This window comes from Pituophis catenifer, unplaced genomic scaffold (genome assembly GCF_029215685.1).
Source record: "Pituophis catenifer annectens isolate HBS135680 unplaced genomic scaffold, rPitCat1.0.hap2 SCAF_15, whole genome shotgun sequence".
NCBI lineage: Eukaryota > Metazoa > Chordata > Lepidosauria > Squamata > Colubridae > Pituophis > Pituophis catenifer.
Window position 1 is genome coordinate 19,394,554 of NW_027256895.1, and position 67,865 is coordinate 19,462,418.

Consider the following 67,865-nt stretch of genomic DNA (forward strand, 5'->3'; position numbering starts at 1 on the left):
TCCTTTCAAGTTCCTTCTTTTGATCGTCTGTCATATTTTTAACTATCATCTTGGTTTTTTTCTGATTCAGTCTAAATCCTGATACCATACCATATTCTTCTATAATGTCTTTCATCTGGATTATTGATTCCATCGGCCTTGTTAGGGTAACAACCAGATCGTCTGCAAATGTCCTTGTTCTGTAATCCTCTTGCCTTATAACTATTCCATTCAAGGTACTCGAGTCCCATATTGTGTTCAACAAGACTTCTAGAGTTAAGATAAACAACAACGGGGATAACAGACACCCTTGTCTTGTGCCTTTTTCAATACTGAAGTTTGTCGTTAAGCTTCCATTAATGATAATTTGTGCTGTTTGCTCTTGATAAATTGCTGAAACCGCCTGCACAAACTGATCCCCAAAATCCATCTTTCTTAAAGTCTTTAATAGAAAGTTCCAATTCACTCGATCAAAGGCCTTCTCCGCATCCAAAAACACCAGCACTGCAGGGATCTGTTTATTCTTCTCAAGATATTCCAATAAGTCTATAATTTGCCTCACATTATCCTTCATATATCTGCCTTCTATAAATCCTGCTTGATCATGATGAATCACCTCTTGGATAACTGGCATTAGTCTGTTGGCTAATACTTTTGCAAAAATTTTGTAATCCGTATTCAAGAGAGATATTGGTCTAAAATTTTCCGGTTTTGTAGAACCTGCTTCCTCTTTTGGTATCAATGAGACAAAAGCTGCTTTCCATGAAGGGGGTATTTTACCCCCTTGTTGTATGCTACAAAATAAGTCTTTAAGATGTTCAATCATTTCTACTTGAAAGGTTTTATAATACACCGCAGTTAAACCATCCGTCCCTGGAGCTTTAGCTGTTTTCAGTTGTTTAATAGCAACGATAATCTCCTCAGCTGTTATTGGTTGACTCGTTCTTTCCTTTTGATCGCTAGAAATTTTCATAACTCTCCTTTCTTCTAGATATTTATTTATAAGTTCATTCTGTATATCATCTTTAGCATATAATTTGGCATAGTAATCTAAGAAGGCTTCTTTGATTAATCTTTGTTGAAAAACTTCCTTCCCTCCATACTCAATACTACCAATAGTCCGAGTACTCTGCTGCTTCCTCAATGTGTAAGCCAGCCACCTGCCTGGTTTATTAGCGTTACAAAATGTATTATGTTTCGCAAATTGTAAATTAGTTGCTGTTTGTTCTGCTATGAGCATTTGAAATTGATCTTTCAAAAGTTTTATAACTCCTTGTAGTTTTTCATCTGTTGGGTTTTTTATAAGTAACTGTTCTTTTTTCTTTATCTCTCCTTCCAGTTCTAATCTTTTTCTTTGTCAATTAAACTTATGTTTAGAATTCATATAGATCAGTACCCCCCGCATATACGCCTTGCTCGCGTCCCAAACAATTTCAATAGGGGTACCTTTATTCAAATTCATTTCAAAAAATTCCTTCATTTGTTTTTTGAGTTCATTTACTTTCTTTTCATATCTAAACAAATTTTCATTTACTCTCCACAATCTTCTCTCATTCTTTCCCATTTCTATTTCTATCCATACTGGGCTATGGTCAGTTAAAGTCCTCGGAAATATCTTTGTTTTCTTTGTTTTTAAAAGTAAATCAGCTGTAAGTAGGATAAAATCAATCCTAGAGAAGGATCTATGCCTGTCTGAGAAAAAAGTAAAGTCCAGTTCTTTTGGGTTGTGCACTCTCCATATGTCTTTCAATTCCAAATCTTCTTTCATATCGAAAAAGATCTGTGGTAATTTAACACACGACTTTGCCAAACTCTTTTTATCTTTTTTAAGATCTATTACTCCATTCCAATCTCCCATAAGTAAAATGGATCTATAGTCCCATTGTAATATTTTAGAATACAATATTTTGTAAAAATTCTCTTGTTGTTGGTTAGGAGCGTAAATTCCAATCACCAAAATTGGACCATTATATGTATAAAGTTCAATTGCTATATATCTTCCACAATCATCTGCTTCTATAATTTTAGCTGACAGTCTTTTATTTATATAAATCACCACACCATTCTTTTTCTCCGGATTTGAGGCTATAAATTGTGCTCCTAATCTAGAGTTTATTAGATATTTTTGATCTTGTGTTCTAATATGAGTTTCTTGCAAACAAATAACATCATTATTAAATTGTCTCAGATAATGAAATATTTTCCTCCTTTTCTGTGGTGAATTCAATCCATTCACATTCCAGGATAGAAACTTAATTGTCATTTGTAGTCTCCTGAAGCGTTAAGAGCATTTGCTGAAGTTTCTGTTCCAAACTGGTAGTCTTTGACTTGGCTCCTCCCATAGCTTCAAGTTTTTGTATTTTACCCTTGGCTCCCTTCTTATCTTGTGGTGGCTTAGACCTCTGCTGTTGTTGTTTCTCTAGAATTTGTTTGTAAGCTGATCAAGTTATACGCTGATCTTTAGCTTTATACGACATCAAGTCGAGATCCACTGCCACTTCTCTTGTATTTTTGGGTGGTCCACCTATAGCCTCTAAAGGAAGATCCAACAACGGTTCATCCAAAAAAACCCCTGTAGCTCCTTGAGTTTCCATTGCCTCCACCTCCATCTGTTTCCGCTGCTCTTCAGACTCTTGTTCAAATTGCTTCTCTTTATCACCCTCCTCTATGCCTGACACTGAGGATGTACGTGGAGATGTTGGGCCAGTTTTAAAAACATTGAAGTAAAATTCTTCCGCTTTTTCAACAGTATTTAATCGATATCTCTCTCCTTGATACCTCAATATTATGCCAACTGGAGCGTCCCATCTGAATGGAATTTGTTGTTTATTTAATTCAGGTTATGAATGGAACCAGTTCATTGTAAAAACATTGAAGAATATCGGATTTAAAGCAGGATTAGCAGATCAATGTTTATTTAAAATGGAAAGGGATGGTATAGTATCATTATTACTTCTTTTTACGGACGATACAGCTCTGATTACAAAGAATGAGCAAGAGGCCAACAGGATTGTTGATGAATTAAAAGCTCATGTCAGGATTAAAAATCTAGGGGAGATACAACAATACCTAGGTGTAAGGATCGAAAAAATTAGGGGAGGATTTAAATTATCCCAAACTGATAAAATTAATAATCTATTAAAACAGTTCAGAATGGAATTGTGTAAACCATCAAAAACACCTATGGCTCAAGATTATTGTAACACTGATGTGCAAAGTCCAGTGTTTGATAAAGGGATATACCAATCGTTGATTGGCAATTTATCATACATTAGCAATTGGTCTAGACCCGATATTTCTTATAGCGTGAACCAATTAGCTAGATTCAACACGGAACCTACAGAAAGACACTGGCAAGGAGCAAAACGTATTCTTAGATATCTGAAATATATCATGCATCATGCATTATATCTACAACCATCAGAAAACTTGCATGTAACTGCTTATGCAGATGCTAGTTTCGCAACAGATGTGAATACAAGAAAATCAACCTCAGGAATCGATGTATTTCTGGGAAAATCTTTGATATGGTGGCGTTCAATAAGACAGAAGCATTTAAGTATGTCTACAATGGAGACAGAGTTTTCTTGTTTGTCTTTGTTATGTACGGATTTGATCAGTATTAAGCAGCTGATGCTAGATTTAGGAATAGATATACAAGATCCTATAATAGTATACGAAGATAATCAGGCAGCGATAAAAATGGCGACAAATATAGCTGTAAAGACTAGAACAAAACATACAGATCTTCAGTATCTCAATGTAAGAGAATGTATAATGAACAAGATGATAGAACTTGTATATTGTGCATCAGAAAACAATGTGGCTGATCATTTCACAAAAGCACAGGGAAGTAGGAAACATATAGATACATGTGAACAGTATGGTTTAAGATTGTAAATATATTAGTCTACCCAAAGGGGAGAATGTTGGATGCTTATCCTACGGTTGGATAACATACAAAACTATGTTCTGTAACTTTAACTGCTACAAGATGACTAATTGATTAATTGGCTAAGCAGACATAAAAGAAGGCAGGAAGTTCATTCACTTCTCCTCCTGCTATTAGAAGGTTGAACTGTTGAAAGGAATTGTGTCTGTGTTACTGAAGAGAACTGGAATTGTAAGCAAACAATGTTTTTGTATTGAACTGTGATTATTTGAAGAAGTGTTATCTTTGTTTTAAGAAGCCAAGTTTGTTTGTTTTACTACAAGTAAAGACTGTTTATTTTCTTACAATGTTCAGAGTCTGTGAGTATCTGTATGTTTTGATAAGCAACATATCTATTCACTGTCTGGTCCATTGCACCACTTTGTAGAGGGCAGTTTTACCCTCAACACGCAGTATTCAAAAACAGGAAACCCTTCCATAGGCTAAAGTGGCAAATATTTAGTATGACCTCCCCATACATTGGAGCAACCACAGACAGCTGGATGCTGTAAACCTAAATGGAATGGAACTCTATAATGCATTGCTAATACCTGTATATGTCCTACTATTTCATGCCAAAATGACTACTATGCAAAAAAGTCCATTTCACCATATTTGTGCAAGAGTTGTTTGAACATTACATATAGCACAGACACAGAAGATAGGCTTAAGATAGAGAAGGATCTTGACAGCCGTGAACATTGGGCACTATCTAACAAAAATGAAATTCAATGGTGAAAAAAGTAAGGTTCTACATTTAGGCAAGAAAAACAAAATGCACAGGTACAGTATATGTGGTACCTTGCTCAATAGTAGTAACTGTGAGAGGGATCTTGGAGTCCTAGTGGATAATCACTTAAATATGAGCCAGCAGTGTGCTGCAGCTGCCAAAAAAAGCCAACACAGTTTTAGGCTGCATTAGATAGAATCAAGATCATGTAAAGTGTTAATACCACTTTATGATGCCTTGGTAAGACCATACTTGGAATACTGCATCCAGTTTTGGTTGCAATGATGTAAAAAAAGATGTTGAGATTCTAGAGAAAGTGCGTAGAAGAGCAACAAAGATGATTAGGGGACTGGAGGCTAAAATATAAAGAACTGTTGCTGGAATTGGGTATCTCTAGTTTAATTAAGGGGATGTGGTGGCACAGTGGCTAAGATGCTGAGCTTGTCAATCAGAAAAGTCGGCAGTTTGGCATTTCAAATCCCTAGTGTCACATAACGTAGTGAGCTCCCATTACTTGCCCCAGCTTTTGCCAACCTAGCAGTTCGAAAGCATGTAAAAGTGCAAGTAGAAAAATAGGGGATACCTTGATGGGAAGGTAACAAAGTTCTGTGTGCCTTCAGCGTTTAGTCATGCTGGCCATATGACCATGGAATTGTCATCAGTGCTGGCTCTTCAGCTTAGAAACGGAGATGAGCACCGCTCCCTAGAGTCGGGAACGACTAGCACATATGTGCGAGGGGAACCTTTACCTTTTAGTTTAACTAAAAGAAAGACTAGCTCAGCTCCACTGTGCATGCATGTGTGCCTCCCACTGGCCAGCTGATTTTTGGGATGCGTGGGGGGGTTTTGCACATGCATGCGGGGGGTGGGGGGGTCACACACGGAAGCCTCCTAGGCCCAAAAGAGGGGGTGGGGGTGAGGCATGCCCCCCCATGGCCCATTTTTGGGCCCAGGAGGCTGCAGGGAGGCCTCCTAGGCCCAAAATGGGGGGGTGGGGGGGAGCGGCACATCCATGGCCCATTTTTTGGCCCAGGAGGCTGCCCAAAATGGGGTGGGGGTCACACACGCTTGTGCAGGAAGGGTTGCATGTGCACGTACGGGGCGGGGGCACGGGGGGATCCTGTGTACATGCACAGCCCCCCCCCCGCATTGCATTATGGGTGCCGACACGTCTGTGGGATATTACGCACGTGCACATACACTTTTGGCATCCAAAGTGAAAATGGTTAGCCATCACTGGGATAGACCCCATTGGTTTGATCCTGAACGCCAGCGACTGAAAAAGAAATACTTGTGCTCCCATTTTAAAGAGAAGAGGAGGAGGGGGAGAAGAAAGAAAGAAAGAAAGAGAGAGGGGGGGGAAGGAAAGGAAAGGAAAGGAAAGGAAAGGAAAGGAAAGGAAAGGAAAGGAAAGGAAAGGAAAGGAAAGGAAAGAATTCTTTAACTACAGTTACTTTCCCTTCACTTGGGAGAAAGGTGTGGGATTCAGACAGCAATTTTTTTCCTGACTCTAGATAGCATTGGATAGAGATCCTAAAAAAAAAAAAAAAAACAACCTAGAAGATTTATATAATTAGGCCTAAATTTTAATTCCTCTGCTTCAAAATTCCTGAGTGAAAGAAATGTGAGAAATTTTGCATGAAAAACCATAGAGAGACAAACCTAGATTTTGAATTTCTTTTCTGTGTAACTTTTGTCCCACTTCTCAGCTCCTCTGTCCTCTAATTATGTACACTTTTATTTTCTCTGAATGATCTCTGGTAGTGAGATCGTTGAGAGAATCAATTTGAGAAATTGCATGGGAATCACCCAGAAGCTTACTCTATAATTATGAATAGCGACTTGGACTGCAGCTTTTTTGGGAAGCTTTCTACTTTCCTATGTGGAGAATTCAGATAATTGTTGATGATGTTACAGACCAAAGAAAAAAGAAGTTAAATATCCCAGTTCAGAAATTACAGATGCTACTGAGAAAGACTGTATTACCAGACTAATAAGACATGATTTAGAATCTAAGAAAAAGTTATCTCAGCATTAATGGGCCAGATGGAGAAATATTCTTTTATGGGGAGATTTTCGTTCATGATCGTAATATTCAGATTATTGGTATTAGTGCCCCTTCCTAAGAGTGTCTGCAGAGTGCCAGTGTCAAAATGCTCCCAGACCCAGCCTCTTACTAACCTTCTTAAATATCATCAGCCAGGAGACCAGATTCTTGGTGGCATTTTCTCACAGTCTTTCATTTATATGAGCATATTACAGTACAGAAGACATCCATTCCAGGACATGCTTTTGGATCATGTGTAAGCAGTTGTGTGTTTTAAAATTGGGAGCAAGTTTTCTGTTTTCTTTTTTTAAAAGCTATGTTTCAATCTTTCTCTATTAATATATGTATTGTACCTTAGCAATTTATTAGAGAAGAATCTCTCCTTCTTAACAGTTCTGAAATGCCAATGGCAATACAGTAATTTTCTATTTATTTGTTTTGCAGATTGCTGACTCAGAGCTATCAACACATTTTGGCTTTGGTTTTTGCTGTGAAAGAGATTAATCAGAGTCCTCTCATCTTAGCTAACATGACCTTAGGCTTCAACATCTACAATGACTATTTTAGTCCCAAACATACTTACAAAGCTTCAATGGAGCTCCTCTTCGCTTCAGATGCATTCATCCCTAACTATAAATGTCATCTCCAAAATAATCTGATAGCTGTCATTGGAGGACCAAGTCCTGTTGCTTTTCTTGATATGGCTACCATCGTGACACCTTACAAGTTTGTACAAGTGAGTTTTTCTTTTGGTGAAAACACATGCTTAGTTTTTAAACCTATGACTTTTCAAATATTTCATTAGATATCTTGTCTCTCTAATATTTTATTACTATTCTTATATATTTAGCAGACATAAAATACATTCATAAAATGAATGAATGTCATTTAAAGATCTAAATGATCATGATTTATCACTTATATCTTTTATGTACACTGAGAATTTACACACTGAAGACAAATTCCTTGTGTGTCCAATCACACTTGGCAAATAAAGAATTCTATTCTATTCTATTCTATTCTATTCTATTCTATTCTATTCTATTCTATTCTATTCTATTCTATTCTATTCACAAATAATATTAATTAAAATAATGAATATTAATTTTAAAAAGTCACAGGTCCCATACATTAAACCTTTCTGGTTTCCTTGTTTCCTTTAGGTTGCATATAGCTCTGCTCTAGAGGTCAAGACCCAAACTCCATCTCGTTTCTTCTACTGGATGCTCCCAAATGCAATTAGTCAGTACCAAGGACTTCTCCAGATTCTTCTGCATTTCGGCTGGACCTGGATCAGGGTATTTTTCCTTAACATTGGCAACATAGCAGATATTTTATGGAGGAATATTCTTCCTATGTTTTCCCAAAAAGGGGTCTGCTTTGAATTTATAGAAAAAATACCAGCTGGCTTTCTCAGCGAAGATGAAAAAACTGTTCACAGATCCCATGCCATTTTAAACACAGTTTTCAACAGCACAACTAACATCGTGTTGCTCCACGGGGAATTTCAGAGTATATTAAACATAAGGTTTTTACTCAACCTGTTGGAGTTTAGTAATCTAGGTTATGGTACAAAAATCTGGGTGATGACAGCAGATGTTGACTTCTCATCAGTTCTCTTTCAAAGGAGTTGGGACATTAATTTCATGCATGGAGCTCTGTCCCTTTCAGTGCAATCAGTGGAGGTATCAGGGTTCCAAAACTTTGTTCAGATGAGAAACCCAGTTTTGGATAAAGAAGACAGCTTTTTAAAAGAATTCTGGGAACAGATGTTTAATTGTATGTTCCCAATGACTTCTATAGAGGAAGAGGATGAGACTCTCTGCACTGGGGAGGAGAAACTTGAGAGCCTCCCCATGACTGTGTTTGAAACCAGCATGACTGCTCACAGCTACAGTGTCTACACTGCTGTCTATACAATTGCACATGCTTTGCAGAGTCTGTATTCTTCCCAAGTCTGGCAAAGGACAACAAGGAGGCAGAAAGTCCTCAATCAAGAGTCATGGAAGGTGAGTACTGCAGACTACTTAGAACATCTCAGCAGATACAGTTCATTGATTCAGTTGCAAAGTTGTCTATCGGCCTTTTTTTCCCCCCATCCTTTAAGCCTATCAGATCTATTTTCAGCTTTTATTAAATTCTGATATTTGTGATTGATCCAGCTGCATGTTTTGCAAGCAATAGTCACCATCACGGATGGGTTTCACATGATTTTACCACCGGTTTGCCCCAGGGGTGAGTTCTAAAAGTTTTTACTACTGTTCTGTGGGCGTGGCTTATTTTCTGGGCGTGGCTTGATGGTCATGTGAGAATTATTTAGGATTTAGCAGAGGTACTGGTCTACCAGGCTTTTAACTGCTTGCAGAGCGGGGGGGGGGGGGCGGAGAAGCAGGGGGGCAGAACAGGTTTGGTGATGTCATATCGTCACCGCTACAGATTCGGCGGAACCGGGCAGAACCAGGAGGAACTCACCACTGGTTTGCTCGCTTGCACACATGCACGTGGCTTAGAAAACGTGGCTAAATAGGACGGTTTAGCGCCAGGGCATAGCAAACCCTCAGGTCGCCAGTACCGGTTTAGCCTGAACCAGTCTGAACTGGCTGAATACCAGTCCTGGTCACAATGTATTGGATGATCACCAGTTGTGTGTGCGCTTTGCTTTCTATGTGATAATGTAATTTTTATTTTGCTTTATCTTCAGTTATCTTAACTTGTAGCATGTACTGTTTAGAAAATTTGACTGCATTGCTTCAATGTCAGATTTTTCATCCTCGAGCCAATCACATATAAATTCAGCTTTTAGTCAATTCCAATACTTATGACTGTCTACGTGTATATTTTTCAAGTGATGATTACAATGTGTTTGGTGAGCACCAGTTTCATACCATATGTTTTATACATTGTGCTTTGCTTTCTACACAATAAGATTTATATTTTTTTGCTTTTTCTTTTGCTTTAGCTAAAAGCTTTTTGCTTTTAAGTTAGAGCATTTGACTGCTCTAACTTATAACTATATTTTTTTTATTGAATTTTAAACAAAGATATAAAGACAGTACAAAAAATACAAAGACACTACAAAGACAAACAAATTCCCACCACCAACCTACCCACACCCTACTTGACATATATGTTGTGATCATCATCAGAATATATATTGCTTTATAAATTAATATATAAATGATACATTGTCAATTCAGGTGTTTTAAATTAGAAATAATCTTGCATCTCCTCTTTATTCATTTCCGGTTTTAATTTTCCTACCCTATTCTCTTTCATCTATATTTGTACTGATTTTCTTTTCCAGCCATTGATACCACTGGTGCCACACAAGATAGAATTCACTTTCTTCTTTATACTGGAGTTCTAGTGTCAGTCTATCCATTTCGGCACACTCTGTTATCTTTGAGATTAGTTTGTCTTTGGTTGGGAGTTGGTCTGATTTCCAATTTTGCGCAAACAGTAACCGTGCTGCTGTCAAAATGTGTATGATGAGGTATTTTGTCTCTTTGTTGTGTTGTGTTGTTATCATTCCGAATAAAAAAAATTCTGGAGTGTTTTCTACTTGTTGATTTATTATTTCTTCAATAATTTCCTTTATGTCCTTCCAGTATTGTTGGGCCTTTGTACATTTCCACCAGGCATGGTAGTATGTCCCCTTTTTTGTTTTGCACTTCCAACAGTGTGGAAGTTCGGGTATATTTTGGCTAATCTGGCCAGTGTGGAAGTTCGGGTATATTTTGGCTAATCTGGCTGGTGCTAAGTGCCATCTGTAAAACATTTTTATGAGGTTTTCTTTGTAGGGTATGGCTCTTGTCATTTTGATGTTCTGTTTCCACAATTTCTCCCAGTTTGCCAATTGAATGTTGTGCCCTATGTCCCTGGCCCACCTTATCATATTTTCTTTTACTGTTTCGTCCAATAATTTATATCTGAGAAGGTAGTTATATAATTTGGTTATCATCTTTTGTTCTGGGCCTTGTAAAATCTTGTCCAATTCGTTCAAATTATTCGAGATTCCATATTGCTTTTTATCTGCTATGTGTCTTGAGTGTATTTGAGTATAGGGCCACCAATCGATATTTATGCCGAAGTTTTGGAGTTGCTGTCTTGGGATAAGTTCGCCTTCATGATTCAATAAGTCTTGGTACCGTATCATTTTTCCTATTTCGAGAGTGTTCGGGTATATCAATGCTTCCATCGGGGACCACCATTTTGGTATTTTAGTATAGTGAGTTCTCTTAATATCCTGCCAGATCTTGAATAATGAAGCTCGAATTATATGACGTTGGAAGTACATGTGTCGTTTATCCGATCTGTCCCATAGGAAAGCGTGCCATCCTCTTATTAAGTCAAAGCCTTCTAAATATAAAGTTCTTTTGTTGTCCAGTTTCATCCATTCTTTAATCCAGGTCAGTCCTGATGCCTTGTAGTAGAGTTCCCAATCTGGTATTGCTAGGCCTCCTTTGTCTCGTGAATCCTGTAGGGCTTTGATTTTAATTCTGGCTTTCTTTCCCTGCCATATGTAATTCATTGTTGTTTTATTGAGGTTCTTAAAGAAATCTCTTCCAGGGTGTATTGGTATCACTTGATATAAATATAGTACTCTTGGTAATATATTCATTTTTATTGAGGCAATTCTGCCCATCAATGAGAGTTGTAATCTACTCCAAATTTCCAAGTCTTTTTTGATTTGTTTTAACAATTTGGTATAATTATCTTCTTTGATTGTAATTGCTTTTGCTGTCAACCAAATACCTAGGTATTTTATTTTCTTTACTATTTGAAGTCCTAATTCTTGTTCTAATTTCAACTGCTGTGTTTGGGTCATATTTTTCGTCAATACTTTCGTCTTCTGCTTATTTATTTTGAGGCCCGCAACTTCCCCGTATTCCTCTATCATTGTCATCAACCTGGTTCCAGATCGTATTGGGTTTTCCAGTATGAAAATCACATCGTCTGCAAAGGCAAGTAATTTATACTCCTCTCCCCAGATCTTAAGGCCTTCTACATCTTCCTCCTTCCTGATTTCCGTTAATAAAACTTCCAGTGCGATTATAAATAATAGAGGTGACATGGGGCAACTTTGTCGTACTCCTTTCTGAATGTCAAAAGTTTGTGTCATGTCACCATTTATTGCAATTTTGGCTGTTTGACAGGAGTAAATCTTTCTTATCAATTTAAGGAATTTCTCTCCGCAATTCATTAATTCAAGTTGTGTTGTAAGGAAGGACCAATTTAAATTGTCAAAGGCCTTCTGGGCATCGAGAGATATTAAAGCTATTTCCTTGTCTATCTTCTTATCGTAATATTCCAGTATATCTATAATCGTTCTCAAATTATTTTTAATCTGCCTCCTGGGTATAAAGCCGTTTTGGTCTGTATGTATGTATTTATGAATTATTGTTTTAAGTCTCTGCGCTAATATTGGCATGAATAGTTTGTAGTCCACATTGAGTAATGAAATGGGTCTGTAATTTCTAACTTGGGTCGGATCTAAATCTTCTTTGTGTATTAATGTAATAATGGTTTCTGTCCATGATTTTGGGATTTCAGCTGTCAATAATGCTGCGTTGAAGACTTTTAGCAATATTTCGTCTATTTCTTGTTGGGAGTGTTTATAAAATTCAGTAGGAATTCCATCTGGTCCTGGAGTTTTATTGTTCTTTTGTTTTTTGTGAGCTTCAGTCAATTCAATCATTGTTATGGGGCGGTTCAGGGTTTCTCTATGCTCTTCTTCGAATTGTGTAATATTCACTTTACTAAGATATTTTCGAATTTGGTCTTCCGGGACATCTTCCTGCCGATAGAGATTCTGAAAGAATGTTTTGACTATGTTTTTCTTATCTACGTGTGTGTGGAATAAATTTCCTGTTTCGTCTTGGAGTTGGTGTATAATTCTTTTGTCTGTTTGCTTTTTTAATTTATGAGCTAACCAGCGTCCAGTTTTGTTTGCATGTTCAAAGTTGGTCTGTTTTGCCATTTTTATTTTTTGTGCCAAATCAACTTTTGTAGTCAAATTCAATTTGTGTTTAGCCAAATTAAGTTTTTGCTGTGCTATCTTATTATTAGGGTGCTGTTGTAATTTAGTTTCCTCTATCTTGATTTCTTCCAATAAGTCATTCCTGATTCTTTGTTTCTCTTTTTTTCTTTTTGCCACATATGCAATGGTTAATCCCCTAATATATGCTTTCGTCGTGTCCCATAAATTTTGTAACGACGTTTGGTCCTTTGTGTTAATTTGGAAAAATATCTTAATCTCCTTTTCTATCATTTGTAGATAATCTTTTTCCTTTATAATACTTGTGTCCATTTTCCATCTTTTTTGTTTTCGGGAGCCTTTCCAAATTATTTTAATGGGGTTGTGGTCGGCCCATATGTTAGGCATAATTTCTACGTCGTGTGTTTCTTTACTTAGTTGGGGTGTCATCCAAGCCATATCCAATCTTGACCACGATTGATGTGGGCCAGAAAAGTATGTGTACTGTTTGGTTGTAGTATTTAATTCTCGCCAAGTGTCATGTAGACTCATTTCTTGTACCAAATTCTTAAATGTTTGTGGCAGTGTCTTCCTTTTGATCTTATTCTTCCTGTTACTGTAGTAGTCTTCTCATGTGTTGACAATTGCATTAAAATCTCCGACAATGCAGATGTTTTCATAATCCAACTCTTTTAATTTATCGTGTAATTTTTTATAAAAATCTATTTGGTTTCCATTTGGAGCGTAGATGGCTACTAACAGTATTATTTTTGTTTCCAGTTTTACTTCTATTATTAAGACTCGACCCTCTTTGTCCACATATATTGGCTTTGTTCTTATATGGTCTCTAACATATATTACCACTCCCCTTTTTTTACAGTCGCCTAAGGATGTGTACATTACTCCTAATTTTTTTATTTTCGAGTATTTTTTTCTGTTGTTTTTTTATGTGTACCTCTTGTAACGTGATTATATCTGCTCCTAATTTTTGCAGTTTAGTGAATATCTGATGTCTTTTGCTTGGTGAGTTTAGACCATTTATATTTATAGAAATGAGTTTTAGTTCTTCTTCCATTCCTGGTATTGTTTATTTGTCTGTTATTTTAAGTTTTGTTGTGTTTCTTGTGACTCTTTGTGTAATCCCCGTCATTTCCTCCTTCCCCAGCTTTCCCTTCTTCCGTTCCTTATCCTCCTTGTTTGTTGGTTGCTCTTCTTGGTCACTGGGGTTTGAATCTTCTCTGCCTCCTCTGCTCTCCTGTTCTCCTTCATATCCTAAATGTTGATCTGCGAAGTCCTGGGCTTTTTCTATGGTGTCGATTCAAAATTTTCTTCCTTCCCAAGAAATGAGTACTCCTTCTGGTATAAGCCATCTAAATTTTATCTTGAGTTTATTTAACTGTCGGGTTAAGAAGTTATATTCTCTTCTCCTATCCCTGGCCCTTCTCGGTACTTCTTTTAGCGTTAGAACTTCCCTCCCTTTGTACATAACTGTCTCCTCTCTCATCTTTCGGTATATTTCTTCTTTCAATGTTTTTTCGTAAATCTGATGTGTACTTCTTTAGGGAGTTTGTTTCTTCTGGCATAGTTTGTGAAGCCCTGTAAATTTCATCGATACCACCTCTTATTTCATCTTTATCTTTATGTGTCGCCTCTGCCAAGATTCCAACCATAATTTCGCCCAAGTCTTCATCTCTCTGTTCTTCTATATTTTGAAATCTTAAGTAGAAAGATGCCTTTTCCATTTCAAGAAATGTCAATGCATCTTCTGTGTCTCGACTCCTTGTCGCTTGTTGATTCTCCATCTGTTCCAACCTGGTAGCTGTGGTTTCCGCCTTTTCCTCAACTTTGTGGATTCTCTGTTCATTTTCGGTTATATTTCGGCAGTGATCTCAGCGCGTTAGGGACGAAAGGGGCGATGCTCCGCTCCTGAGTCCCTAACAATCCCGCATCTGGAGCCGAAACAGGCGCTATTGATCTCGTAGTGATCAATAGTTTAAAGGGGAACATCTCAGGACCTCGGAGGAGATCGCAACTTCTCCGAAGGTACAAGATAAAGCCCTTAATCCAGAGTGAGGAAAAACCAGCCTTACGGGGCTGGCCGGAGGCACTGATAACTGTATAAGAGGGAAGTGAAGATTGAAAACTATAAGAGGTCATCAACAGAAGACTATTATCTAGAAAAACCCAAAAAACTACCTGATAGTAAGAAGCAGCGCTGGTGGAGGAGAAACCTGAAAAAAGAAAGAGGATAAGCGGCGATGGAAGATAGATCGGAACGGAGCCATTTTGAAAGCAAAGTGACAGCACAAAAATCCGAACAGCTGAGTGTACAGTGAGAGCGGAAGAGCGGAAGGAGGCAATTCCTAAGAATACTGCGACGAGAATAGAGAATAATTTAAAAAGACTTGGATATTAGTATTGGATCTTATAAATGTGGACTGGATTGAGTGGAGAGAATTGGATAAAAAATAAAATAAGAACGGACCGTGCAGCATCGGAGTGAGCGGAGAGAGCGTGTGCAGCGTGGAGTGCTGGAGATCGGAGGAGAGGAGCGGAACCTGGACGGATCTTTACAAACTGATCGTATTGGATTTTACTGATGTGGAGTTGTCAGAGTGGATTGAATTAGATAATTCGAGAAAGAAAAAGTTTGTGGGAGAGTGCGGAGAGTTGGGACAAACTCCGGTAAAATTGATTGGAGTGGATTTGTACAAACTATCTTTTAGTGATACTTCTTGCGAAGATTAGGATACAAAACTGATACAAAGTGTGAGGGACTTTGATTATTTGACTACCAGAGACTGAACTGTTTGGATTGAACAATTTAAATATTGACTAATAGCTGATGAACCAGACGATAAGGACTTAAATAGAGGATATAACATTACACCATTGGGACCGGATGTGGATTCAAATAAAAGGAACACAGAGGACTATAGATTAAATTGGATGGTGGAATAATCAAAGTGAACAGGGTGATTCAGACCTTTGGAACCGTATTTGGTTGGAAGAAAGAGAAGTTTACATAACACCAAGAAAGATAAAAGACTATAGTTAATGGACAATATATATACACTTGGTACGATTTAAGTTTATTCTACTATATATCATAAGATACTAGACCCGGAAAATAACCTTTAATAACTTATTAGTTTTTCTCTTAAGTAGTTTGTCTAATTTGTCTATTCAAAATTAATCAAACAATTATAGTATATTATCTTTAATTATATTTAATCAATTTATTCATATACAGTAAATTAATTTAAATAATTAGATAGAACTATAATAATTAAACTGATATTGATACTATTTTAGAACTATTATAATAAAATACATTTGATTCTGTAAGTAATTGAAGAATAAGGTAATTAATGAATTGTTAGAAGCTTACATTTTCCCCGTTGTTCCCCCCTTCTCTTGCTTCCCCCCCCCCTGCTTTCCTTTTTGCTCTTTTCCCAATATCGTATTATTAATTAGAAATATTCTGAAAAAACCTTGTAAAAATAATCCTGCATCCAGGTTATAAACATTATATGTGACAATTTTATGAAATTGTGGGCAAAAATAATAAGCATAATAGATATGGCAACCTCAAGCATACCAACTACTATTAAATCAACCAAGAAAATATCTCCAACCCAAACACTATTGGTGGCTTCCCCGGTTCAGCAGAAGACAGGGGAAACAACAGATAAAGAAAGGACTAACATAGGTATCCAAAACATTCAAGCTGCCCTTGCAATGATCCAGGAGGGAATGAAAAGGATGGAAGATAAGATGACCCTGAATCATGATGAAACCAAAAGGAACCATGAACAAATGTGATTGGATGTAGGGGAAATTAAAGATGAGATTAGAAATATAGATGAGAAAATAGAGAAAATTCAACAAAATATAACCGAAAACGAACAGAGAATCTAACTTATAACTATAAATATTGTTATTCTATTTGTTGGGCTCATCATCAAATTATCCATTTATGGTGAATCATCTTCTTTTAATGACCCCATAATCCCTTGTGGGGTGGAATCTGGGCAACTGAATGGAGTGAGCAGAGTATTTACTGGCTGGATGCCCTACTTGTCACCAATGCAGAGTTTTGTTCAGCAGATATATTCTCATTGTGCCCAGAGAGAGAAATATCTGCCTCTACCTAGGATTGAACTCACAGCCTCTTGATTTTGAGGCGAGAGCTCCACCTCTAGGCCACCGTACCACTCCCTCCATTTATGGTGAATGATCAGAAATATTTTTTTAAAAATTTGATTTATATGCCACCCTTCTCCAGAGACTCAGGGCGGCTTACAGTGCGTTAAGCAATAGCCTTCATACTTTTGTATATTTTTATACAAAGTCAGCTTATTGCCCCCACAAACTGGGTCCTCAATTTACCTACCTTAAAAAGGATGGAAGGCTGAGTCAACCTTGAGCCTGGCGAGATTCGATCTTACTTTAATTGCAGACAGCTGGTGTTAAATTACAGTGCTTAGTCTGTTGAGCTATCCAGGCTCCTGGATTAATTAAAATTACATCCTTATTTTGCACTGAAAAATAAATAAAATGCAATTTTATCCTAGCAAATACAAACTTGGCAATTTCTATGATATAGAGAACATGGTTTATCTTTTTGACTTTTCTTTGTGATACGGCATTCATTCATAATAAAATATATAGTTGCCTAGTTTATAGGCCTTCGTAGTAATATATGGAAGCTTTCAGTGGAATCATATAGTAATGGTTATTTCTAAATACTTTACTAGCAGTGTATAAAATGTTTTATTTGCTGAATTGCTTTGTTTACATTATAGTAGCGTTTTGAGGGGCAATTAATTACAGTATGGATGCTGATTTATTAAAATGCATTCTTACCTTTGTACCCTTTTTATCTTGTGTTTTTAAAGCTTCACCATTTTCTGCAGAGTATATCATTTAATAGCAATACTGGTGAGATTTCCTTTGATAGCAATGGGGAAATATTTGCAGGATTTGATATTATAAACTGGATCACATTTCCAAATCAGACATTTCTTAGAGTCAAAGTTGGAAGGATAGATCCAGGAACATTCTCTGATGAACCATTGACTATTTCTGAAGAGAAGATCATTTGGCCCAACCGGTTTAATCAGGTGAGAGTCATCTTATTTCATTATGGCTTGGTTCAATTTTATTACAATGAGTCATGATTTTCAGGTTCATACCTCATTACAAAGTGCTTATATTGTCTTCCCTTCATTCTGAAGAAATGTCCACTTCTGACTACTTCTTTAACATTTGCTTTTAGATAACCTACTGTATAGCAACAATTTTAATATTGCCTAATTCCTTTCTCTCCAATACTCCAGAAAAAATAAATATTTAAAAAAATATTAATTTATTAAAGCAAATAATACTTGGACAGTTTAATTAGCTATGATTTAACATTTCCAGTAGCAGTAATTTATTATCAGATTTTTACACCTTTAGCTTTAAGAAGGCTGGACAGTTTAGATGTTAATTTTCATTTATTTCATCACCACAAGAAATATCCTATGAAGCTCAAGAAGCTTCTTGGATGAGAAGGGAAACATCTTCAAAGAAAAACCAGAAGGGCCACTTGCCTCTTGAAAAAGCACCTTTGGGACACTCATAACATGGCTGACTGAGAATCTCCATAGACAATAAAAGAGAATACTTGCAGCTCAGGGTTGATATGACAGGTCCTTGGTCATTACATCCTATACATAGAGGGAGGAATGTTACCTAGTTTGCGTAATGAAACATCTGCAAGAAAACAAGCAAGCTCAGAGAGCTCTAAGGATCCCTTATTTGCATTTTTTTTCTGCATCTAAACTTAATAATCAATGATTGTATAAACATACGGCTGAAGTGAGCAAATACCAATCCTTTTGTCTCAACTGGATGATGAGCATCCTTTCTAGAAATGTTAAGGACTATCAAAAATCCCAGACTCATTTCTTAATGATTGCTATGGATTTTAAAATCACTGTCAGCTATGGAGACATTTCTATTGAACACAAAGGCATCTTGGAGAGATTCAATTCTTTTTCCCTAATCCAAGTTAACTCTATCTGGATGATTGTAGAAAGTACATACCTATGCTTTCTGGAATGGTTTCTATTAGTTTTGACTTTTTCCAAATTGCATATTGAGACTGCAACATTGCTTTTTTAGGCAGTTAAAGATGTTAATTGTCAATCTTGTCAACTGTACTTCTTCTTCTTCTTGTGCCTTATCCATCATCGGACATTGGCAATCATGTTGCAATCCTATTTTTGTCAACAGCCCCATGAAAAAGTGCTGCTGAATTTTGTCCAAACCACTCCCTTAGGTTTTTTTTTTTTAATAAAAAGTTTTTATTTTCTGATCAAACAAGTATACAATATAAACAATCATTCAAACTATCATCAAGAAAAAGAAAAAAAAATCAATCCTTGGTAAACTCAATCTTCAACCCCTCCTCACCACCCCCCACCCCCGACTTCCCAGAACAAAAACAGGGCATAGATTTCACCAAACATTCGCTAAAATAAACTAGCTAACTGCAAGATTTAATAACTCCCAAGACCCCTTAACTCCCCTTTTACAATTTCATCAACCTCCCTTTTTATAGACTCAAAGTAGCATGTAATCCAATAACTCTAAGAGTTTTAAAACCATTAACAAATATTAAACATTCAAACCTTAAAAATTCTCTTAATATATCAGTAAAGTATTCAATTGATTTGCAAAAACATTTTTCCCCCTCCTACTTTTCTCAAAGTTCAGATATTTTGAAATCTCATAACAAAAAATAAACCTTAGGTATTCACAAATTAAATTTCTACATTTTTTAAGTTTCTAAATTTCCCCCCTTCATTATTCCTCCCTCCAACTTTTAAAATTTTAAAAGATAATCATCAACATAATTAACCATTAATACATAAACTAGAAAACCAAAAAGGATTAATCAACATATTTAAAAATCAATATTTAACTTTATACTTTTTCCCCCTCAGTAGTTATAACACCTAAAACATAATCATTTTTAACCATGAGTAGAACAACTGCAAAGCCAAAAGAAAAGGTTAATCTTCCATTCTTGCTTTCTTTTTATATTTTTTCCAGTCTTTCTGCATCCCTCCTACTTCTATTTTGAGGAGGTTTTTCATTTTAATTTGAGGTTGATGTAACTGCAAAGATTGTCCCCTTTTTGAGAAAATTTCCTCTGATTTAGAGCCCCCAAATCGCCTCTTCTTGCTTATATAAATCAGTTCATTCCTTTGTCTGTAAGACCAAAGTTTGTCAAGAGTTTGTGAAAAAAAGTTCAGTTGTTTCTTTTCTATTAAATGTATAAATGCCACTGGCAAATCTCCTTCATCTTCTGAAACTTCGAAAGTCTGATCATTTACTACTTTTTTCCAAACCAAGTCATAATTTTGAAAGATTCTATCAATTTTTCCGAAAAGAGCAGAGAATAAGCTCGAAAATTCTTGAGAAGATTCTTCCACCTTCTCTGCTGCAATCAGAATATCTCCTGAATTGTCATCATGCTCCGTACTTGTTTTTGTCTCCTCAGTCATTTCTGTTGTTATCCCTTTAAGAATAGCTATTTGATTACTTATAGCTGCAGTATGATTATTCATGGCTTCTTTTATAAATTCTGTAAATTCTGCATCAAAATGCTTATAACTCTGTAAATCAGACAACTGTTTCATTTCTGACACCTCCAAATAGCTTCCAGCACTTTCAAGATCTCCTTTCTTAGAAGCCATTTTATTTTTAAAAGATTTTCTTTCTTCCCACAACCATAAAATCATAAAGTCAGAGCCATCCTTTTGAGCAGCTTTCAGCAATTTCTTTATAAATCACCAAACGAAATAATCTTTTCCCAAACAGCTCTTCAAAATCTATTCCAGCAACTTAAAGCCAGTCTCTGAGCACGAGTCTATTAGCAAAGACTTTCCTTTCTAACTTTCACTTTTAAAATCGCAACAAAGAAACGCCATCTTTACTTCCAGCTCAGAAAATCCAATTAGAAACATTGTATCCCCGGAGTTAAGTATTATACTTGCAAAAAGCTTGTCCTCCTGCTTCTGTTCCGCCTGCTTTTTTGAAATCATTTAATCTTCTGTTTGACAGCAGAAATTGGACGCAACGCCTAGCTCTGTAAAAAAAACAGAGTCCCCCCGGATCCGGAGCTTCAGTGGGCTGAACGGGGAGCTCTCGCCCTCCTAACCCCTGGAATTAATCCAGAGATTTTCGGGGAGCTCTACCCTCACCCACCTGCTCTCCTCCCCTTCTTTTCCCAAAGGGGAGATTTTCAAGCCGTTTGACAGCTGATTAACGCTGTCAGAACGGCTCAACGGGATCGCGGGGGCGGCGGTCTAAAAAGACCGTCAATGGCGCTGCGGAGCCAAGCCGGAAGTCCCACTCCCTTAGGTTTTGAAGCAGGGGTGAAATGCTCCCGGTTCGGACCAGATCACCTGACACGGTAGTGATGGCAGTGGGTGGTTCGGAGAACCGGTAGCAAAAATCCCTGCACCCCCCCCCCCATGCCCAGCTGAGCTGCACAATCATCAGCGGCTTTTTTTTTTTTTTACTTTTAAAAGCATTTTTATACAACTTCGTCCGACGGAAAAAATGCTTTTAAAAGTAAAAAAAAAGCCTCTGATGATCACACGGCTCAGCTGGGATCATCATAGGCCTTTCAAAGCATTTTTTTCTGCAACCTCTTGGCCGAAGAGGTGGTAAAAAAAATGCTTTGAATAGTCTCTTACGATCCCAGCTGAGTTGCCTGATCGGCAGAGAGGTATTTTTTAAAAAGCCATTCTGATGATCCCAGCTGAGTTGCCTGATCGGCAGATGCTTTTCAAAGCATTAGAAAAAATGCTTTGAAAAGTTAAAAAAAAAATTGACCACGCACACCCAGTCACATTACAGCCCCCCCCCAAGCAACACCCACAGAACTGGTAGTAACAAATCTTACATTTCACCCCTGTTTTGAAGCCATGATGTTCTTCTTCTGCCTGCACCTTGTTTGCCTTCAATCTTTCCCTGGAGGATTAAGTGAAAGTTGCCGTCTTTTTCAGGATGTTCGCATCACATGTCCAAAATATTCGAACTTTTGCTTTTTAATAGCTTTGATGATTTTCCTTGGCTTTCCCAGGTGGCTTATCACCTCCTGATTTGTGATTTTGTTATCCTTGCTTATACGTAACAGCCGTCTATAAATCCACATTTGAAATGCTTCTAGTGTCTTCAAGTGGTTTTCTGTCTGGGACCAACTCTCTACTCCATAGAGCAGGATAGAAAAGATGGAACATCTGACAAGCTTGATTTTCAGCCTTAGGCTTCTGTCGTGACTGCAGAAGACCTTTTTTCATTTTGAAGAATGCTGTTTGAGTGCATGTACTTGGCGGCACATAATTACTCTTGGTGGAAATTCCCAGCTTTAGGCTAGAGTGGAAGTGGAATAAAAGCAGAAATAAACAACAACAACATCAACAAAAGATAAATGCAATTCAAAACCACATGACTATTAAAGTCAACAAAGAATGAGATTGGTCCATTTATTTGTCAGCAATTCTGCTGGCTAAAAGGGGAAATGTCATAAAATGATATCCTCAGGATTGTTTCATCTAGACGCATCTGAATCTGTGGTGAAATCCAATTTTTTTACTACCAGTTCTGTGGGCATGGGTTGGTGGGAGTAGTGTGGCTTGGTGGGCGTGGCAGCGGAAGGATACTGCAAATCTCCATTCCCTCCCCACCCCAGGGGAAGGATATCGCAAAATCTCCATTACCAGTCTACCCTGGGGCCAGCCAGAGGTGGCATTTGCCGGTTCTCCGAACTAATTTTAGAAGCCAATTTTGCTTCTATGTTTGATGACATCTGGTGATCTAATTTTCAGGGTGGTTGTTTTTTTTTTTTTTTTTTAATTAACACACCTTAGTTTTTCTTTCTGCCTCTTTGCTTCCAAATGTCACAAAATTGAAAACTTTTCTATATTGCAAACTATCTTTTTATTATTATTTTGAACAGGAAAGACCCCTCTCACTCTGTAATGAGAAGTGCCATTCAGGTTACAGGAAGACCAAAATTGAAGGAAAATTATTTTGCTGCTATGGTTGCACTCCGTGTCCAAAGGGGAAGATCTCAGATCAGACAGGTAAAAAAAAGAGAGGCAGAGAGGGAGGAACATTTAATAGAGGGACACTTGAGCTAGTTGAGGCTAGGAGTTTTCTCCATTTTCTCAATTCAACAAGAAAAAGAATTGGGAAATAAGGGAATTGGGAAATATAACCTCATAAGTGTATCACCTTTAGTTAGAGAATAGAGTTAGAAGGTCCCTTCCAACTCTTACTGGAATGCTGCATTCAGTTTTGGTCGCCATGATGTAAAAAAAAATGTGGAGACTCTCAAAAGACTGTAGAGAAGACCAACTAGGATGATTAGGGGACTGGAGGCTAAAACATATGAAGAACGGTTGCAGGAACTGGGTATGTCTAGTATAATGAAAAGAAGGACTAGAGGAGACATGATAGCAGTGTCCCAATATCTCAGGGGCTGCCACAAAGAAGAGGGAGTCAAGCTATTCTCCAAAGCACCAGAGGGTAGGACAAGAAGCAATGGGTAGAAACTAATCAAAGGGAAAAGCAACTTAGAACTAAGGAGAAATTTTATGACATCTACACCAAATAATCCATGGAATAACTTGCCTCCAGAAGCTGTGAATGTTCCAACGCTGGAAGTTTTTAAGAAGATGTTGGATAACCATTTGTCTAAAATGGTGTAGGGTGAATGCTGTTCTCCTCAGCTGTTTTAGATGAGAAATATAGAAATATTCATTATGAAAATTGAAACTGCCCCTGTGATAGACTATGTAGGTGCCTCAGAAACCACGGTCCATTCACTGCCAGTTCTACAGGGACATTCACCACACATTGATTATCCGTTTTATCTAAATTTACAGGGCATTCTGCTAATTTGCATTTCTTTATTTCTTAGATAACAGATAATCTGCTTTTAGACAGATAATCTATCTGTCTAAAAGTAGCAAAATGTTACTATATTAAACATAACCTTCACTCCCAAAAGGTTGATAGAATTCACTGATACTAAGGGTTGAACTTTGCTTTGTTTCTTTTACTGGATGTCTTTTTAGTGGTCAAGGAAGAAATAAAGTTTCTTTCTATCTAATAATAATAATATGTGTTCTTTAGTATGAACTCTTTATCAAGAAAAAAGTCATTCCACTGGAACTCATCTAATAGTAGCATAATTTGTATCAATGAGGCACCATAATATCATGCAATATACTAAGGGCTTTCTGGTAGTGTTTTAACTTAAATAAATACATTTTTTTTTCCAGATATGGATGATTGCTTCCAATGCCCAGAAGATCAATATCCAAACAATAAACAGGATTTATGCATGCCAAAGCATGTAAGTTATCTATCTTACGGAGACTTGTTGGCGACAGGCTTAGCCACATCAGCTCTTGTGCTTTCTTTTATCACAACCTTTGTGTTAGGAATCTTCTTGAAGTACCACAACACTCCCATCGTCAAAGCCAACAACCGCAGCCTCTCCTACACCCTCCTTATCTCCCTCCTCCTCTCCTTCCTTTGTTCTCTGCTTTTCATCGGTCGGCCCATGAAGGTGACGTGTCTCCTTCGACAGACTGCTTTTGGGATCATCTTCTCCGTGGCTGTTTCTTGCATGTTGGCCAAGACCATCACTGTGGTTCTTGCTTTCATGGCCACCAAACCAGGATCAAGGATGAGGACGTGGGTTGGACAAAGACTGGCCCTTTCCATTGTTCTCTCCTGTTCTCTTATTCAAAGTACTTTTTGTATGGCGTGGCTTGGAATTTCTCCCCCCTTCCCAGACTTTGACGTGAGGTCCATAAATAGTGAAATAATTATAGAATGTAATGAAGGTTCGGTGGCAATGTTTTATTGTGTTTTAGGTTTTATGGGCTTCCTGGCCTTTATTAGTTTTATTGCAGCTTTCCTAGCCAGGAAGTTACCAGACACTTTCCAGGAAACCAAGTCGATTACTTTCAGCATGCTGGTGTTTTGCAGTGTCTGGTTGTCTTTTGTCCCTGCCTACATAAGCACCAAAGGAAAATACACAATAGCTGTGGAGATTTTTGCCATCTTGGCCTCTAGTGCTGGGCTCCTGGCTTTTATCTTTTTCCCCAAATGTTACATCATTATAATTAGACCAGATCTTAATAAAAGGGAACAATTAATAAAAAGAGTGAATTAAACTATGTTTCAACATTGTTTCCTTTTTCTCCAGTTGTGAAAACACAGTGGTTCCTACCTGGTATTTAAACTGTACTTGCCAAAGCAGGCCATTCTATGCATTAACCTTCTTACAGTAGTAACATCACAGGCAGTTGTGTATGTTCTTTCTGTTCTTGCTATCTCTGAGATGGACCTTGAAGCCAAAGACTCTCACACAGTCCATATTGAGTTTTGTTTTCATGGTGCAATTTAAATGATGTCTGTTCATCCTTTACTGGATGTCAAATCGCAAAACATCCCTGGCCTAACAAAACAGCACGGCAGCCAAAGACAGGTGCACATTCCAGACTTATCTCTCTCAAGGCTGTATCCCAGGGTTACGCACAGCAGCCAGAGGGGAATGAGCTCTACTACCCGCGAAATTGCTCCGAGGGCAAATGTGATTGATGAGACACCCTGGGAAGATGGGGAAAACAGGGTCATGATTGGGGTCAGAGCTGGCTTCACTTTTGAATGTGCCGACATGAAGGTTCTAATAAATAACTGGATTTCTTTTGAAGCTTGGCTCGAGGCTCATGTTTTAATTAGGGCATCCTAATTAAACCCTAACACTGGACATGGTTCAGTAAGATTAGGAATCATCTCTAGATGACACTCTATTTGGTTGAAGAAAAGTTTGCTTCAAATTCCTTTATCTTTTCAAAAACAGGTATAATTTTGTTACCCATTGTCAGGATTTACTTTCAAGCTAGATTTCTCAATCAAGCTGATATGCTTTTGCTTTGCTTTTGCTTTTTCCAATTTATATACCGCCCTTCTCCCTGAGGACTCAGGGCGGTGTACAGCCAAGATAAAAAACATGGAATACAAATATTAAAACATTTAAAAATATATATAAATTTTGGCCCGAAAGTTAAGAATCACAGACTAATTAAAAGAATTTAAAAATTTCTTCTTAAGCCAACCCGGCTTGCTGAAAAAGATGGGTTTTCAGGGAACGACGGAAGGCATTGAGGTCCTGGATTCTTCTTATCTCCGGGGGCAACTGATTCCAGAGGGTAGGAGCCCCCACAGATATGCCTCATTTCATTTTCTGTGATCTAATTAGTGTGTGACCAAGGTTCAAATAATACTTTGGTGGCCTTTTTCTCACCCAATGCACTCTAAGTACAGTAGATCCTTTTTTAAGAATTCATTTTTGTCTGTAATTAAACAGGATTCCCTGCTAAATTTTACTACATACTTTTTTTATTTGTCACATTTTATTGACATTATCTGAAATTTCAACATACAAAGTATTTTTGGTGATTAGTTCGATCAGATTTCTTTCAGTAATTCCCCCCCCCCCCAATCTGCTAGTTTAATTAGCGCTTCCTTACTTAGATGCCGATGATGCAGATGATAGAATGGCAGAAGCCAAGTAGAACTGAAAGAAAAATAATATTCTTGTTATATATATAAATCTTATATGTATGAATCTGTGTGCATGCATGTGGCCCCAACAACCCTCTAATACCAAATAAACTCTTCTTATTTAAATCTCTAGCTTTCCACTTCGCAGCCATTCTCTGGTAACAAATAAAGATGAGGCTTAGAGTTAATGATGAGTCTCAAGAAAAAGACCTTTAGAAGCTACTGTCCCTTTACTTGAATGCATGCACGAGAATCAGGCCAGAGTCTCTGTATCAATGAGATGGGATAGAATAGAATAGAATAGAATAGAATAGATTAGAATAGGAGTTATTGGCTAAGTGAGATGGGATGCAGCATGGCCTTCTCCAATTCGAAGAGTCACTTGTTTGGCAGGCTGAGGCAAAGAGGCAGTCCTGGAATCAGCGAAATCTGGGGGCTGGGCAGGGGACAGAATATATCTGCCCTCAGTGTGGAAGGGATTGACTCTCTCGAATTGGCCTTTTTACTCACACTAGATGCTGTTTACGACCTCTTTCCAGAGCACGTTACCATAGTCTCTTGAGACTGAAGGATGCCAATGATGAGATGGGACACACAAGGACACGTACAAGGAACAAGTGATATAGCATGATCATAATCATGAATGCAACCATCATAAATCATAAGATTCAACAATGATTGACATAGATACTAAATAGCAATCAACATAATTCATAATAGGATACTAAATAGAAACAATCAACATCAATCATAAAAAGCAACGAAGATGTAGTCAAAAGAAGCTAAAGAAATAAGTACATAAAAATAAATAAGGAAGAGAAATTTAGTTTTGGCTAGGGATTTATATAATTGGATTTATGAGGGATTTATATAATTGGATTGAAGCCTTAGGGCTCTACTACCAAACCCTGAATGAGTGGAAACCATGAAAATAAAGCTGACATAAAAACACACTTTTTTTTTTTGTATTTTTTGTCAGTGCTATGGCTGCTGCCCTTCTCTAACTTTTTGGTTTCTCAGATTAATGATGGCCAACTTTGAAGTAGGTAAATCTATTTTCTCAGATCTTCATTGTAATTATAGGTAATATCATTATGGAGGTTATGTTAAGATAAATCAAAATAAGAGGGATACTTTTCTTTTCTCAAAAAGAAAATGATTTCAAGTATAATTTTATAGTGCCATGTTATGCTTCCTAAAAGCTATCAAAATTTGAATTAAAAACAACAACAACCTTCCAGAGTGCTTTTTTAAAATTTAAATATTTATTTAAATGTTGCTGCCTCCTTGTGTTGCTTTCAATCTAGAGAAAAATCATGGCTTGGGAATTAACACAGGCATGATAACCTACTCTATAATTATGAACGTGGAATTGGTCTGCAGCTTCTTTGGGTCTGTGGAGAATTCAAGTGGCGGTTCATGACATTACAAATCTAAGTAAGACTTGAATATCCTCTAGCACTTCAGAATGAAAGATGCTAACAGAGAGAGTCTGCATTAACAGGCTAGTAAGAGATGGTTTCCCCTATGCTTCTTTGACTTAGGATCTCCAACTTGAGGCTGCCTCAGCATTTATGGACCCAATGGATAAATGTTCTTTTACAGGGAGATTTTCATTCATGGTTATACTGTTTAACTTATTGGCATTCATGCTTCTTCCTAAGATTGTCTGCAAGGTTCCGGTGTTAAAATGCCCCAGGACCGAGGACATTACTATCATTCATAAATATTATCAGCCAGGAGACAGGATCATTGGTGGTATCTTATCACAGTCTTTCATTATTATTAATACAATGATGTTCAGAAGACCCCCACTCCAGGAAATACTTTTGGATCATATGTAAGCATTTTAAACTTACAATTTTTTTCTGTTTCCTATATTTCAATCATTCACTATTGACATACTTAGAGAATTACACCTTATTAACCTACAAAAGAAGAACCTCCCTTAAAAACTCTAACATTTCAGAGGTAGTACAGTTATTTCCTTCCTTCCTTCCTTCCTTCCTTCCTTCCTTCCTTCCTTCCTTCCTTCCTTCCTTCCTTCCTGTCTTTCTTTTCAGATTGTTCACTCAGAGCTACCAACATGTCTTAGCTTTGGTTTTTGCTGCAAAAGAGATTAATGAAAATCCCCTCATTTTACCCAACATCACCCTGGGCTTCTTAGGGTGTCATTAAAGTCATCTTTAATGACTTTTTTAGCCCAATATATACATATGAGCTACAATGGAACTTCTCTCTGCTCCAAATGGATTCATCCCTAACTATAAATGTGGTCTTCAGCAGTTATTGAGGGACCAGGTTCTATGGCTTTTCTGGATATGGCTACTATCCTGACTTACTACACGTTTCCACAGGTAAGTTCTTTAAGGAAAACCCAGAGTGAGTTTTTAAACCTTTTACATTTAGTGACATTTCTTTACTTTTATTTTGGAGACATAAAATACAATGGCTGAATGATCTCACCTGGAAATGTAGCAATGTTATTAATGCCAAAGAGAGGGGGGGATTCTCAGTGGACCTAACTATCTCTCCCATATTTTTTTTTCATTTAGGTTGCGTATGCCTCTACTCTAGAGACCAAGACCCAAACTCCATCTTGTTTCTTCTACTGGCTGATCCCAAATGTTCTCCATCAGAACAAAGAGTTTCTCCAGCTTTTTTTGCATTTTGGCTGGACCTGGTTTGGAGTGCTTTACCTTAATATTAGCAACATAGCTGAGACTTCGTGGAGGAATATTCTTCCCATGATTTCCATAAGAGACGTCTGCTTTGAGTTCATAGAAAAATTACCAGCTGGCTTTCTCAGCGAGGATGAAAAAACTGTTCATAGATCCCATGCAATTTTAAACATGGTTTTCAACAGCACCACTAATATTGTGTTGTTTCATAGAGAATTCACGAGTATATTAAATTTAAGGTTTTTACTCAATCTGTTGGAGTTTAGTAATGTAGATTATGATGCAAAACTCTGGGTGATGACAGCAGATGTTGACTTCTCATCGTTTCTCTTTCAAAGGAGTTGGGACATTAATTTCATGCATGGGGCTCTGTCTTTGTCTGTAAAATCAGTGGAGGTATTAGGATTCTAAAATTAGGATTCCAAGAGAGGGTCAACCTACTGTTCAAACCGCCTGAAGGCAGGACAAGAAGCAATGGATGGAAACTAATCAAGGAGAGAAGCAACCTTGAACTAAGGAGAAATTTCCTGACAGTTAGAAGAATTAATCAGTGTAACAACTTGCCTCCAGAAGTTGTGAATGCTCCAACACTGGAAGTTTTTAAGAAGAGATTGGTCAACCATTTGTCTGAAATAATATAGGGTTTCCTGAGCAGTGGGGCAGCAGGTTTCCTGAGCGGGGAGTTGGACTAGAAGACCTCCAAGGTCGCTTCCAACTCTGTTATTCTGTTATTCTGAATAACATGTTGTATGAGGGTAATTCAGTGGAAGCTTGCTAATAAGACTAACTTTTTAAATTTATTTTCTTGTGGTAGATAAAAGGAAACAATTTTTTTAAAAAATAACTTTCAATCCCATTATTCCAGTCAAAATGCCAGAGATCACAGATTTTAAACAAACAAAATGGATATTCAAGATGTGGTTTCAAGACCAGAAAATAATCATGGATGGTCATTAAAACTTTACTAAAACAAGAAAATAAGTAGTGGCCTAAGAATTATTTACTTATTTATCTTCAAATTTCTACAAAAGAAAATAAATGCAATAATAAAGTACAAGGTTTCTTCCAATGTAATGGCCAAAATTCCATCACATTTACTCCCTGTAATACTTAGACAGATAATACATAGCTACAATACATTGCAAATCATTATGAGTTGCCCCGGATAACTTCAATGACTAAATCTAGTTTGTCAAGTAGGAAATATTGTACACTCTTTGCTTCCAAAGAATGTCTTCTTCTTCCTCCTAGTGTTTTTTTTTAATTGTTTTTCTCTTTACATACAATATGTGCTTGGTGAACAGTGTACTGTCTGAGTCCATTCGTTTACAGAGTAATAATTCTTAAATTCCTAATTTCTACCCCTGATGTCCAATCATTAATAAAACAAGTCTCAAGTTCAAAAATATTCTGTGTCTTCTTTTTCTTTTTTCTTTTATCATCAGTGTTAATCTGTCCATTTCTGTACAGTCCAATATTTTTTAAATTATGTCTTCTTTTGTAGGTGTTTCCTCACTTTTCCAATATTGTGCAAATACAATTCTTGCTGCTGTTAAAACATATGCATTCCCTTTATCATATTTTTCTGGTATTATGCCTAACAAAAATAGTTCTGGTTTAAAATCTATATGCTGTTTTAACATTTTTTTTTCTAACTAGGTATGCATTTTCACCCAAAATTCTTTTGCTTTTGGGCATGTCCACCACAGGTGATAGTATGTGCCTGTTTTTTGATAACATTTCCAATATCTTCTTCCTAGTGTTATTCTTCCATTATGTCAGGGTCCATTTTGTTTCCAAAGAATATTAAAAACTAGATTTATGAGGAGTTGAGTATCTTTAATTCTATTAAAATATATAAAGCCAACAAAACAACCAAAGAAGCCTAGAATATCGCTTCCGAACCGGTAGGGAAGACACAGCCACTTTTCCTTCACCTGGGAGAAAGGTGTGGGATTCAGACAGCATTTTTTTTTCTGTCTCTAGATGGCCTTGGGTAGAGATCCTAAAAAAAACACATAATTAAAGGATTTTTATAACTAAGTTTTAATTCCTCTGCTTCCAAATTCCTGAGTGAAAGGGGACCAATGTAAGAGATGTAGCATGAAAACCCATAGAGAGACACATCTAGATTTTGGATTTCTTTTCTGTGTAACTTTTGTCCCACTTCTCAGCTCCTCTGTCCTCTCTGTTTTTGCCCTCTTAATGATCTCCGGTAGTGAGATCTTTGAGAGAATCAATGAGAGAAATTGCATGAGAATCACCCAGAAGATTGTCCTATAATTACAAATAGCGACTTGGACTGAAGCTTCTTTGGGAAACTTTCCACTTTCCTATGTGGAGAATTCTGGTGATTTTTGATGATGTTACAGACCAAAGAAAAAAGAAGTTAAATATCCCAGTTCAGAAATTACAGATGCTACTGAGAAAGACTGTATTACCAGGTTAATAAGACATGACTTAGAATCTAAGAAAAAGTTACCTCAGAGTTAATGGGCCAGATGGAGAAATGTTCTTTTATGGGGAAATTTTCGTTCATGATTGTAATATTCAGATTATTGGTATTAGTGCCCCTTCCTAAGAGTGTCTGCAGAGTGCCAGTGTCAAAATGCTCCAAGACCCAGCCTCTTACTAACCTTCTTAAATATCATCAGCCAGGAGTCCAGATTCTTGGTGGCATGTTCTCACAGTCTTTCATTTATATGAGCATATTACAATACAGAAGACATCCATTCCAGGACGTGCTTTTGGATCATGTGTAAGCAATTGTGTGTTTTAAAATTGGGAGCAAGTTTTCCGTTTTCTTTTTTTAAAGCTATGTTTCAATCTTTCTCTATTAATATATGTATTGTACCTTAGCAACTTATTAGAGAAGAATCTCTCCTTCTTAACAGTTCTGAAATGCCAATGGCAATACAGTAATTTTCTATTTATTTGTTTTGCAGATTGCTGACTCAGAGCTATCAACACATTTTGGCTTTGGTTTTTGCTGTGAAAGAGATTAATCAGAGTCCTCTCATTTTAGCTAACATGACCTTAGGCTTCAACATCTACAATGACTATTTTAGTCCCAAACATACTTACAAAGCTTCAATGGAGCTCCTCTTTGCTTCAGATGCATTCATCCCTAACTATAAATGTCATCTCCAAAATAATCTGATAGCTGTCATTGGAGGACCAAGTCCTGTTGCTTTTCTTGATATGGCTACCATCATGACACCTTACAAGTTTGTACAAGTGAGTTTTTCTTTTGGTGAAAACACATGCTTAGTTTTTAAACCTATGACTTTTCAAATATTTCATTAGGTATCTTGTCTCTCTAATATTTTATTACTATTCTTATATATTTAGCAGACATAAAATACTATTATTATTATTATTATTATTATTATTTATTATTTTTTGGATTTATATGCCGCCCTCTCTCCAAAGGACTCAGGGCGGCTCACATCAAATGAAACAATCCCAATAAAGACAAATTAAAACAGACTAAAACAGACTAAAAACCAATTTAAAACAGTAGACACCATCAGTCCTGGCTAGGGCGTTTAAACAGCCAGGTCTTAAGCTCACGGCGAAGGTATGAAGGTTGGGGGCCAGCCGAAGAGCCACGGGATATTGATTCCAAAGGGTGGGCGCGGACACAGAGAGAGCTCTACCCCTGGTGGTTGCCAGCCGACATTGTCTAGCTGACGGCACCCTGAGTAGGCCCTCTCTGTGGGAACGCAGCAGGCGATGGGAAGTCGATGCTGGTTGGAGATGGTCCGACAGATATCCTGGGCCTAAGCTATGAAGGGCTTTATAGGTTAACACCAGCACCTTGAATCTCAAGGTGCTTGAAAATACATTCATAAAATGAATGAATGTCATTTAAAGATCTAAATGATCATGATTTATCACTGATATCTTTTATATACACTGAGAGTTTACGCACTGAAGACAAATTCCTTATGTGTCCAATCGCACTTGGAAAATAAAGAATTCTATTCTATTCTATTCTATTCTATTCTATTCTATTCCATTCCATTCCATTCCATTCCATTCACTCTGTTCTGTTCTGTTCTGTTCTGTTCTGTTCTGTTCTGTTCCGCTCCGCTCTGCTCTCTTCTATTTACTATTCTATTCTGTTCTGTTCTCTTCTCTTCTATATTCTATTCTATTCTATTCTATTCTATTCACAAATAATATTAATTAAAATAATGAATATTAATTTTAAAATGTTGCAGGTCCCGGACATTAAACCTTTCCAGTTTCCTTGTTTCCTTTAGGTTGCATATAGCTCTACTCTAGAGATCAAGACCCAAACTCCATCTCATTTCTTCTACTGGATGTTCCCAAATGCAATTAGTCAGTACAAAGGACTTCTCCAGATCCTTCTGCATTTTGGCTGGACCTGGATCGGGTTATTTTTCCTTAACATTGGCAACATAGCAGATATTTTATGGAGGAATATTCTTCCTATGTTTTCCCAAAAAGGGGTCTGCTTTGAATTTATAGAAAAAATACCAGCTGGCTTTTTCAGCGAAGATGAAAAAACTGTTCACAGATCCCATGCCATTTTAAACACAGTTTTCAACAGCACAACTAACGTCGTGTTGCTTCACGGGGAATTTCAAAGTATATTAAACGTAAGGTTTTTACTCAACCTGTTGGAGTTTAGCAATCTAGGTTATGGTACAAAAATCTGGGTGATGATGGCAGATGTTGACTTCTCATCGGTTCTCTTTCAAAGGAGTTGGGACATTAATTTCATGCATGGAGCTCTGTCCCTTTCAGTGCAATCAGTGGAGGTATCAGGGTTCCAAAACTTTGTTCAGATGAGAAACCCAGCTTTGGCTAAAGAAGACAGCTTTTTAAAAGAATTCTGGCAACAGATGTTTAATTGTATGTTCCCAACGACTCCTATAAACGAAGAGGATGAGACTCTTTGCACTGGGGAGGAGAAACTTGAGAGCCTCCCCATGACTGTGTTTGAAACTAGCATGACTGCCCACAGCTACAGTGTCTACATTGCTGTCTATGCAATTGCACATGCTTTGCAGAGTCTGTATTCTTCCCAAGTCTGGCAAAGGAGAACAAGGAGGCAGAAAGTTCTCAATCAAGAGTCATGGAAGGTGAGTACTGCAGACTACTTAGAACATCTCAGCAGATATAGTTCATTGATTCAGTTGCAAAGTTGTCTATCGGCCTTTTTTTTTCATCCTTTAAGCCTATCAGATCTATTTTCAGCTTTTATTAAATTCTGATATTTGTGATTGATCCAGCTGCATGTTTTGCAAGTGATAGTCACCATCAGAGGTGGATTTCACATAATACTACCACCATTTGCCAGTGCGCGCAGCTTGCACACATGCACGCAGCTTAGAAAAGTGACCCGCAGGTCGCCACTATCAGTTCAAGTCAGATTTTTCATCCTCAAGCAAATCACATATAAATTCAGCTTTTAGTCAATCCAATATTTATGATTGATCTAGTTGTATATTTTTCAAGTGATGATCACAATGTGTTTGGTGAGCACCAACTTCATACCGTATGTTTTATACATTGTGCTTTGCTTTCTACACAATAAGATGTATTTTTTTGCTTTCAAGTTTTACAGCTAACTTCTAATTTGTACTATTTAGAGCATTTGCTGCATTGCTTAAATGTCTCATTGTTCTCCAAATTTAAGCATCAGTTCTGTTGAAGCTGAAATACTATTAACGTATAACTATAAATATTCTTTTTCTATTTGTTGGGCTCATCATCAAATTATCCATTTATGGTGAATCATCTTCTTTTAATGACCCCATAATCCCTTGTGGGGTGGAGTCTGGGCAACTGAATGGAGCTAGCAGAGTGTTTAGTGGCAGGATGTCACCAATGTAGAGTTTTGTTCAGCAGATATATTCTCATTGTGCCCAGAGAGAGAAATATCTGCCTCTACCTAGGATCGAACTCATAGCCTCCTGATTGGGAGGCGAGAGTTCCACCTCTAGGCCACCGTACAACTCCCTCCATTTATGGTGAATGATCAAAAACAATTAAAATTACATTCTTATTTTGCACTGAAAAATGAATAAAATGCAATTTTATCCTAGCAAATACAAACTTGGCAATTTCTATGATATAGAGAACATGGTTTATCTTTTTGACTTTTCTTTGTGATACGGCATTCATTCGTAATAAAATATATAGTTGCCTGGTTTATAGGCCTTTGTAGTAATATATGGAAGCTTTCAGTGGAACCATGTAGTAATGGTTATTTCTAAATACTTTACTAGCAGTGTATAAAATGTTTTATTTGCTGAATTGCTTTGTTTACATTATAGTAGCATTTTGAGGGGCAATTAATTACAGTATGGATGCTGATTTATTAAAATGCATTCTTACCTTTGTACCTTTTTTATCTTGTGTTTCTAAAGCTTCACCATTTTCTGCGGAGTATATCATTTAATAGCAGTACTGGAGAGATTTCCTTTGATAGCAATGGGGAAATAGTTGCAGGATTTGATATTATAAACTGGATCACATTTCCAAATCAGACATTTCTTAGAGTCAAAGTTGGAAGGATAGATCCAGGAACACTCTCTGATGAACCATTGACTATTTCTGAAGAGAAGATCATTTGGCCCAACCGGTTTAATCAGGTGAGATTCATCTTATTTCATTATGGCTTGGTTCAATTTTATTACGATGAGTCATGATTTTCAGGTTCATACCTCATTACAAAGTGCTTATATTGTCTTCCCTTCATTCTGAAGAAATGTCCACTTCTGACTATTTCTTTAACATTTGCTTTTAGATAACCTACTGTATAGCAACAATTTTAATATTGCCTAATTCCTTTCTCTCCAATACTCCAGAAAAAATAAATATTTAAAAAAATATAAATTTATTAAAGCGAATAATACTTGGACAGTTTAATTAGCTATGATTTAACATTTCCAGTAGCAGTAATTTATTATCAGATTTTTACACCTTTAGCTTTAAGAAGGCTGGGCAGTTTAGATGTTAATTTTCATTTATTTCATCACCACAAGAAATATCCTATGAAGCTCAAGAAGCTTCTTGGATGAGAAGGGAAACATCTTCAAAGAAAAACCAGAAAAGCCAATTGCTTCTTGAAAAAGCACCTTTGGGACACTCATAACATGGCTGACGGAGAATCTCCATAGACAATAAAAGAGAATACTTGAAGCTCAGGGTTGATATGACAGGTCCTTGGTCATTACATCCTATACATAGAGGGAGGAATGTTACCTAGTTTGGGTAATGAAACATCTGCAAGAAAACAAGCAAGCTCAGAGAGCACCAAGGATCCCTTATTTGCATTTTTTTCTGCATCTAAACTTAATAATCAATGATTGTATAATCATACGGCTGAAGTGAGCAAATACCAATTGTTTTGTCTCAACTGGATGATGAGCATCCTTTCTAGAAATGTTAAGGACTATCAAAAATCCCAGACTCATTTCTTAATGATTGCTATGGATTTTAAAATCACTGTCAGCTATGGAGACATTTCTATTGAACACAAAGGCATCTTGGAGAGATTCAATTCTTTTTCCCTAATCCAAGTTAACTCTATCTGGATGATTGCAGAAAGTACATGCCTATGCTTTCCGGAATGGTTTCTATTAGTTTTGACTTTTTCCAAATTGCATATTGAGACTGCAACATTGCTTTTTTAGGCAGTTAAAGATGTTAATTGTCAATCTTGTCAATTGAGAGTCTAAATTCCTGGTGCATGTACTTCTTCTTCTTCTTGTGCCATATCCATCATCGCACATTGGCAATCATGTTGCGATCCTATTTTTGTCAACAGCCCCATGAAAAAGTACTGTTGAGTTTTACCCAAATCACTCCCTTAGCTTTTGAAGCCATGATGTTCTTCTGCCTGTACCTTGTTTGTCTTCAATCTTTCCCTGAAGGATTAAGTGAAAGTTGCCGTATTTTTCAGGGTGTTCGCATCACATGTCCAAAATATTCTAACTTTTGCTTTTTAATGGCTTTGATTATTTCCGTTTGCTTTCCCAGGTGGCTTATCACTTCCTCATTTGTGATTTTGTTAACCTAGCTTATAAGTAACAGCTGTCTGTAAATCCACATTTCAAATGCTTCTAGTTTCTTCATGTGGTTTTCTTTCTGAGACCAACTCTCTACTCCATAGAGCAGGATAGAAAAGATGGAACATCTGACAAGCTTGATTTTCAGTCTTAGGCTTCTGTTGTGACTGTAGAAGACCTTTTTTCATTTTGAAGAATGCTGTTTGAGTGCATGTACTTGGCGGCACATAATTACTCTTGGTGGAAATTCCCAGCTTTAGGCTAGAGTGGAAGTGGAATAAAAGCAGAAATAAACAACAACAACAACAACAAAAGATAAATGCAATTCAAAACCACACCACTATTAAAGTCAACAAAGAATGAGATTGGTCCATTTATTTGTCAGCAATTCTGCTGGCTAGAAGGGGAAATGTCATAACATGATATCCTCAGGCTTGTTTTATCTAGACGCATCTGAATCAGTGGTGAAATCCATTTTTTTTTACTACCGGTTCTGTGGGCATGGCTTGGTGGGTGTAGTGTTGCTTGGTGGGCGTGGCAGGGGAAGGATACTGCAAATCTCCATTCCCTCCCCACTCCTAGGGGAAGGATATTGCAAAATCTACATTTCCAGCCTACCCTGGGGACAGCCAGAGGTGGCATTTGCCAATTCTCCAAACTACTCAAAATTTCCACTACCGGTTCTCCAGAACCTGTCAGAACCTGCTGGATTTCATCCCTTATCTGAATGTTTCAGGAAACAGTTTTGCTTCTATGTTTGATGACATCTGGTGATCTAATTTTCAGGGTGTTTTTTTTTTATTAACACACCTTAGTTTTTCTTTCTGCCTCTTTGCTTCCAAGTGTCACAAAATTGACTCTAGCCTAAGTAATAGGAGGGATGTTCTTTCCTCAAATTTCACAGTATTTTTCATTATTTTGTTTCGGCCATATCAGACAGAAAGGATATTTTTATTTTTTCAGATATAGCACTTGAAAACTTTTCTATATTGCAAACTATCTTTTTATTATTATTTTGAACAGGAAAGACCCCTCTCACTCTGTAATGAGAAGTGCCATTCAGGTTACAGGAAGACCAAAGTTGAAGGAAAATTGTTTTGCTGCTATGGTTGCACTCCGTGTCCAAAGGGGAAGATCTCAGATCAGACAGGTAAAAAAAAGAGAGGCAGAGAGGGAGGAACATTTAATAGAGGGACACTTGAGCTAGTTGAGGCTAGGAGTTTTCTCCATTTTCTCAATTCAACAAGAAAAAGAATTGGGAAATAAGGGAATTGGGAAATATAACCTCATAAGTGTATCACCTTTAGTTAGAGAATAGAGTTAGAAGGTCCCTTCCAACTCTTACTGGAATGCTGCATTCAGTTTTGGTCGCCATGATGTAAAAAAAAATGTGGAGACTCTCAAAAGACTGTAGAGAAGACCAACTAGGATGATTAGGGGACTGGAGGCTAAAACATATGAAGAACGGTTGCAGGAACTGGGTATGTCTAGTATAATGAAAAGAAGGACTAGAGGAGACATGATAGCAGTGTCCCAATATCTCAGGGGCTGCCACAAAGAAGAGGGAGTCAAGCTATTCTCCAAAGCACCTGAGGGTAGGACAAGAAGCAATGGGTAGAAACTAATCAAAGGGAGAAGCAACTTAGAACTAAGGAGAAATTTTATGACAGCTACACCAAATAATCCGTGGAATAACTTGCCTCCAGAAGCTGTGAATGCTCCAACGCTGGAAGTTTTTAAGAAGATGTTGGATAACCATTTGTCTAAAATGGTGTGGGGCGAATGCTGTTCTCCTCAGCTGTTTTAGATGAGAAATATAGAAATATTCATTATGAAAATTGAAACTGCCCCTGTGATAGACAATGTAGGTGCCTCAGAAACCACGGTCCATTCACTGCCAGTTCTACAGGGACATTTACCACACATTGATTATCCGTTTTATCTAAATTTACAGGGCATTCTGCTAATTTGCATTTCTTTATTTCTTAGATAACAGATAATCTGCTTTTAGACAGATAATCTATCTGTCTAAAAGTAGCAAAATGTTACTATATTAAACATAACCTTCACTCCCAAAAGGTTGATAGAATTCACTGATACTAAGGGTTGAACTTTGCTTTGTTTCTTTTACTGGATGTCTTTTTAGTGGTCAAGGAAGAAATAAAGTTTCTTTCTATCTAATAATAATAATATGTTCTTTAGTATAAACTCTTTATCAAGAAAAAAGTCATTCCACTGGAACTCATCTAAAAGTAGCATAATTTGTATCAATGAGGCACCATAATATCATGCAATATACTAAGGGCTTTCTGGTAGTGTTTTAACTTAAATAAATACATTTGTTTTTTTCCAGATATGGATGATTGCTTCCAATGCCCAGAAGATCAATATCCAAACAATAAACAAGATTTATGCATGCCAAAGCATGTAAGTTATCTATCTTACGGAGACTTGTTGGTGATAGGCTTAGCCACATCAGCTCTTGTGCTTTCTTTTATCACAACCCTTGTGTTAGGAATCTTCTTGAAGTACCACAACACTCCCATCGTCAAAGCCAACAACCGCAACCTCTCCTATACCCTCCTTATCGCCCTCCTCCTCTCCTTCCTTTGTTCTCTGCCTTTCATCGGTCGGCCCATGAAGGTGAAGTGTTTCCTTCGACAGACTGCTTTTGGGATCATCTTCTCCGTGGCTGTTTCTTGCATGTTGGCCAAGACCATCACTGTGGTTCTTGCTTTCATGGCCACCAAACCAGGATCAAGGATGAGGACGTGGGTTGGACAAAGACTGGCCCTTTCCATTGTTCTCTCCTGTTCTCTTATTCAAAGTACTTTTTGTATGGTGTGGCTTGGAATTTCTCCCCCCTTCCCAGACTTTGACGTGTGGTCCATAAATAGTGAAATAATTATAGAATGTAATGAAGGTTCGGTGGCAATGTTTTATTGTGTTTTAGGTTTTATGGGCTTCCTGGCCTTTGTTAGTTTTATTGCAGCTTTAATAGCCAGGAAGTTACCAGACACTTTCCAGGAAACCAAGTCGATTACTTTCAGCATGCTGGTGTTTTGCAGTGTCTGGTTGTCTTTTGTCCCTGCCTACATAAGCACCAAAGGAAAATATACAATAGCTGTGGAGATCTTTGCCATCTTGGCCTCTAGTGCTGGGCTCCTGGCTTTTATCTTTTCCCCCAAATGTTACATCATTATAATTAGACCAGATCTTAATAAAAGGGAACAATTAATAAAAAGAGTGAATTAAACTATGTTTCAACATTGTTTCCTTTTTCTCCAGTTGTGAAAACACAGTGGTTCCTACCTGATATTTAAACTGTACTTGCCAAAGCAGGCCATTCTATGCATTAACCTTCTTACAGTAGTAACATCACAGGCAGTTGTGTATGTTCTTTCTGTTCTTGCTATCTCTGAGATGGACCTTGAAGCCAAAGACTCTCACACAGTCCATATTGAGTTTTGTTTTCATGGTGCAATTTAAATGATGTCTGTTCATCCTTTACTGGATGTCAAATCGCAAAACATCCCTGGCCTACTCTCAAGTTGCCATAGGCAAGGGGGATGGGAAACTGACAAAACAGCATGGCAGCCAAAGACAGGTGCACATTCCAGACTTATCTCTCTCAAGGCTGTATCCCAGGGTTACGCACAGCAGCCAGAGGGGAATGAGCTCTACTACCCGCGAAATTGCTCCGTTGGCAAATGTGATTGATGAGACACCCTGGGGAGATGGGGAAAACAGGGTCATGATTGGGGTCAGAGCTGGCTTCACTTTTGAATGTGCCGACATGAAGGTTCTAATAAATAACTGGATTTCTTTTGAAGCTTGGCTCGAGGCTCATGTTTTAATTAGGGCATCCTAATTAAACCCTAACACTGGACATGGTTCAGTAAGATTAGGAATCATCTCTAGATGACACTCTATTTGGTTGAAGAAAAGTTTGCTTCAAATTCCTTTATCTTTTCAAAAACAGGTATAATTTTGTTACCCATTGTCAGGATTTACTTTCAAGCTAGATTTCTCAATCAAGCTGATATGCTTTTGCTTTGCTTTTGCTTTTTCCAATTTATATACCACCCTTCTCCCTGAGGACTCAGGGCGGTGTACAGCCAAGATAAAAAACATGGAATACAAATATTAAAACATTTAAAAATATATATAAATTTTGGCCCGAAAGTTAAGAATCACAGACTAATTAAAAGAATTTAAAAATTTCTTCTTAAGCCAACCCGGCTTGCTGAAAAAGATGGGTTTTCAGGGAACGATGGAAGGCATTGAGGTCCTGGATTCTTCTTATCTCCGGGGGCAACTGATTCCAGAGGGTGGGAGCCCCCACAGATATGCCTCATTTCATTTTCTGTGATCTAATTAGTGTGTGACCAAGGTTCAAATAATACTTTGGTGGCCTTTTTCTCACCCAATGCACTCTAAGTACAGTAGATCCTTTTTTAAGAATTCATTTTTGTCTGTAATTAAACAGGATTCCCTGCTAAATTTTACTACATACTTTTTTTATTTGTCACATTTTATTGACATTATCTGAAATTTCAACATACAAAGTATTTTTGGTGATTAGTTCGATCAGATTTCTTTCAGTAATTCCCCCCCATCTGCTACTTTAATTAGCGCTTCCTTACTTAGATGCCGATGATGCAGATGATAGAATGGCAGAAGCCAAGTAGAACTGAAAGAAAAATAATATTCTTGTTATATATATAAATCTTATATGTATGAATCTGTGTGCATGCATGTGGCCCCAACAACCCTCTAATACCAAATAAACTCTTCTTATTTAAATCTCTAGCTTTCCACTTCGCAGCCATTTTCTGGTAACAAATAAAGATGAGGCTTAGAGTTAATGATGAGTCTCAAGAAAAAGACCTTTAGAAGCTACTGTCCCTTTACTTGAATGCATGCACGAGAATCAGGCCAGAGTCTCTGTATCAATGAGATGGGATAGAATAGAATAGAATAGAATAGAATAGAATAGAATAGAATAGAATAGAATAGAATAGAATAGAATAGAATAGAATAGAATAGAATAGAATAGAATAGAATAGAATAGGAGTTATTGGCTAAGTGAGATGGGACGCAGCATGGCCTTCTCCAATTCGAAGAGTCACTTGTTTGGCAGGCTGAGGCAAAGAGGCAGTCCTGGAATCAGCGAAATCTGGGGGCTGGGCAGGAGATAGAATATATCTGCCCTCAGTGTGGAAGGGATTGACTCTCTCGAATTGGCCTTTTTACTCACACTAGATGCTGTTTTAGGACCTCTTTCCAGAGCACATTACCATAGTCTCTTGAGACTGAAGGATGCCAATGATGAGATGGGACACACAAGGACACGTACAAGGAACAAGTGATATAGCATGATCATAATCATGAATGCAACCATCATAAATCATAAGATTCAACAATGATTGACATAGATACTAAATAGCAATCAACATAATTCATAATAGGATACTAAATAGAAACAATCAACATCAATCATAAAAAGCAACGAAGATGTATTCATAAGAAGCTAAAGAAATAAGTACATAAAAATAAATAAGGAAGAGAAATTTAGTCTTGGCTAGGGATTTATATAATTGGATTTATGAGGGATTTATATAATTGGATTGAAGCCTTAGGGCTCTACTACCAAACCCTGAATGAGTGTAAACCATGAAAATAAAGCTGACATAAAAACACACTAATTATTATTATTATTATTATTATTATTATTATTATTATTATTATTATTATTATTATTGTATTTTTTGTCAGTGCTATGGCTGCTGCCCTTCTCTAACTTTTTGGTTTCTTAGATTAATGATTGCCAATTTTGAAGTAGGTAAATCTATTTTCTCAGATCTTCATTGTAATTATAGGTAATATCATTATGGAGGTTATTTTAAGATAAATCAAAATAAGAGGAATACTTTTCTTTTCTCAAAAAGAAAATGATTTCAAGTATAATTTTATAGTGCCATGTTATGCTTCCTAAAAGCTACAAAAATTTGAATTAAAAACAACAACAACCTTCCAGAGTGCTTTTTTAAAATTTAAATGTTTATTTAAATGTTGCTGCCTCCTTGTGTTGCTTTCAATCTAGAGAAAAATCATGGCTTGGGAATTAACACAGGCATGATAACCTACTCTATAATTATGAACGTGGAATTGGTCTGCAGCTTCTTTGGGTCTGTGGAGAATTCAAGTCGCTGTTCATGACATTACAAATCCAAGTAAATAAGACTTGAATATCCTCTAGCACTTCAGAATGAAAGATGCTAACAGAGAGAGTCTGCATTAACAGGCTAGTAAGAGATGGTTTCCCCTATGCTTCTTTGACTTAGGATCTCCAACTTGAGGCTGCCTCAGAATTTATGGACCCAATGGATAAATGTTCTTTTACAGGGAGATTTTCATTCATGGTTATACTGTTTAACTTATTGGCATTCATGCTTCTTCCTAAGATTGTCTGCAAGGTTCCAGTGTTAAAATGCCCCAGGACCGAGGACATTACTATCATTCATAAATATTATCAGCCAGGAGACAGGATCATTGGTGGTATCTTATCACAGTCTTTCATTCTTATTAATACAATGATGTTCAGAAGACCCCCACTCCAGGAAATACTTTTGGATCATATGTAAGCATTTTAAACTTACAATTTTTTTCTGTTTCCTATATTTCAATCCTTCACTATTGACATACTTAGAGAATTACACCTTATTAACCTACAAAAGAAGAACCTCCCTTAAAAACCACTAACATTTCAGAGGTAGTACAGTTATTTCCTTCCTTCCTTCCTTCCTTCCTTCCTTCCTTCCTTCCTTCCTTCCTTCCTTCCTTCCTTCCTGTCTTTCTTTTCAGATTGCTCACTCAGAGCTACCAACATGTCTTAGCTTTGGTTTTTGCTGCAAAAGAGATTAATGAAAATCCCCTCATTTTACCCAACGTCACCCTGGGCTTCAACATCTTTAATGACTTTTTTAGCCCAATATATACATATGAAGCTACAATGGAACTTCTCTCTGCTCCAGATGGATTCATCCCTAACTATAAATGTGGTCTTCAGAATAATCTGATAGCAGTTATTAAGGGACCAGGTTCTATGGCTTTTCTGGATATGGCTACTATCCTGACTTACTACACATTTCCACGGGTAAGTTCTTTAAGGAAAACCCAGAGTGAGTTTTTAAACCTTTTACATTTAGTGACATTTCTTTACTTTTACTATATATTTTGGAGTCATAAAATACAATGGCTGAATGATCTCACCTGAAAATGTAGCAATGTAATTAATGCCAAAGGGGAAAAAATTGTCAGTGGTCCTAACTATCTGTCTGTCCCATTTTGCTTGTTTCATTTAGGTTGCCTATGCCTCTACTCTAGAGACCAAGAACCAAACTCCATCTCGTTTCTTCTACTGGCTGATCCCAAATGTTCTCCATCAGTACAAAGGGTTTCTCCAGCTTTTTTTGCATTTTGGCTGGACCTCGGTTGGAGTGCTTTACCTTGATATTAGCAACATAGCCGAGACTTCGTGGAGGAATATTCTTCCCATGTTTTCCAAAAGAGACGTCTGCTTTGAGTTCATAGAAAAATTACCAGCTGGCTTTCTCAGTGAGGATGAAAAAACTGTTCATAGATCCCATGAAATTTTAAACACAGTTTTCAACAGCACCACTAATATTGTGTTGTTTCATAGAGAACACGAGTATATTAAATTTAAGGTTTTTACTCAATCTGTTGGAGTTTAGTAATGTAGATTATGGTGCAAAACTCTGGGTGATGACAGCAGATGTTGACTTCTCATTGTTTCTCTTTCAAAGGAGTTGGGACATTAATTTCATGCATGGGGCTCTGTCTTTGTCAGTAAAATCAGTGGAGGTATTAGGATTCTAAAATTAGGATTCCAAGAGAGTGTCAACCTACTGTTCAAACCGCCTGAAGGCAGGACAAGAAGCAATGGATGGAAACTAATCAAGGAGAGAAGCAACCTTGAACTAAGGAGAAATTTCCTGACAGTTAGAAGAATTAATCAGTGTAACAACTTGCCTCCAGAAGTTGTGAATGCTCCAACACTGGAAGTTTTTAAGAAGAGATTGGTCAACCATTTGTCTGAAATAATATAGGGTTTCCTGAGCAGTGGGGCAGCAGGTTTCCTGAGTGGGGAGTTGGACTAGAAGACCTCCAAGGTCGCTTCCAACTCTGTTATTCTGTTATTCTGAATAACATGTTGTATGAGGGTAATTCAGTGGAAGCTTGCTAATAAGATTAACTTTTTAAATTTATTTTCTTGTGGTAGATAAAAGGAAACAATTTTTTTAAAAAATAACTTTCAATCCCATCATTCCAGTCAAAATGCCAAAGATCACAGATTTTAAACAAACAAAATGGATATTCAAGATGTGGTATTCAAGACCGGAAAATAATCATGGATGGTCATTAAAACAAGAAAATAAGTAGTGGCATAAGAATTATTTACTTATTTATCTTCAAATTTCTACAAAAGAAAATAAATGCAATAATAAAGTACAAGGTTTCTTCCAATGTAATGGCCAAAATTCCATCACATTTACTCCCTGTAATACTTAGACAGATAATACATAGCTACAATACATTGCAAATCATTATGAGTTGCCCCGGATAACTTCAATGACTAAATCTAGTTTGTCAAGTAGGAAATATTGTACACTCTTTGCTTCCAAAGAATGTCTTCTTCTTCCTCCTAGTGTTTTTTTTTTAATTGTTTTTCTCTTTACATACAATATGTGCTTGGTGAACAGTGTACTGTCTGAGTCCATTCGTTTACAGAGTAATACTCCTTAAATTCCTAATTTCTACCCCTGATGTCCAATCATTAATAAAACAAGTCTCAAGTTCAAAAATATTCTGTGTCTTCTTTTTCTTTTTTCTTTTATCGTCAGTGTTAATCTGTCCATTTCTGTACAGTCCAATATTTTTTAAATTATGTCTTCTTTTGTAGGTGTTTCCTCACTTTTCCAATATTGTGCAAATACAATTCTTGCTGCTGTTAAAACATATGCATTCCCTTTATCATATTTTTCTGGTATTATGCCTAACAAAAATAGTTCTGGTTTAAAATCTATATGCTGTTTTAACATTTTTTTTTCTAACTAGGTATGCATTTTCACCCAAAATTCTTTTGCTTTTGGGCATGTCCACCACAGGTGATAGTATGTGCCTGTTTTTTGATAACATTTCCAATATCTTCTTCCTAGTGTTATTCTTCCATTATGTCAGGGTCCATTTTGTTTCCAAAGAATATTAAAAACTAGATTTATGAGGAGTTGAGTATCTTTAATTCTATTAAAATATATAAAGCCAACAAAACAACCAAAGAAGCCTAGAATATCGCTTCTGAACCGGTAGGGAAAATAAGTAGATTTCACCCCTGCCCCATACCCACCCCATTCCTGGCGGAAGGATATTGCAAAATCTCCATTATCACCCCACTCTGGGACCAGCCAGAGATGGTCTTTGCCGGTTCTCCGAATTACTCAAAATTTCTGCCACTGGTTCTCCAGAATCTGTCAGAACCTGCTGAATAGCACCCCTGAAAGAGAGTGAGAAAGAGAGAAAGAAAAGAAAAGCAGAAAGAAAAGTGGAAAGAAAAGAGGAAAGAAAAGAAAGAATTGTTTAATTGCAGCCACTTTTCCTTCACCTGGGAGAAAGGCGTGGGATTCAGACAGCAATTTTTTTTTTCTGTCTCTAGACGGCCTTGGGTAGAGATCCTTAAAAAACACATAGTTAAAGGATTTATATAACTAAGTTTTAATTCCTCTGCTTCCAAATTCCTGAGTGAAAGGGGACCAATGTAAGAGATGTAGCATGAAAACCCATAGAGAGACACATCTAGATTTTGGATTTCTTTTCTGTGTAACTTTTGTCCCACTTCTTAGTTCCTCTGTCCTCTCTGTTTTTCCCCTCTTAATGATCTCTGGTAGTGAGATCTTTGAGAGAATCAATGAGAGAAATTACATGCGAATCACCCAGAAGATTGTCCTATAATTACAAATAGCGACTTGGACTGAAGCTTCTTTGGGAAACTTTCCACTTTCCTATGTAGAGAATTCTGGTAATTTTTGATGATGTTACAGACCAAAGAAAAAAGAAGTTAAATATCCCAGTTCAGAAATTACAGATGCTACTGAGAAAGACTGTATTACCAGACTAATAAGACATGATTTAGAATCTAAGAAAAAGTTACCTCAGAGTTAATGGGCCAGATGGAGAAGTGTTCTTTTATGGGGAGATTTTCGTTCATGATCATAATATTCAGATTATTGGTATTAGTGCCCCTTCCTAAGAGTGTCTGCAGAGTGCCAGTGTCAAAATGCTCCCAGACCCAGCCTATTACTAACCTTCCTAAATATCATCAGCCAGGAGACCAGATTCTTGGTGGCATTTTCTCACAGTCTTTCATTTATATGAGCATATTACAATACAGAAGACATCCATTCCAGGACATGCTTTTGGATCATGTGTAAGCAATTGTGTGTTTTAAAATTGGGAGCAAGTTTTCCGTTTTCTTTTTTTAAAGCTATGTTTCAGTCTTTCTCTATTAATAGATGTATTGTATCTTAGCAACTTATTAGAGAAGAATCTCTCCTTCTTAACACTTCTGAAATGCCAATGGCAATACAGTAATTTTCTATTTATTTGTTTTGCAGATTGCTGACTCAGAGCTATCAACACATTTTGGCTTTGGTTTTTGCTGTGAAAGAGATTAATCAGAGTCCTCTCATCTTAGCTAACATGACCTTAGGCTTCAACATCTACAATGACTATTTTAGTCCCAAACATACTTACAAAGCTTCAATGGAGCTCCTCTTTGCTTCAGATGCATTCATCCCTAACTATAAATGTCATCTCCAAAATAATCTGATAGCTGTCATTGGAGGACCAAGTCCTGTTGCTTTTCTTGATATGGCTACCATCATGACACCTTACAAGTTTGTACAAGTGAGTTTTTGTTTTGGTGAAAACACATGCTTAGTTTTTAAACCTATGACTTTTCAAATATTTCATTAGGTATCTTGTCTCTCTAATATTTTATTACTATTCTTGTATATTTAGCAGACATAAAATACTATTATTATTATTATTATTTATTATTTTTTGGATTTATATGCCTCCCTCTCTCCAAAGGACTCAGGGCGGCTCACATCAAATGAAACAATCCCAATAAAGACAAATTAAAACAGACTAAAACAGACTAAAAACCAATTTAAAACAGTAGACCCCATCAGTCCTGGCTAGGGCGTTTAAACAGCCAGGTCTTAAGCTCACGGCGAAGGTATGAAGGTTGGGGGCCAGCTGAAGAGCCACGGGATATTGATTCCAAAGGGTGGGCGCGGACACAGAGAAGGCTCTACCCCTGGTGGTCGCCAGCCGACATTGTCTAGCTGATGGCACCCTGAGTAGGCCCTCTCTGTGGGAACGCAGCAGGCGATGGGAAGTCGATGCTGGTTGGAGATGGTCCGACAGATATCCTGGGCCTAAGCTATGAAGGGCTTTATAGGTTAACACCAGCACCTTGAATCTCAAGGTGCTTGAAAATACATTCATAAAATGAATGAATGTCATTTAAAGATCTAAATGATCATGATTTATCACTGATATCTTTTATATACACTGAGAGTTTACGCACTGAAGACAAATTCCTTATGTGTCCAATCGCACTTGGAAAATAAAGAATTCTATTCTATTCTATTCTATTCTATTCTATTCTATTCTATTCTATTCTATTCTATTCTATTCCATTCCATTCCATTCCATTCCATTCCATTCCATTCCATTCCATTCCACTCACTCTGTTCTGTTCTGTTCTGTTCTGTTCTGTTCTGTTCTGTTCCGTTCCGCTCCGCTCCGCTCTGCTCTCTTCTATTTACTATTCTATTCTGTTCTCTTCTCTTCTCTTCTCTTCTATATTCTATTCTATTCTATTCTATTCACAAATAATATTAATTAAAATAATGAAAATTAATTTTAAAATGTTGCAGGTCCCGGACATTAAACCTTTCCAGTTTCCTTGTTTCCTTTAGGTTGCATATAGCTCTACTCTAGAGATCAAGACCCAAACTCCATCTCATTTCTTCTACTGGATGTTCCCAAATGCAATTAGTCAGTACAAAGGACTTCTCCAGATCCTTCTGCATTTTGGCTGGACCTGGATCGGGTTATTTTTCCTTAACATTGGCAACATAGCAGATATTTTATGGAGGAATATTCTTCCTATGTTTTCCCAAAAAGGGGTCTGCTTTGAATTTATAGAAAAAATACCAGCTGGCTTTTTCAGCGAAGATGAAAAAACTGTTCACAGATCCCATGCCATTTTAAACACAGTTTTCAACAGCACAACTAATGTTGTGTTGCTTCATGGGGAATTTCAAAGTATATTAAACGTAAGGTTTTTACTCAACCTGTTGGAGTTTAGCAATCTAGGTTATGGTACAAAAATCTGGGTGATGATGGCAGATGTTGACTTCTCATCGGTTCTCTTTCAAAGGAGTTGGGACATTCATTTCATGCATGGAGCTCTGTCCCTTTCAGTGCAATCAGTGGAGGTATCAGGGTTCCAAAACTTTGTTCAGATGAGAAACCCAGCTTTGGCTAAAGAAGACAGCTTTTTAAAAGAATTCTGGCAACAGATGTTTAATTGTATGTTCCCAACGACTCCTATAAACGAAGAGGATGAGACTCTTTGCACTGGGGAGGAGGAACTTGAGAGCCTTCCCATGACTGTGTTTGAAACTAGCATGACTGCCCACAGCTACAGTGTCTACATTGCTGTCTATGCAATTGCACATGCTTTGCATAGTCTGTATTCTTCCCAAGTCTGGCAAAGGAGAACAAGGAGGCAGAAAGTTCTCAATCAAGAGTCATGGAAGGTGAGTACTGCAGACTACTTAGAACATCTCAGCAGATATAGTTCATTGATTCAGTTGCAAAGTTGTCTATCGGCCTTTTTTTTTTCATCCTTTAAGCCTATCAGATCTGTTTTCAGCTTTTATTAAATTCTGATATTTGTGATTGATCCAGCTACATGTTTTGCAAGTGATAGTCACCATCAGAGGTGGATTTCACATAATACTACCACCATTTGCTAGTGCGCACAGCTTGCACACATGCACGCGGCTTAGAAAAGTGACCCGCAGGTCGCCACTATCAGTTCAAGTCAGATTTTTTATCCTCAAGCAAATCACATATAAATTCAGCTTTTAGTCAATCCAATATTTATGATTGATCTAGTTGTATATTTTTCAAGTGATGATCACAATGTGAGCACCAACTTCATATCGTATGTTTTATACATTGTGCTTTGCTTTCTACACAATAAGATGTATTTTTTTGCTTTCAAGTTTTACAGCTAACTTCTAATTTGTACTATTTAGAGCATTTGCTGCATTGCTTAAATGTCTCATTGTTCTCCAAATTTAAGCATCAGTTCTGTTGAAGCTGAAATACTATTAACGTATAACTATAAATATTCTTTTTCTATTTGTTGGGCTCATCATCAAATTATCCATTTATGGTGAATCATCTTCTTTTAATGACCCCATAATCCCTTGTGGGGTGGAGTCTGGGCAACTGAATGGAGCTAGCAGAGTGTTTAGTGGCAGGATGCCCTTCTTGTCACCAATGCAGAGTTTTGTTCAGCAGATATATTCTCATTGTGCCCAGAGAGAGAAATATCTGCCTCTACCTAGGATCGAACTCATAGCCTCCTGATTGGGAGGCGAGAGTTCCACCTCTAGGCCACCATACCACTCCCTCCATTTAAGGTGAATGATCAAAAACAATTAAAATTACATTCTTATTTTGGACTGAAAAATGAATAAAATGCAATTTTATCCTAGCAAATACAAACTTGGCAATTTCTATGATATAGAGAACATGGTTTATCTTTTTGACTTTTCTTTGTGATATGGCATTCATTCGTAATAAAATATATAGTTGCCTGGTTTATAGGCCTTTGTAGTAATATATGGAAGCTTTCAATGGAACCATGTAGTAATGGTTATTTCTAAATACTTTACTAGCAGTGTATAAAATGTTTTATTTGCTGAATTGCTTTGTTTACATTATAGTAGCATTTTGAGGGGCAATTAATTACAGTATGGATGCTGATTTATTAAAATGCATTCTTACCTTTGTACCTTTTTTATCTTGTGTTTTTAAAGCTTCACCATTTTCTGCAGAGTATATCATTTAATAGCAGTACTGGAGAGATTTCCTTTGATAGCAATGGGGAAATAGTTGCAGGATTTGATATTATAAACTGGATCACATTTCCAAATCAGACATTTCTTAGAGTCAAAGTTGGAAGGATAGATCCAGGAACACTCTCTGATGAACCATTGACTATTTCTGAAGAGAAGATCATTTGGCCCAACCGGTTTAATCAGGTGAGAGTCATCTTATTTCATAATGGCTTGGTTCAATTTTATTACGATGAGTCATGATTTTCAGGTTCATACCTCATTACAAAGTGCTTATATTGTCTTCCCTTCATTCTGAAGAAATGTCCACTTCTGACTATTTCTTTAACATTTGCTTTTAGATAACCTACTGTATAGCAACAATTTTAATATTGCCTAATTCCTTTCTCTCCAATACTCCAGAAAAAATAAATATTTAAAAAAATATTAATTTATTAAAGCAAATAATACTTGGACAGTTTAATTAGCTATGATTTAACATTTCCAGTAGCAGTAATTTATTATCAGATTTTTACACCTTTAGCTTTAAGAAGGCTGGGCAGTTTAGATGTTAATTTTCATTTATTTCATCACCACAAGAAATATCCTATGAAGCTCAAGAAGCTTCTTGGATGAGAAGAGAAACATCTTCAAAGAAAAACCAGAAAAGCCAATTGCTTCTTGAAAAAGCACCTTTGGGACACTCATAACATGGCTGACGGAGAATCTCCATAGACAATAAAAGAGAATACTTGCAGCTCAGGGTTGATATGACAGGTCCTTTGTCATTACATCCCATACATAGAGGGAGGAATGTTACCTAGTTTGGGTAATGAAACATCTGCAAGAAAACAAGCAAGCTCAGAAAGCACCAAGGATCCCTTATTTGCATTTTTTTCTGCATCTAAACTTAATAATCAATGATTGTATAATCATACGGCTGAAGTGAGCAAATACCAATCCTTCTGCCTGAACTGGATGATAAGCATCCTTTCTAGAAATGTTAAGGACTATCAAAAATCCCAGACTCATTTCTTAATGATTGCTATGGATTTTAAAATCACTGTCAGCTATGGAGACATTTCTATTGAACACAAAGGCATCTTGGAGAGATTCAATTCTTTTTCCCTAATCCAAGTTAACTCGATCTGGATGATTGCAGAAAGTACATGCCTATGCTTTCCGGAATGGTTTCTATTAGTTTTGACTTTTTCCAAATTGCATATTGAGACTGCAACATTGCTTTTTTAGGCAGTTAACCATGTTAATTGTCAATCTTGTCAATTGAGAGTCTAAATTCCTGGTGCATGTACTTCTTCTTCTTGTTGTGCCATATCCATCATCGGACATTGGCAATCATGTTGCAATCCTATTTTTGTCAACAGCCCCATGAAAAAGTGCTGCTGAGTTTTACCCAAATCACTCCCTTAGCTTTTGAAGCCATGATGTTCTTCTGCCTGCACCTTGTTTGCCTTCAATCTTTCCCTGGAAGATTAAGTGAAAGATGCCATCTTTTTCAGGGTGTTCGCATCACATGTCCAAAATATTCCAACTTTTGCTTTTTAATGGCTTTGATGATTTCCCTTGGCTTTCCCAGGTGGCTTATCACTTCCTCATTTGTGATTTTGTTAACCTAGCTTATACGTAACAGCCGTCTGTAAATCCACATTTCAAATGCTTCTAGTTTCTTCATGTGGTTTTCTGTCACAGACCAACTCTCTACTCCATAGAGCAGGATAGAAAAGATGGAACATCTGACAAGCTTGATTTTCAGTCTTAGGCTTCTGTTGTGACTGTAGAAGACCTTTTTTCATTTTGAAGAATGCTGTTCAAGTACATGTACTTGGCGGCACATAATTGTGGAAATTCCCAGCTTTAGGCTAGAGTGGAAGTGGAATAAAAGCAGAAATAAACAACAACAACTAAAAAAGATAAATGCAATTCAAAACCACACCACTATTAAAGTCAACAAAGAATGAGATTGGTCCATTTATTTGTCAGCAATTCTGCTGGCTAGAAGGGGAAATGTCATAACATGATATCCTCAGGCTTGTTTTATCTAGACGCATCTGAATCAGTGGTGAAATCCATTTTTTTTTACTACCGGTTCTGTGGGCATGGCTTGGTGGGTGTAGTGTTGCTTGGTGGGCGTGGCAGGGGAAGGATACTGCAAATCTCCATTCCCTCCCCACTCCTAGGGGAAGGATATTGCAAAATCTACATTTCCAGCCTACCCTGGGGACAGCCAGAGGTGGCATTTGCCAGTTCTCCAAACTACTCAAAATTTCCACTACCGGTTCTTCAGAACCTGTCAGAACCGGAACTGTATTTCACCCCTTATCTGAATGTTTCAGGAAACAATTTGCTTCTATGTTTGATGACATCTGGTGATCTAATTTTCAGGGTGTTTTTTTTTTTTATTAACACACCTTAGTTTTTCTTTCTGCCTCTTTGCTTCCAAGTGTCACAAAATTGACCCTAGCCTAAGTAATAGGAAGGATTTTCTTCCCTCAAATTTCCCAAGATTTTTCATTATTTTGTTTCGGCCATATCAGACAGAAAGGATATTTTTACTTTTACAGATATAGCACTTGAAAACTTTTCTATATTGCAAACTATCTATTTATTATTATTTTGAACAGGAAAGACCCCTCTCACTCTGTAATGAGAAGTGCCATTCAGGTTACAGGAAGACCAAAATTGAAGGAAAATTGTTTTGCTGCTATGGTTGCACTCCGTGTCCAAAGGGGAAGATCTCAGATCAGACAGGTAAAAAAAAGAGAGGCAGAGAGGGAGGAACATTTAATAGAGGGACACTTGAGCTAGTTGAGGCTAGGAGTTTTCTCCATTTTCTCAATTCAACAAGAAAAAGAATTGGGAAATAAGGGAATTGGGAAATATAACCTCATAAGTGCATCACCTTTAGTTAGAGAATAGAGTTAGAAGGTCCCTTCCAACTCTTACTGGAATGCTGCATTCAGTATTGGTCGCCATGATGTAAAAAAAAATGTGGAGACTCTCAAAAGACTGTAGAGAAGACCAACTAGGATGATTAGGGGACTGGAGGCTAAAACATATGAAGAACGGTTGCAGGAACTGGGTATGTTTAGTATAATGAAAAGAAGGACTAGAGGAGACATGATAGCAGCAATATACTAAGGGCTTTCTGGTAGTGTTTTAACTTAAATAAATACATTTGGTTTTTTCTAGATATGGATGATTGCTTCCAATGCCCAGAAGATCAATATCCAAACAATAAACAGGATTTATGCATGCCAAAGCATGTAAGTTATCTATCTTACGGAGACCTGTTGGCGACAGGCTTAGCCACATCAGCTCTTGTGCTTTCTTTTATCACAACCCTTGTGTTAGGAATCTTCTTGAAGTACCACAACACTCCCATCGTCAAAGCCAACAACCGCAGCCTCTCCTACACCCTCCTTATCACCCTCCTCCTCTCCTTCCTTTGTTCTCTGCTTTTCATCGGTCGGCCCATGAAGGTGACATGTCTCCTTCGACAGACTACTTTTGGGATCATCTTCTCCGTGGCTGTTTCTTGCATGTTGGCCAAGACCATCACTGTGGTTCTTGCTTTCATGGCCACCAAACCAGGATCAAGGATGAGGACATGGGTTGGGCAAAGACTGGCCCTTTCCATTGTTCTCTCCTGTTCTCTTATTCAAAGTACTTTTTGTATGGCATGGCTTGGAATTTCTCCCCCCTTCCCAGACTTTGACGTGAGGTCCATAAATAGTGAAATAATTATAGAATGTAATGAAGGTTCGGTGGCAATGTTTTATTGTGTTTTAGGTTTTATGGGCTTCCTGGCCTTTGTTAGTTTTATTGCAGCTTTCCTAGCCAGGAAGTTACCAGACACTTTCCAGGAAACCAAGTCGATTACTTTCAGCATGCTGGTGTTTTGCAGTGTCTGGTTGTCTTTTGTCCCTGCCTACATAAGCACCAAAGGAAAATATACAATAGCTGTGGAGATCTTTGCCATCTTGGCCTCTAGTGCTGGGCTCCTGGCTTTTATCTTTTTCCCCAAATGTTACATCATTATAATTAGACCAGATCTTAATAAAAGGGAACAATTAATAAAAAGAGTGAATTAAACTATGTTTCAACATTGTTTCCTTTTTCTCCAGTTGTGAAAACACAGTGGTTCCTACCTGATATTTAAACTGTACTTGCCAAAGCAGGCCATTCTATGCATTAACCTTCTTACAGTAGTAACATCACAGGCAGTTGTGTATGTTCTTTCTGTTCTTGCTGTCTCTGAGATGGACTCTCACACAGTCCATATTGTTCTCATAGTGCAATTTAAATGATGTCTGTTCATCCTTTACTGTATGTCAAATCGCAAAACATCCCTGGCCTACTCTCAAGTTGCCATAGGCAAGGGGGATGGGAAACTGACAAACCAGCATGGCAGCCAAAGACAGGTGCACATTCCAGACTTATCTCTCTCAAGGCTGTATCCCAGGGTTACGCACAGCAGCCAGAGGGGAATGAGCTCTACTACCCACGAAATTGCTCCATTGGCAAATGTGATTGCTGAGACACCCTGGGGAGATGGGGGAAACAGGGTCATGATTGGGACATAAATTACATGGGATCAGAGCTGGTTACACTTTTGAATGTGCCGATATGAAGGTTCTAATAAATAACTGGATTTCTTTTGAAGCTTGGCTCGAGGCTCATGTTTTAATTAGGGCATCCTAATTAAACCCTAACACTGGACATGGTTCAGTAAGATTAGGAATCATCTCTAGATGACACTCTATTTGATTGAAGAAAAGTTTGCTTCAAATTCCTTTATCTTTACAAAAACAGGTATAATTTTGTTACCCATTGTCAGGATTTACTTTCAAGCTAGATTTTCTCAATCAAGCTGATATGCCTCATTTCATTTTCTGTGATCTAATTAGTGTGTGACCAAGGTTCAAATAATACTTTGGTGGCCTTTTTCTCACCCAATGCACTCTAAGTACAGTAGATCCTTTTTTAAGAATTCATTTTTGTCTGTAATTAAACAGGATTCCCTGCTAAATTTTACTACATACTTTTTTTATTTGTCACATTTTATTGACATTATCTGAAATTTCGACATACAAAGTATTTTTGGTGATTAGTTCGATCAGGTTTCTTTCAGTAATTCCCCCCCCCCCAATCTGCTAGTTTAATTAGCACTTCCTTACTTAGATGCCGATGATGCAGATGATAGAATGGCAGAAGCCAAGTAGAACTGAAAGAAAAATAATATTCTTGTTATATATATAAATCTTATATGTATGAATCTGTGTGCATGCATGTGGCCCCAACAACCCTCTAATACCAAATAAACTCTTCTTATTTAAATCTCTAGCTTTCCACTTTGCAGCCATTCTCTGGTAACAAATAAAGATGAGGCTTAGAGTTAATGATGAGTCTCAAGAAAAAGACCTTTAGAAGCTACTGTCCCTTTACTTGAATGCATGCACGAGAATCAGGCCAGAGTCTCTGTATCAATGAGATGGGATAGAATAGAATAGAATAGAATAGAATAGAATAGAATAGAATAGAATAGAATAGAATAGAATAGAATAGAATAGAATAGAATAGAATAGAATAGAATAGAATAGGAGTTATTGGCTAAGTGAGATGGGACGCAGCATGGCCTTCTCCAATTCGAAGAGACACTTGTTTGGCAGGCTGAGGCAAAGAGGCAGTCCTGGAATCAGCGAAATCTGGGGGCTGGGCAGGGGACAGAATATATCTGCCCTCAGTGTGGAAGGGATTGACTCTCTCGAATTGGCCTTTTTACTCACACTAGATGCTGTTTTAGGACCTCTTTCCAGAGCACATTACCATAGTCTCTTGAGACTGAAGGATGCCAATGATGAGATGGGACACACAAGGACACGTACAAGGAACAAGTGATATAGCATGATCATAATCATGAATGCAACCATCATAAATCATAAGATGCAACAATGATTGACATAGATACTAAATAGCAATCAACATAATTCATAATAGGATACTAAATAGAAACAATCAACATCAATAATAAAAAGCAACGAAGATGTAGTCAAAAGAAGCTAAAGAAATAAGTACATAAAAATAAATAAGGAAGAGAAATTTAGTTTTGGCTAGGGATTTATATAATTGGATTTATGAGGGATTTATATAATTGGATTGAAGCCTTAGGGCTCTACTACCAAACCCTGAATGAGTGGAAACCATGAAAATAAAGCTGACATAAAAACACACTTTTTTTTTTGTATTTTTTGTCAGTGCTATGGCTGCTGCCCTTCTCTAACTTTTTGGTTTCTTAGATTAATGATTGCCAACTTTGAAGTAGGTAAATTTTCTCAGATCTTCATTGTAATTATAGGTAATATCATTATGGAGGTTATGTTAAGATAAATCAAAATAAGAGGGATACTTTTCTTTTCTCAAAAAGAAAATGATTTCAAGTATAATTTTATAGTGCCATGTTATGCTTCCTAAAAGCTATCAAAATTTGAATTAAAAACAACAACAACCTTCCAGAGTGCTTTTTTAAAATTTAAATATTTATTTAAATGTTGCTGCCTCCTTGTGTTGCTTTCAATCTAGAGAAAAATCATGGCTTGGGAATTAACACAGGCATGATAACCTACTCTATAATTATGAACGTGGAATTGGTCTGCAGCTTCTTTGGGTCTGTGGAGAATTCAAGTCGCTGTTCATGACATTACAAATCCAAGTAAATAAGACTTGAATATCCTCTAGCACTTCAGAATGAAATATGCTAACAGAGAGAGTCTGCATTAACAGGCTAGTAAGAGATGGTTTCCCCTATGCTTCTTTGACTTAGGATCTCCAACTTGAGGCTGCCTCAGCATTTATGGACCCAATGGATAAAGGTTCTTTTACAAGGAGATTTTCATTCATGGTTATAATATTTAACTTACTGGCATTCATGCATCTTCCTAAGATTGTCTGCAAGGTTCCAGTGTTAAAATGCCGCAGGTCCCAGCCCATTACTATCATTCATAAATATTATCAGCCAGGAGACAGGATCATTGGTGGTATCTTATCACAGTCTTTCATTCTTATTAATACAATGATGTTCAGAAGACCCCCACTCCAGGAAATACTTTTGGATCATATGTAAGCCTTTTAAACTTACAATTTTTTTCTGTTTCTTATATTTCAATCCTTCACTATTGACATGCTTAGCGAATTACACCTTATTAACCTACAAATGAAGAACTTCTCTTAAAAGCTTCTGACATATCAGAGGTAATACAGTAATTTTCTTTCTTTTTCCTTCCTTCCTTTCTTCCTTCCTTCCTTCCTTTCTTCCTTCCTTCCTTCCTTCCTTCTTTCTTTCTGTCTTTCTTTCCAGATTGCTCACTCAGACCTACCAACATATCTTAGCTTTGATTTTTGCTGCGAAAGAGATTAATGAAAATTCCCTCATCTTACTCAATGTCACCCTGGGCTTCAACATCTTTAATGACTTTTTTAATCCAATATATACATATGAAGCTACAATGGAACTTCTCTCTGCTCCAAATGGATTCATCCCTAACTATAAATGTGGTCTTCAGAATAATCTGATAGCAGTTATTGAGGGACCAGGTTCTATGGCTTTTCTGGATATGGCTACTATCCTGACTTATTACAAGTTTCCACAGGTAAGTTCTTTAAGAAAAACCCAGAGTGAGTTTTTAAACTTTTTACATTTTGTGATATTTCTTTACTTTTATTATGTATTTTGGAGACCTAAAATACAATGGCTGAATGATCTTACCTGAAAATGTAGCAATGTTATTAATGCCAAAGGGGAAAAAATTGTCAGTGGTCCTAACTATTTATCTGTCCCATTTTGCTTGTTTCATTTAGGTTGCATATGCCTCTACTCTAGAGACCAAGACCCAAACTCCATCTCGTTTCTTCTACTGGATGCTCCCAAATGCTCTCCGCCAGTACAAAGGATTTCTCCAGCTTTTTTTGCATTTTGGCTGGACCTGGGTTGGAGTGCTTTACCTTAATATTAGCAACATAGCTGAGACTTTGTGGAGGAATATTCTTCCCATGTTTTCCAAAAGAGGCGTCTGCTTTGAGTTCATAGAAAAATTACCATCTGGCTTTCTCAGCGAGGATGAAAAAACTGTTGATAGATCCCGTGCAATTTTAAACACGGTTTTCAACAGCACCACTAATATTGTGTTGTTTCATAGAGAATTCACGAGTATATTAAATTTAAGGTTTTTACTCAATTTGTTGGAGTTTAGTAATGTAGTTTATGGTACAAAAGTCTGGGTGATGACGGCAGATGTTGACTTCTCATCGGTTCTCTTTCAAAGGAGTTGGGACATTAATTTCATGCATGGGGCTCTGTCTTTGTCAGTAAAATCAGTGGAAGTATTAGGATTCCAAAATTTTGTTCAGATGAGAAACCCGGCTTTGGACAAAGAAGACAATTTCTTAAAAGAATTCTGGCAACAAATGTTCAATTGTTTTCTCCCAACTTCTTCTGTAAAGGAAGAGGATGACACTATCTGCAATGGAGAAGAGAAACTTGAGAGTCTCCCCATGACCGTGTTTGAAACCAGCATGACTGCCCACAGCTACACTGTCTACACAGCTGTCTATGCAATCGCACATGCTTTGCATATTCTGTACTCTTCCCAAGGCCAGCAAAGGACAATGAGGAGGCAGAAATTTCTCAGTCAAGAGTCATGAAAGGTAAGCAGATGACTTAGAACATCTCAGCAGATACAGTACATCGATTCAATCGCAAAGTTTTCTATCAATCTTGTCTTATCCTTACATCTGTCAGATATATAATATCATACATAATATAATATCAAACTCGATTGCAGAAAATATGACTTCAGCAACAGAGTGGTCAATGCCTAGAATGCACTACCTGACTATGTGGTTACTTCCCCAAACCCCCATAACTTTAATCTTAGACTGTCTACTGTTGACCTCACCCCATTCCTAAGAGGTCTGTAAGGGGCGTGCATAAGCGCACCAATGTGCCTACCATCCCTGTCCTACTGTCCCCATTTATTTGTATCCTTATCCTGTTTTCATAATCATGTTTATACTTATATCTGTTATCTTATACTTGTTTGACAAATAAATAAATAAAGTAAATAAATATTTTCTACTCTTATTATATTATACTACTTGTATTTAGCTGCATATTTCACAAGTGATAGTCACAATGTATTTTCTACATAATAAGAAAATTCTTTATTTTTTATTTCTTTTTATTTCTTTATTTTCTTTCTAGTTTTCGAGTAATCTTAACTTCTAGTTTGTACTGTTTTGAAAATTTGACTGCATTGCTTACATGTCTCATTATTGTCAAAAATTTTGGAGATATTTTTTCCTGGAGTTGCAATGCTATTAAGTTATAAACATATTTATTCTATTTGTCAGGTCAATATCAAACTATCCATTTAGGTGATATAATTTATTTATTTATTTTATTTTATTTTTCAATTTATATACCGCCCTTCTCCCTGAGGACTCAGGGCGGTGCACAGCCAGAATTAAAAACATGAAATACAAATATTAAAAACAATTAAAATCTATATAAATTTGGCCCAAAATTTAAAAAACACAAACCAATTAAACATTTAAAAATTTTAAAAAATTTCTTCCTAAGCCAGCCCGGCTTGCTGGAAAAAGTGGGTTTTAAGGGCACGGCGGAAGGCACTGAGGTCTTGGATTCTCCTTATCTCTGGGGGCAGCTGATTCCAGAGGGTAGGTGCCCCCACAGAGAAGGCTCTCCCCCTGGGGGTCACCAGCCTACATTGTTTGGCTGATGGCACCCAGAGGAGGCCCTCTCTGTGGGAGCGCACGGGTCGCTGGGAGGTCATCGGTAGCAGCAGGCGGTCTCGAAGATAGCTAGGCCCTATGCCATGGAGCGCTTTAAAGGTGATAACCAACACCTTGAAGCGCACCCGGAAGACCACCGGGAGCCAGTGCAGCTCGTGCAGGAGCGGTGTTACATAGGAGTGCCATGCTGCTCCCATCACTATCTGCGCTGCTGCGTTCTGGACCAGCTGGAGCCTCCGGGTGCCCCTCAAGGGGAGCCCCATGTAGAGAGCATTGCAGTAGTCAAGGCGAGAGGTGACGAGGGCGTGAGTGACTGTGCACAGGGAATCCCGATCAAGAAAGGGCCGCAACTGGTGAATCAGGCGAACCTGATAAAAGGTCCCCCTGGTTACAGCCGTCAGATGTTCCTCCAAGGACAGCTGCATATCCAGGAGGACTCCCAGATTGCGAGCCCTTTCTGTGGGGGCCAAGGACTCGCCCCCAATAGTCAGTGATGGAGTCAACTGACTATATCGGGATGCCGGGAGCCACAGCCACTCAGTCTTGGAAGGGTTGAGCTTGAGCCTGTTCCTCCCCATCCAGATCCGCACAGCCTCCAGGCACTGAGACATCACTTCAAGGGCATCGTTGGGGTGGCCTGGGGTGGAGATGTACAGCTGGGTGTCATCAGTGTACTGATGGTATCTCACCCCGAAGCCATGGATGATCTCGCCCAGTGTAATAGCGTAATAATAGCAGCGTTCCAATATCTAAGAGGCTGCCACAAAGAACAGAACAGAATAACAGAGTTGGAAGTGATCTTGGAGGTCTTCTAAAAGAGAGGGTCAATCTATTCTCCAAAGCACCTGAATGCAAGACAAGAAGCAATAGATGGAAACTAATCAAGGAGAGAAGTAAATTAGAATTAAGGGGAAAAAATCCTTATAATTAGAACAATTAACCAGTGGAACAACTTGCCTCCAGAAGTTGTAGGTGCTCCAACACTGGAAGTTTTTAAGAAGAGATTAGACAACTATTTGTCTGAAATGGTCTAGAGCAGGGGTGGGTTCTACTTACCTTTACTACCAGTTCGCATCACGCCTGCATGCGTAGATCACTTATGATGATGTCTGGGTCAGTGGGCAGAGCCTTCCGCCAGTTTTACTACCAGTTCTTGCGAACCAGTCCAAACCGGGGGCAACCCACCACTGGTCTAGAATTTCCTGCTTGAGGAGGGAAATGGACTGGAAGACCTCCAAGGTCCCTTCCAACTCTGTTATTCTAAATTAAAATTACAATTGGATTTTCCCCTGAAAAAAATGTGAAACATAATTTTACCTTAGCAAAGACAAACATGTCAATTTCTATATTATAAAGAACATAACTTATCTTTTTGGCTTTTCTGTATTGTACATCATTCATTACTAATAACTATATAGTTCCCCAATTTACAGGCCTTTGTTGTAATATATGGAAGCTTTAAGTGGAATTTTATTGATTGATTGATTGAATTTATATTGCCGCCTATTTGCACATGGTGACTCAAGACGGCTTACAGAATATAAAACCTCATTTAAAACAATAAAACTAATAAAAAAGAATCAAATCCATTAATAATATCATATCATATCATATCATATCATATCATAACAATACAATACAATACAATACAATACAATACAATACAATACAATACAATACAATACAATAGCTAGTTCAGCAGATCAGCGGATCAAATCTCACCGACTCAAGGTTGACTCAGCCTTCCATCCTTCCGAGGTGGGTAAAATGAGGACCCAGATTGTTGGGGGCAATATGCTATTTAGTATACTGTCTTTGGTGTAAGCTGCCCAGAGTCCTCGGAGAGTGGGCGGCATAGAAATACAACTAATAAATAAAGAAAATAAATACAATGCAATGCAATGCAATGCAATGCAATGCAATGCAATTTATTTATTTTATTTATTTATTTGATTTGATTTCTATACCACCCTACTCCCGAAGGACTCAGGGCGGTGCACAGCCAAACAATAAAATACATACATACAAAATTTAAAAGTGGAATTAAAACCAAATTAAATAGTTTTGGCCCAAACAAATTAAAACCCCAATCAATTTAAAACCAATTTTAAAATTTGAATATATAAAATACTAAAAAATATTAAAAAATTAAAAATATTTTATAAAAGAGGGAGAAAATTAGGCCAGGCCCGCCCGGTGAAATAAAAAGGTCTTTAAGGCGCGGCGGAAGGTGCGCAGATCCGGGATCTGCAATACAATGCAGTGCAATATAATATAATATAATATATAATAACATCACCCCCACCCCATCACACAAACCATTTAATGGGTTCCATCCTGCTCTGGGTTCACCAGGCCTGCTGGCAGAACAAGGTCTTCAGCACCTTCCGGAAGACTATTAGAGTGGGGGCCATTCTAATCTCTGGGGGAATGATGTTCCAGAGAGAGGGAGTCACCAGGCCCTTCTTCTGGGTCCCACCAAGTGTATCTCACTAGGGAATGGGACCCGCAGCATTCCTCTGATGAGTCGGGTAAATGTGACTGGCAAGAGACGGTCCCTCAGATAACCTGGTCCCAAGTCATGCATTTAATTTCTAAATATTTTACCTGTAATGTATAAAATGTTTAATCTGCTGAATGGCTGGTTTCCATTGTAGTAGCCTGCTGAACGTTTTGAAGGGCAAATAATTACAGTATGGATGTTGATCTAATGAAATCTTTGTACCTTTTTTATCCCCTGTTTCTAAAGCTCCACCATTTTCTCCGGAGCATATCTTTTAATAGCAGTACTGGAGAGATTTCCTTTGATAAAAATGGGGAAATAATTTCTGGGTTTGATATTATAAACTGGATCACATTTCCAAATCAGACATTTCTTAGAGTCAAAGTTGGAAGGATAGATCCAGGAACACTCTCTGACAAACCATTGATTATTTCTGAAGAAAAGATCATTTGGCCCAACCGGTTTAATCAGGTGAGATCCAGCTCATTTCAAAATGGATTGATTTAATTTTATTATGTCCAGTTATAAATATTCAGGTTCATACATCAATAGAAAGTAAATATATTATCTTCCAAACTTTCTGAAGTAAAGGGCACTTCTATTTTTTTTAAATGCCTTGAATATATCCTATTGTATAGCAACAGCAGTTTTAATATTATTTCTCAAAGTCTCTCTAACACTCTAGACAACAGTAGCAATTTTTCACCTTATTAAAGCAAACTATACTTAGAGAGTCTATAATTCAACATTTTCAGTGGCAGTAATTTATTGTTAAATTTGCACACTTAGATTTGTGAAGGAGTTCTGGACAGTTTAGATATTAATTTTCATTTAATGCAATGGAAAACTATATAGATAATGAGATAGATAAGAAAAGCTTTAGTATCTTTTTTTTTCTGTGGGCACACTGGCACACATTAAAAATGAAATTCTGTTGCCTGCTCTCAAAAGTGTACACCTACATAACATACATATAGGTAAAGATAAAGGTTCCCCTCGCACATATGTTCTAGTCGTTCGCGACTCTAGGGGGCAATGCTCATCTCTGTTTCAAAGCTAAAGAGCCAGTACTGTCCAAAGATGTCTCCATGGTCATGTGGCCGGCATGACTAAATGCCAAAAGTGCACAGAATCCTGTTACCTTCCCACCAAAGGAGGTCCCTATTTTGCATTTTTTATGTGTTTCGAACTGCTAAATTGGCAGAAGCTGGGACAAGTAATGGGAACTCACCCCGTTACGTGGCACTAGGGATTCGAACTGCTGAACTGCCGACCTTTTGATCGACAAGCTCAGCGTTTTAGCCACTGAGCTATTAACATACCTATGTATATACCTACAACCTAACATATAAATATTAATCACTGTCCATCTTGAATACATAGTGGAAAGAGGAAGGTTGAGTATTATACTCAGCAAAGAACAAGATAGGTTCCTCTACCAATCAGAAATTGAATTTGATTCTAGAGTAGTTTCAATTGACCAAAAAAGACATTTCGTATTATGATGTCCTGAGTCCCATTTCATCTAGATTGATCTGAGTGTTTCAGGAAACAGTTTGCTTTTAAGTTTGATGAGAGCTGATTATTAATTCTTTTCAATTAAACAGTTTTATTTTGTTCATGCAACTAGTTTTTCTTTCAACTGTTTTACTTTCCAATGTCACAAAAGTGACTCCCCCCTGAGTAACAGGTGGAATTTGCTTCTGTCAAACTTCCTCATGTGTTTCATATATTAGAATAGAATAACAGAGTTTGAAGGGACCTTGGAGGTCTTCTAGTCCAACCCCCTGCTTAGGCAGGAGCCCCTAAACCATTTCAGACAAATGGTTATCCAACATCTTCTTAAAAACTTCCAGCTTTGGAGCATTCACAGGTTCTGGAGGCAAGTTGTTCCACTGGATAATTGTTCTAACTGTCAGCAAATTTCTCCTTAGTTCTAGGTTGTTTCTCTCCTTGATTAGTTTCCACCCATTGCTTCTTGTCCTACCCTCAGGTGATTTGAAGAATAGTTTGACTCCCTCTTGTTTGTGGCAGCCTCTGAGATATTGGAACATTGCTGTCATGTCACCCCTAGTCCTTCTTTTCATTAAACTAGACATACCCAGTTCCTGCTACCGTTCTTCATATGTTTTAGTCTCCAGTCCCCTAATCATCTTTGTTGCTCTTCTCTACAGTCTTTTGAGAGTCTCCACATTTTTTTAAGAAAAAAAGTTTTTTTTATTTTATAATCAAACAAATATACAATATAGGCAATCATTCAATATATCATCAAAATACATATCTCTAAACCCAACCTTCAAACCCCCCTCCCCACCCCCCCACCCCCGACTTCCCAGAGCAAAAACAGGGCATAGATTTTACCAAACACACGCTAAGATATGCTAGCTTACTGCAAGATTTAAAACTCCCTAAACCCCTTAACTGCCCTTCTACAAATTCATCAACCTTCCTTTTTTATAAACTCCAAATAACATATAATCCAGCCCTATGGGTTTTAAAAACATTAACAAACATTAATAAATCATTCAAACCCTAAAAAACTCTTAATATATCTATAAAGTATTCTTAATTCATTTACTTAGTCATTTTACTCTTCCTCCTACTTTTATTCTCAAGATTCAAATGTTTTAAAAATCTTAATACAACAATAAGTAAACCTTAATTAATCATTAATTTCTGTATTTTTCTCTCAGTCTTTCTTCCTCCCTCCTACTTTCATTTTGAAAAATTTTGAAACATATAATTCATTAGCCCTAAGGGTTTTAAAAACATTAACAAACACTAATAAATCATTCAAACCCTAAAAATCTCTTAATACATCTAAATATTCTTAATTCATTTACTTAATCATTTTAATTAATCATTAATGCATCAACAGCTAAACCAGAAAAAGTTGATCTTCCATTCTTCCTTTCTTTCTGTATTTTTTCCAGTTTTTCTTCCTTCCTCCTACTTCTATTTTAAGGAGGTTTTGAATTTTGATTTGAGGTTGATGTATCTTTAAAACTTGTCCCTTTCTTAAAACTATTTCCTCTGATTTAGAGCCTCCATATCGACTCTCTTCTTGCTTATATGATCATTCAGTTCATTCCTTCATCTGTAAAACCAAAAATTGTCATCAGTTTGCAAAGAAGAGTCCAGTTGTTGCTTTTCAGTTAATTGTGTGAAAGCCTCAGCCAAGTCTTCTTTGTCCTCCAAAGCCTCGCAATGTTGGTCATTTTCTACTTCTTTCTGCTCCAAATTATATTTTTGAAAAGTTCTGTCAATTAATTCCAAAAGAGCAGGAAGAAAATTTGAAAGTTCTTGAGAACCAGCCAGTTCCACCTTCTCTGCTTTGATCATAATGTCTCCTGCATTGTCATTGTGCTCTGTAGTTACTTTTGTATCCTCCACCAGCTCTGTAAATTTCCCTTCCAAGATTGCTATTTGGTTGTTCATAGCTGCAGTTTGGTTGTTCATGGCTTCTTTTATAAATTCTGTAAGTTCTCTAATAGAATCCTTCTGGCTCTGTAAATCAATCGGAAATTGTATTTTCTGTGTCATTTCTGACACCACTAGAGAGCCTCCACCACATTCAGAAACTCCTTGCTTGGAAGCCATCTTATTTTAAGAAAAAATTCTTTTCACAGCCATAAAGTCTCTTGAACAGCTTTCACAAATTTATCTGTAATTTATCAAGCAGAATAGTCTTTTCTCCTCCCAGCTCTCAAATCCCTGCAACTTAAATCCAGTCTCTGAGCGCAAGTCTGTTAACAAGCACTTTCCTTTCTGACTTTCACTTTTATGCCCACAACAAAGACGCCATCTTCACCTCCAGCTCAGAAAATTCAAATAGAAACAATGTATCCCCAGAGTTAAGCATAGTACTTGCAAAAGCTTGTCTTCCTGCTTCCATTCTGTCTGCTTCTGAATTCAATTAATTTCATTTTTGACAGCAGAGTTGGACACGACGTCTGGCTCTGTTTAAAACAGAGTCGCCCTGGATCCGGAGCTTCAGTTGGCTAACCGGGGAGCTCTCACCCTCCAAGCCCCTGGAGTTGTTCCAGGGGCTTACGGGGAGCTCTACCCTCGCCCACCAGCTCTCCTCTCCTTCTTCTCCCGAAGGAGAGGTTTTCAAGCCGTCTGACAGCTGATTAGCGCTGTCAGGACAGCTCCAACGGAATCGCGGGGCTGGTGGTCTAAAAAGACCATCCACGATGCCGGCGGTGCCAACCGGAAGTCGAGAGTCTCCACATCTTTTATATGTTATTTATAATAATATATATACAT

The 67,865-nt window shown here is 37.3% G+C and overlaps 3 protein-coding genes across 3 annotated transcripts; all 3 read left to right on the forward strand.

The window, feature by feature from the left end:
• The first annotated feature begins 6,722 nt into the window (after nucleotides 1–6,722).
• On the forward strand, nucleotides 6,723–24,917 carry LOC139324536 (vomeronasal type-2 receptor 26-like). Its single transcript, XM_070954248.1, has 6 exons — nucleotides 6,723–6,943; nucleotides 7,132–7,423; nucleotides 7,851–8,696; nucleotides 17,566–17,790; nucleotides 22,686–22,812; nucleotides 24,016–24,917. The coding sequence occupies exons 1-6, from the start codon at nucleotides 6,723–6,725 to the stop codon at nucleotides 24,915–24,917; spliced, it is 2,613 nt and encodes an 870-aa protein (XP_070810349.1).
• A 3,664-nt stretch (nucleotides 24,918–28,581) lies between these two features.
• Nucleotides 28,582–40,295, forward strand: LOC139324538 (vomeronasal type-2 receptor 26-like). The gene is made up of 8 exons (XM_070954249.1): nucleotides 28,582–28,668; nucleotides 28,867–29,388; nucleotides 30,652–30,701; nucleotides 31,938–32,229; nucleotides 33,261–34,106; nucleotides 35,397–35,621; nucleotides 38,064–38,190; nucleotides 39,394–40,295. Exons 1-8 carry the CDS (start codon nucleotides 28,582–28,584, stop codon nucleotides 40,293–40,295), a joined length of 3,051 nt encoding a protein of 1,016 aa, XP_070810350.1.
• Nucleotides 40,296–44,055: 3,760 nt separating this feature from the next.
• On the forward strand, nucleotides 44,056–55,377 carry LOC139324539 (vomeronasal type-2 receptor 26-like). Its single transcript, XM_070954250.1, has 7 exons — nucleotides 44,056–44,199; nucleotides 44,408–44,754; nucleotides 47,735–48,026; nucleotides 49,109–49,954; nucleotides 51,248–51,472; nucleotides 53,908–54,034; nucleotides 54,476–55,377. The coding sequence occupies exons 1-7, from the start codon at nucleotides 44,056–44,058 to the stop codon at nucleotides 55,375–55,377; spliced, it is 2,883 nt and encodes a 960-aa protein (XP_070810351.1).
• Nucleotides 55,378–67,865: the final 12,488 nt, after the last annotated feature.

Bases quoted from the DNA above. Each gene is read 5' to 3' on its own strand.
- LOC139324538 (XM_070954249.1), top strand. From the start codon at position 28,582: ATGTGGTCTTCAGCAGTTATTGAGGGACCAGGTTCTATGGCTTTTCTG. The intron at 34,107-35,396 runs GTGAGTACTGCA...GTGTTTCTAAAG, and splicing joins TCAATCAAGAGTCATGGAAG to CTTCACCATTTTCTGCGGAG. The intron at 35,622-38,063 runs GTGAGATTCATC...TATTTTGAACAG, and splicing joins GGCCCAACCGGTTTAATCAG to GAAAGACCCCTCTCACTCTG.
- LOC139324539 (XM_070954250.1), top strand. From the start codon at position 44,056: ATGGAACTTCTCTCTGCTCCAGATGGATTCATCCCTAACTATAAATGT. The intron at 44,200-44,407 runs GTAAGTTCTTTA...TGTTTCATTTAG, and splicing joins CTTACTACACATTTCCACGG to GTTGCCTATGCCTCTACTCT. The intron at 48,027-49,108 runs GTGAGTTTTTGT...TGTTTCCTTTAG, and splicing joins CACCTTACAAGTTTGTACAA to GTTGCATATAGCTCTACTCT.
- LOC139324536 (XM_070954248.1), top strand. From the start codon at position 6,723: ATGATCGTAATATTCAGATTATTGGTATTAGTGCCCCTTCCTAAGAGT. The intron at 6,944-7,131 runs GTAAGCAGTTGT...TTTGTTTTGCAG, and splicing joins GACATGCTTTTGGATCATGT to ATTGCTGACTCAGAGCTATC. The intron at 8,697-17,565 runs GTGAGTACTGCA...GTGTTTTTAAAG, and splicing joins TCAATCAAGAGTCATGGAAG to CTTCACCATTTTCTGCAGAG.